Genomic DNA, 72,089 nt, shown 5'->3' with positions numbered 1-72,089 from the left:
TAAAATAATTTTTTATTTTCTTTGACACGCCGCTGGAAGGAGGAGGAGCCGCGGTGTGCGAGGAGCAGCGCCAGCCAGACCTGGAGAAGCCAGAAGGTAGGAGCATTCTTCAATTGTTGTCACTATTCTTGGAGGCTGCTACTATCCCAGGGAGGGCACCCAGATATCTTTTGTCTTTTTGGAGTGCCGGTCTTACGCTGGATTATATATATATATATATATATATATATATATATAATCACTTCCAGATTCACAAAGGTGGAGACTATTCTTCTGTTAAAGAAGCGTTAGAAAAGTCTGGGATTTGCACACGAGCAAGTAATTAAGGAGGATATTTTTGTTCTCAGTGTGGATTATACACCTCATTAACATCTAATAGGTGGTTTCTATCAAAATCCAAACCTGGGAGACCAGAATTTAAGTCTGAAGCATAGAACAAACAATATATGTTCCTAAGGATTTAAAAATACTCAGGAGCTGTCTAACGAATCAACCAGTATTAGCTGTCTTTAAAAGGGTGGTTTCTTACACACTTTGAGACAAGCAAGTCAAAGATGCCACAGAACCCCTGATCGCAATCGTCACAATTGACAAAGATTTGTTCAATAATCCTGTTCCTTATAGTTGGGATAACAGGTTACATGTTAATAAGAAAAGTTTTATGTATTTTTGAATTCTAATAAAGTATTTTAGAATGATTAAAGTGGTTTGTGTGTCAAATGTCACCTTCCATTGATTCATAATCTATATCTATATCAATATTGTATCACCAAAGGGGATTGAAATTGTGATTATTAAGCGCTCCTCAGGTTATCTTTTTATTTATGTCATTTTCTGACCTCTGGAGACTAATTTGAGGATTGCTGCTTGGAATATACCAATATATTATTGGATAAATTATTATACTGTTGTGGCTGTCTTAGCGCATAATTGGTAATTGTTTAATATATATTATATATCCCCCTGAAAATCCTGCGTTTGCCCCTGCTCTTGTTCAATAAAATAATTTTTTATTTTCTTTGACACGCCGCTGGAAGGAGGAGGAGCCGCGGTGTGCGAGGAGCAGCGCTAGCCAGACCTGGAGAAGCCAGAAGGTAGGAGCATTCTTCAAGAAAATAAGGTAAGTCATGACTCACGAGACTTAGCAGTAGCATGGGAAGGGGGCCCAGGGGCCCTGCCTACATATCAGTCCCGGGCCCCATAATTTCTGATGGCAGCCCTGCGCTGAGGTGCCCAGGACTGGTTATGCTCTTTGGGGGGGATGGGAGACACTGTCATTTTTTAAAAAAAATTAACCCTTTATTCACTTCAAAAAGACACAAGCAGCCTTCACATATCTCACTGATATGCGCTGGCTGCTTGTTCAGGAGTGTTTAACGGCGGTCAGACACTGCAAACTCAGATGAGAAAACTCGATAACATACACTACCGTTCAAAAGTTTGGGGTCACCCAGACAATTTTGTGTTTTACATTAAAACTTTTATTTATCAAATGAGATGCAAAATTAATAGAACATATAGTCAAGACATTGGCAAGTTTAGAGATAATGATTTTTATTTGAAATAATAATTTTGTCCTTCAAACTTTGCTTTTGCCAAAGAATGCTCCTTTTGCAGCAATTACAGCATTGCAGACCTTTGGCATTCTAGCTGTTAATTTTGTTGAGGCAATCTGAAGAAATGTCACCCCACGCTTCCTGAAGCACCTCCCCCAAGTTGGATTGGCTTGATGGGCACTTCTTGCGTACCATACTGTCAAGCTGCTCCCACAGCACCTCAATGGGGTTAAGATCTGGTGACTGCGCTGGCCACTCCATCACAGACAGAATACCAGCTGCCTGCTTCTTCCCAAAATAGTTTGTGCATAATTTGGAGGTGTGCTTTGGGCCATTGTCCTGTTGGAGGTGGAAATTGGCTCCAATAAAGCGCTGTCCACAGGGTATGGCATGGCATTGCAAAATGGAGTGATAGCCTTCCTTACTCAAAATCCCTTTTACCTTGTACAAATCTCCCACTTTACCAAGCATCAAAGAAGCCCCAGACCATCACATTACTACCACCATGCTTGACAGATGGCATCAGGCACTCTTCCAGCATCTTTTCACTTGTTCTGCATCTCACAAATGTTATTCTGTGTGATCCAAACACCTCAAACTTCGATTTTTCTGTCCATAACACTTTTTTCCAATCTTCCTCTGTCCAATGTCTGTGTTCTTTTGCCCATGTTAATCTTTTCCTTTTATTGGCCAGTCTCAGATATGGCTTTTTCTTTGCCATTCTAGAAGGCCAGCATCCTGGAGTCGCCTCTTCACTGTAGACATTGACACTGGCATATTCCGGGTACCATTTAATGAAGATGCCAGTTGAGGACTTGTGAGGCGTCTATTTCTCATACTAGAGACTCTAATGTACTTGTCTTCTTGCACAGTGGTGCACCGGGGCCTCCCACTTCTCTTTCTACTCTGGTTAGAGCCTGTTTGTGCTGTTCTCTGAAGGGAGTAGTACACACCGTTGTAGGAAATGTTCAATTTCTTGGCAATTTCTCACATGGAAAAGCCTACATTTTTAAGAATAAGAATAGACTGTCGAGTTTCACATGAAAGTTCTCATTTTCTGGCCATTTGGAGAGTATAATCGAACCCACAAATGTGATGCTCCAGATACTCAACTAGCTCAAAGGAAGGCCAGTTTTATAGCTTCTCTAACGAGCAAACCCGTTTTCAGCTGTGCTAACATAATTGCACAAGGGTTTTGAAGGGTTTTCTAATCATTCATTAGTCTTCTAACGCGCTTAGCAAACACAATGTACCATTAGAACACTGGAGTGATGGTTGCTGAAAATGGGCCTCTATACACCTATGTAGATATTCCTTTAAAAACCAGACGTTTGCAGCTAGCATAGTCATTTACCACATTAACAATGTATAGAGTTTATTTCTGATTAATTTAATGTTATCTTCATTAAAAAAACAGTGCTTTTCTTTCAAAAATAAGGAAATTTCTAAGTGGCCCCAAACTTTTGAACGATAGTGTAGATCGTAAAACACACTCTCTCAAAACACGATTCTTGGAAAGTTTGAGTGTTTCAGAAGCCTAAAATCACCCGAGTTTCAGCGAGGCAAATCGAGTTTCAAAATGGCAAAACTCGACCAGACACGATTCTTAGTAAATTTACCCCATAGACTGAGAGCAAAATTTACTACCCGCAGATTTACTATGGCCAAAACTGCCGAAAACCTTGTCAAAGCACACTTTAGAATAGAACAGAATTGAATATCAAACCACCATCAATGTTTTACACCATAGAATGAATAGAATAGAAACCCCTGATCTATCAATAAAACCATTGGCAAACACACTAAAAGAAATAAATAGCCTTAGAGAGGTGTGTTTGCTGAAACAACAGGTAAATTAATTGATATTGACAGGATTATCATCCAATTGGACTATGGAAAATTATGATGTCTCTCACCAGACATGACTGGTCTTTAAATACACAAACAAAAACAAAAAAACACAGCGCTTCACTTTTTCCACATTTTGTTATGTTACAGCCTTATTCCAAAATGGAATAAATACATTTTTGTCCTCAAAATGACAACGTGTAAAAAGTTTTTTGAGATTTTTGCAAATTTTATTAAAAAAAAAACAAAAACTAAGAAATCACATGTACACAAGTATTCACAGCCTTTGCTCAATACTTTGCTGTTGCACCTTTGGCAGCAATTACAGCCTCAAGCCTTTTTGAATATGATGCCACAAGCTTGGCACACCTATCTTTGGGCAGTTTCACCATTCCTCTTTGCAGCACCTCTCAAGCTCCATCAGGTTGGCTGGGAAGCATTGGTGCACAGCCATTTTCAGATCTCTCTAGAGATGTTCAATCGGATTCAAGTCCGGGCTCTGACTGGGCCACTCAAGGACATTCAGAGTTGTCCTGAAGCTACTCCTTTTTTTTTTGTATTCGTTTATTGAATATAAATGGTGGCACAGTAATTTGTACAGATGACGTGTTGGACAAAATTATTCAATAGTATAACAACAATAGACAGGTAACGACATTTGCCACAGAATATATGAGTAATTAACAATCAAAAACCATTTATAATGTGAGTATGGTGGAGTAGAAAAGGAATTTGTAGAGGGTAGGATGAGGATGAATTTATGAGGTGGAGGGAGGGAACAGAACACAAAAAAATGGGGGGAGAAGTGTAAGAGAATAAGCCACATAAGTAAATAGTTTATTCATATATAATTATATAATTAATTATATAATTATATATATTCATATATAATTATATGAATACACTATTCATATAATTCAAAACTAACCAAGGCCTGGGAGAGGTGAATTTTGAGAGGTTACCAGGGATTCCATACTGTATGAAATTTCCGAACAGCATTGTTTTGTAGACTGGTGATATATTCCATATTTGCTATAAAACAAATTCTGTTCATTAACTCCTGGCGGCTGGGAGTGTGTTGAACTTTCCAATTACGAGCGATTTGAAATTTGGCTGCGCAGGAAATATGAAGGATTAGTTTATTTGTAGTGTTGGGGATGGAATCGATCGGAGCGCAAAGTAGAAGAGTAGCTGGGGTAAGAGAGATCGGAATGGTAACAATTTGGGAAAGTAGGGTACGGACCATGTTCCAGAATGGGACAATCAGGGGGCATGACCACCACGTATGAAAATAAGTTCCGAGTTGACCGCAACCTCTCCAACAGAGATTAGAGGTGTTGGGGTAGATCTGATGTAGACTTTCTGGCACTAAGTACCATCTGGTGTATACCTTGTATGAGTTCTCACGTGTGGCCACACTGATGGAGCATTTAGAAATAGTCAAGCGTATAGTGTCCCATGCTTCTTCCCTGAGAGAAAGGCCAAGATCTGATTCCCAAGCCTGCTCGTGTGTTTCGAGCGGAGGAGGCTTCAACGACAGTATGAGGTGATATAGGTGTGAGATAGCTCCTTTGTCATTAGGTCTATACATGCATAGTCTCTCTATAGGTGTGGGGTTAGGAGGGGAGCGAGTGGAGGGATTCGAGCTAGCAAAGTGGCGGATTTGTAAATATTGATAGTGAAGTTTATTGGGAATTTTATGTTTGTCTTGAATGTCCGAGAAAGATCTAGGTGAGGATACTTCAACTATATGGTGAAGCCTAGTAATGCCTGCTGAAATCCAGGGGGAAGCCACTGTTTGAGATAGACCAGGGGGGAATGCAGGGTTGTTCCAAATGGGGATTAGAGGGGAAGGGTGTGGAGAAAGATCCAGTTTTTTATTAAGGGAGTCCAGGTTATTAAGTGTCAGTGCTATAGTGGGGAATAGAAGAGCGGATCTAGGTCTATGTTTACGGGGCATCCAGGGTAGATAAGAGACTGAGTGTACATCCACTAAATCGCTCTCCAGATCAATCCATCTCTTAACATGGCGGGTTGAGTGCCAGGCGGCCAACTGACTTAATCAGGTTGCATTATAGCTGTGGTGCAGTGAGGGTAATCCCAAGCCTCCGTCCCAGGAACGCTTAGTGAGTATGTCTCGACGGATTCAGGGTTTTCGGTAGTTCCAGATGAATTTACAGAGTGCGGTTTGAAGTGTGTTGAGAGTGTGGGAGGGAATAGGAATAGGGAGAGTTTGGAATAGGTATAATAGTTTGGGGAGAATGTTCATTTTCACGGCGTTGATACGACCTACCCAGGATAGAAAGTGTGTTTGCCATTGTTGTAGGTCTCTCTGGATTGAGCTGATGAGGGGGGGGGTAGTTGGCTTTATATAGAGATTCGTAGGATTTAGTAATGAATACTCCTAGATATTTGAGGGAATCTTTTTTCCATATGAAATTAAAATTTGATTGCAATAATGACTTCATATTGCCGGGTAGATGTATAGGAAGGGCTTCGGATTTGGCATGATTAACTTTGTAACCAGACAGGGAGCCATACATGGAGAGTTCTCGAAACAGATTGGGAAGAGAGGGGAGTGGTTTTGTTAGCGTAAAAAGTATATCGTCTGCGAATAGAGATAGGGTATATTGAGAATGTTTAACCTTGACCCCAGTAATATCGGGATTGGCCCGTACATGAGAGGCGAGTGGTTCAATAATAAGGGCAAATATGAGTGGCGATAAAGGGCATCCCTGTCTGGTCCCATTTGTTATTGAGAAGGAGTCAGAGAGCAGGCCTCCTGCTGAGACCGTAGCGGAGGGATTGGAGTAGAGGGCTTGGATGGCTTGTAAAAACTGTCCTCGGAATCCGAATTGGCGCAATGTTTGGAAAAGAAAAGGCCAGGAGACCCTGTCAAAGGCTTTCTCCGCGTCGAGAGCAAGCACCAGAGAGGGGAGTTTGTGAGTATTAATATAGTGAACTAGATCGATTGTGCGTCTAGTATTGTCTAATGCTTGTCTGGACGGGACAAAGCCCACCTGGTCGGGATGGATTAATGAGGGAAGGAGGGGGTTGAGTCTATTTGCAATTACCTTAGCAAAGAGCTTTAGATCAGTATTAAGTAGTGAGATGGGACGATAATTAGTCACTAAAAGGGGTCCTTATTAGGCTTCGGGATGACGGTTATGGTAGCTCTAGTCGTGTGCGGGTGGAATGAGGAACCTTCTAAAATACAGTTGAAAGCCACAGTAAGGTGAGGTATCAAGGAAGTTTGAAAAGTGTTATAATAGGACATTGGAAGTCCATCGGGACCGGACGCCTTCGAAGACTTTTGTGTTTTGAGAGCTGAAACAATTTCTTCTGCAGAGATAGGGTCGTTTAGCGCGGAAGAGGTGGCGGTATCGATTCGGGGGAGATTACAAGAGGCCAAATAGTCCGCGGTTGAGGTGTCAACGTTAGTGTCATTTGTTGGGGGGAGATTGTAAAGGCGTTCGTAATAATTTTTAAATAAAGAATTGATGGTGGATGGACTATAGTGGCTGGTGCCGCGGTCGTCATTTAATGCTGGGATAGCAGTCCTGGCCTTCCGAGCCTTCAATCTATTGACCAATAGGGAATCAGCTTTGTTGCTCTTTTCATAGAATTTTTGGTTGAGCCACTGTAGGGCCTGTTCAGTCTTTTCAGCATTAAGGGCATTAAGGGCAGTCCTGGAGGAGGTCAGTTGGGCATATAGTGTATTAGTGGGAGTACATTTATGAGCGGTTTCAAGACGTTGAACCTCTGCGGTCAGGGATTTTATTTGGGACCTACGTTCTTTATTTCTAAAGGAAGCATAATTAATGATATGCCCACGAATAACAGCTTTATGCGCTTCCCATTCCAAAGGGGTGCAAGTAGGATCATTGTTTAAAGAAAAATAATCCTCAAGAGCGGACTTCACCTTTTCCTGAAATTTTAGAATGGTAAGCAGAGTTTCATTTAAATGCCACGAGGGTCGTGAGGGTGGAACATCAAAAAAATCGAAGGACGTGGTGACGATGGAGTGGTCTGACCAAGTGTTAGACAAAATAGAGGAGTCAACAAGGTGTTCACTGGCTGATGTACTACATAAAATAAGATCTATTCTCGAGTAGGACTGGTGGGATATCGAGAAAAAAGTAAAATCCTTGGATGAGGGATTGAGGGCCCGCCATGTATCAAATAGACCCGATTCACGGAGGTGGTTGTTTAGAGCGTGAGTTGCTGGGCAGGGTCGTGTTCTGGTAGGGGTAGGACCTTTATCAAGCTCGTGGCTAAGGACTGCGTTGAAGTCTCCTCCAACAATGAGGCTACGTATCCTATATTTGTTTATTTTAGAGAAAACAGACTTGAAGAATGATGATTGATCTGAGTTGGGAGCATATATATTAGCAATCGTGCATTCTAAACTGCCTAATTTGCCTGTCAAAATAATATACCTCCCGTCTGTCTGTATGTACTGTGTGTAAAGAGAAGGGGATTTTGCAATTAATCAGTATCGCTACTCCATTGTGTTTAGACCGACTAGAAGAGTAGTATGCGGTGGGGAAACTTTTAGTATGTAGTGAGGGATGTGACTGCGTTTTAAAGTGGGTTTCCTGGATCAGAATAATCCCAGCCTTGAGATCTCGGATAGTTCGAAGAGCGATGAGCACTTCTGAGGAGTGTTTAAGCCCTTGGAGTTAAGGGAGGCAAAAGTTAGCGACATTTGGCTGGAGTGTAATACTCAATGTGGATAATGTAGGTGGAAGATTCCTGATTCGTTGAGAGGTAGAAGGAAAAAGAAAAGAAAAACAGAGGGGGAATAGAAAAATAAAAATAAAAAAATGAGAAATGGAGAGGGGTTAAAAGTGTGGAAGACAAGGGGGAGAGAACCGGATGGGAATTCCCCGTGTCCAGCAGGGGAAAACACACTCGGAGAGTGGGACTAAGTAGTCCAGGAAGGTAGTAGGGAGGGGAATTCGAACTACCTTTAGGTAACTAATTAAGATAGGTTAGTAAACAAATAATTGTATGTACTGAAGAGTGCTGAGTATGTATAGAGGAAAGTAATGAGGGTGTCAGAGAGCCTTGGCCCTCCATTTGTGGTTGTGTAGTAAAGGTAAATGAAGACCTAGTGACGATTGAAGAGATGTCAATGTGAGTTGTCAGAGGGGGGGGGGGGGGAGAGAAAGCATACAGTAGAAAAGCCCCCGTGCTCTTAGTGCTCTCATTAAATCTTGAAGTTCTCTTCGTTTCAATTTTGTAATGGGGGCTAGATCTTGGAAGAATTGTAATTTGATGTTGTCATAGAGAATATGGGGTTTTCCACGTGTCGGGGCCAAGACTTTTTCTTTGTCCTTAAAGCTTTGGAAGCGTATGACTACATCTCTTAGGGGTTCACCTTCTCTCGGTTTAGGGCACAGGGCTCGATGGGCTCTTTCAAGGGGCAGCTGATCAGGGGTTAAGTCAGGGAGAATGGAGGAGAACAGGTTATGGAGATGTCTCTAAGTTATCCCGAGACACAGATTCTGGAATGTTTCGTATGCGGAGATTGTTTCGTCTTTCTCGATTCTCCAGATCCTCATTCTTGGTACGGAGATCAGCGAGATCCTGGACAATGTGATCAATGTCCCTATGAGCCTCATTTTGGAATTTTTGAAGAGTGTCTTGGCGTGATTCTAATTTAGAGGTTCTTGTAGAAAGTGAGGATAGGTCTGATTTGATCGAGGAAACTGCTTTATCCAACTTGGACTCTAGAGATTCCTTAAAATCTGTAATAAGGGATCGCAGTGCCATAATGTCTTCTTTTGTGGATAGAGCTGAAGAAGGTGTATCCTCTCCCTCTATATGGGGAGGACTGGGGGAAGGAGGGTCGGCAGCCGCCGATGACTTGTCACCTTTAGGGAAATATCACCACCCACACGTTTTCTGGTATTAGTATTTGACCTGTTCATAATGGCGGTGAGGGGGGAAGTAGTTAGGGGTAGGTATGGTGACTGAAAGGACTCTGTGGGCCTGGTTGATCAGCAACAGAGGACCCGAGATGGTGGACGTCTGCAGATATGCCCAAAGTGTAATTGTGCGGCCTTTGTCTAGAAAAGAACCACAGGAGGGCACTGCTCCAACACTCTTAGGGGGTCATTGCTTCAAGTTGTAAACACATTTATTTCAGTATCATAAATCGGTTTATAGGCGCCAGCGATGCTCTGCTGGAGTCAGATGTGCGTGCTCGCTTCAGAGCTACTTTTCAGCCCAGCCAAAGGTGTCGGAGAATGAAAAAGTTTAGGGACCTCTAGCAGGTGCGGATTTTATAAGAAGAGGTGCAGTCTGTGTGATATAAAGTGTGGACAAATCAGAATCTGCACTTATCCATATCTGCTCAGCTTGCCCGCCAAGCCACGTCCCCCATAAAATCCCTTTTTATATAATCAAATGTTCAGTTTATTGTGAATACACTCACCCTTCTGATTAGTAGCAGTAGTAGCAGGTAACCAAGCAATGTAACCGGGGTGGGGGAGACCCTTGATGTTAAAACACTGTGCACGTTGATGTAGTTGGTGGACCCCAGGTTGTAAAAGGGTCTGCCAGTGTTGTAAGGATTGTCAATCCAAGGTGATTAACACAGAAGGGGAGAGGATTACAGTGGAGGAAGGGTCCAGCAAGGAAGGTGAGTCACCTGGGGGCCCACACGCTGCAGGGCAGAGAAGCTGATCCGACAGGAGGGAGGCAGCACAGCAGGGAAAAGGTGATCAGGAGAGGCTGTGAGCAGACTGGTGTGGTCTGAAATGCAGGCCAGTCTCCAGGGCTGTTTTCAAAATGGCGGCCACCCGCGATTTGCGGCTCCGGCCGCGGTTGCTGATAGGGGACCTCCGGGCTATAAATCACCCCTCCACATATCCCCGCGCCGCCAGGGGAGTCCAGGAAAAGGACCGGAAGGTAGCGCTGGTGGTTGGAGCTAGTCGCGGCGCCGCCGACCTGCGGGGCTCCAAAATTGAGCCCCCGGCTTCTGGAGGAGTAGGCCGCGATGCTGCTGGAGCCGGTTAACACTCCTGAAGCACAGGAAAGAGTTCAGAGGGGTAGTAGGAGGTCAAGAGGTGTGAGGGGAACCACTGGGACAGCCGGGGCAGCAGTAATGGGGTGGTTTGAGGCAGCTTTCTGGGGAGCTCCAGAGAAACACAGCCTCTCCAATTGCTAGTCAGGCCATGCCCCCTGAAGCTACTCCTTTTATATCTTGGCTGTGTGCTTAGGTTCATTGTCCTGCTAAAAAATGAACCGTCGCCCCAGTATGGGGTCAAGAGTGCTCTGGAGCAGGTTTTCATTCAGGAGGTCTCTGTACATTTCTGCATTCATCTTTCCCTTTATCCTAACTAGTCTCCCAGTTCCTGCCACTGAAAAAAATCCCCACAGCATGATACTGCCACCACCATGCTTCACTGTAAGAAGGGTTTTGACCTGGTGATAAGCGGTGCCTGGTTCCTCCAAACATAACGCCTGGCATGTACACCAAAGAGTTCAATCTTTGTCTCATCAGACGAAAGAATTTTGTTTCTCATGGTCTGAGAATCCTTCGGGTGCATTTTGGCAAACTCCAGGCGGGCTGCCATGTGCTTTTTACTAAGGGGTGGCTTCCGTCTGGCCATTCTACCATACATGCCTGATTGGTGGATTGCTGCAGAGATGGTTGTCCTTCTTGAAGGTTCTCCTCTCTCCACAGAGGAATGCTGTAGCTCTGACAGAGTGACCATCGGGTTCTTGGTCACCTCCCTGACTAGGACCCTTCTCCCCCGATCGCTCAGTTTAGACGGCCACCTAACTCTAGGAAGAGTCTGGTGGTTTCCGAACTTCTTCCATTTAGGGATGGGTGGACTCCAATTAAGCGGTCTCAAGAATGATTAGTGGAAACAGGATGCACCTGAGCTCAATTTTGAGCTTCATAGTAAAGGCTGTGAATACTTATGTACATGTGATTTCTTACTTTGTTTTTTTTAATTAAATTTGAAAAAATCTCAAAAAACTTTTTACACGTTGTCATTGTGGGGTATTGTGTGTAGAATTTTGAGGACAAAAATTAATTTATTCCATTTTGGAATAAGGCTGTAACATAACAAAATATGGAAAAAGTGAAGTGCTGTGAATACTTTCCGGATGCACTGTATATGAAAAACACCTGAAATAGACAGACAAATACAGAACAAGAAAATTGATTAAAAAAAAAAAAAAAACACCACAATTAGCAGTCACTTTATTTTTCCTTATGCTTTCCTATAACTTTCTACTTCTCCACTTACACTCCTTACAAACCCCCAAAGTGAAAGTAGCTAGCTGTCTGTTTCTATGATGTTAACAGAATGGTGCTTTCTATAAAAGCACCATTTAATAAATATGCATGGAAGTTATTTTAATCTGCAGTGCTTTCAATAGAAACCACAGCGAAATAGAACAGAAACCACTGCCAAATGGAACACGCCACGGTGGGTTGTCATTTAGAAGCTGCGTGGATCAACATTTCAGTTTAGATGTCAAAACTGACCATTAGTAAATGTCAAATAGACATAGAAACCGCCGTCAATTGATGGCAGTTTCTAAATGATACCGCCGCTTCAGAACCGCTGATTAATAAATGAAGCCCTAAGGAGCCAAAAAATGAATTCTATTCACACACTTAACACCTTCTGGTCTGAAATACCTGATGGAAGTCAGCCAATAAACAACAGTACATTTGAAGGCTGCCGCAATGGTTGCATGAATGTGAACCGCAATTTGGTTCCTGCTTGTTCCATCATCACCAGTATTATCAATGAGCTGCAACAGGACAATAATGAATTATTCACTTCTGTTAGATAAACTTTTATTAATCTGACAATTGCTGGGAACCAGTGATGCCCAACCACACGCTTGGTGTCTGCAGTCACGTGTAAGTAAAACTGCCTAAACCATTGTTACTCATAAAAGATATAAGTAACTTGTTTAAACTGATCAGAGTTTACATGTAAACCAAACATCAAACAGATGCAATGTAATGGTGCATCAATTACACAAATGTTCAGGTTTGTATGATATAAGAAGGACACACAGAGAAGAAGACAGGGTTTCTGGTACTTGTCATTAAATCTGAATCTACCTGGAGACACTGATCTTGAAGTGTAGAGAGTTCCATTGAAGGAGTTAGCAGATCTTCAAACCTAACGTGAAATAAAACTTTTCTCTTCTACATAATAACCTCCTGAAACAGCCATTAACTACTCAGTTGAAAACTAAACCCAGTAGAGAGAAGAAAACCATATTCAACTAAAGCAGCACTCAACCAGAAGAGAAAACCAACATATAAAACAGAAAAATGGGAAAAGAGAAAGAGATTTACTGATGAGCACCAACAATGCTATTTTTCTTTCATTCTATCTGGGGGACACTGCTACCTTGGGGATTTCCCAAAGCAGTCACAAAGGGGAGGGACATTTAGCATCAACAACACATAGAACTTTACGGCCAAAGCTGGTGTCTTGTTAATAAAAACATTGAAGTTATAGAACTTAGGGAAAGTATGAGCAAATTACTAGGTAGCTCCCCTGCACAGCTGTTCCACAGAAGCACAACCAGGCAGCCCACAACCAGGCATTCAGGAACCAATACTCCCTGCAAAATATATGCCTGATGAGACAAGATCCAGCTGGCTACCAACTGTTTCAATGCTGCAAAGTGCAAACCATGTTCAAAAGAGAAAGGAAAAACTTCACTAGAAAGATCCTTATCATGAGGCAGTACCGGTATAACTATATTCTGATTGATATGGGAACCAGAAACCACCTTGGGAAGAAAAGGCGGCCTTGTATGCAATATAGCACAATCCTGATGAAAGATTAAACATGGTAAACCTCTCTCGCGGAAGAAATGACTAAAAAAGTACCACCTTCCAAGTGAGATATTTTAATTCCACCAAAGATAAAAGTTTCAAATGGAGACTTTTGTAATGCTGAAAGCACCAGGTTTAGATCTCACTATGGAACAGGTAGAATATGTGGTGTTACATGGAGAACACCCTGAAGGAAAGTCTGTAATGTTTTCTAGAAGTAATCTGAAATTACTGAAACCTGAATCCTCAGCGAACCTAATCCCAGACCAGGAATCAGTACAAACAACAGTAACATAAGCAAGTTAAATTTAGCGGTATGTATTTGTATTCTATTGCACCAAGAAATGTATATTCTCCAAATTCTATAATTATTTTATGATATAGTCTCACTAGCCTTGATCATCATTTGTATGATCTCTCCAGAAATGCCTTCTGACTTGAGGATCATGGCCTCAACAGCCATGACATTAAATTCAGCTATACTTGGTCTAGATGACAGAATGAACCCTGACTATGAAGGGCTGGATCATTTGGAAAATGCCAAGGAGGACTATGCGTCATTGATAAAAGGTGTCTGAACCACGAACTCTGAGGCCAATATGTAGCTAATAGAATTCCTGGTACTCTGTATATAGTTATCTTTTTCAGTACTTTTGGAATTAAGGGAAGTGGAAGAAAGAAATATACTAAATGATAAATTCAACTTATTGTCACGGCATCTACTACAGTGGCTTTTGCCTCTGTAATTGGAAAACTTGTAATTTAGCCTGGATGCAGAGAAATCAATTTCCAGTTGATCCCAATGATCTACTAGTTGTTGACATACTTTGGGTGTAGCGACCACTCTCCTGGATACATTTTGTGACCAACATAGTCTTCCACCAAATTTTGAAATAAGTATTTAATCCTGGTCCAAAAAGAACCAAACCAATAAAGGTAGTGCCTCTAGAGCCTTTTAGACTGTGCCAGCCTCCCAAATTTTTTATTCAAACAACTTTTTCTTTATTGAAGCATGAAATCATCAATGGCATACACATTCAATGTTATACAGTTAGTACAATAAAAAGTGTAAACAATTTAAAATACATGAGACTAGTATGACAGTAATTAAATATATGAGGTAGCATAAGATCAATAAGAAATCATTAAAAAAGATAACAATAAAAAAGGAAGATGGTAATCCTGAATAAAGAAAAAATAAAGAGAGGAGGGAAAGAAGGAGGGTCCGCAACCCAAGTTGCCCCAAACCAGATGCACAAAATAACCATGGCCATAATACACAAGATAGCATTTAGCAGTGGAGGAGTCAGTCGATAGCCAAATCAGAGGGTCTTGAGCACATATGCTGGAATCGTACCATAATGTACTTCAAAAACATTTCAAAAGTTATTGTCTAACCGGGAAGGGTATCAATGAAACTCTCCCAGGTCTCAAAAAAAAAAAGAAAAACAGAGTGAGCCTCTCTTTATGCAAGGAGGCATCCAATCAATCTATCCTGAAGACCTGGAAATGCTTATCAAGAACAAAAAAGAGCGAGGGGGAAGGGGAGTTTTGTATTCACAACTGCCATATAATTTTTTTTTTTTACTGCGGCTGATCTAGCCAATAGAAGTTTTCTAACCCCCTTAACCACTCCCATACCTAAAAACAGTTAATTTGAGTGATAGTGGTAACAATTAGCATAATGCCCACTTGTGTCCAAAAACGTACAGTGACTGTACCAAGTCCACCATGGGACTATCTTTCCAACATTTTAACCACAGTGTTTATCTAGAGGTAACAGACAGAACTGAAATTCTGGAAAAGCAAAGTGCTGTATCCATTAATACATCATCTAAATAAGATAAAGCCTATTTTCTGTGATATAATAAGGGTAATGTTCTAGGAACACCAAATATTTCCAAGCAGCCACCAAGACTGGTCTGAGCGTGGCTCCTGAAGTTGAAAATGTACAGTTTAGCATTCCATTACATCTCCTAACTGCCCTATATTTAAGACACACTTCACTGGAAATAACAGTAGATTTGGACAATTGAGCTAATGGTGCATGCCCTTTTGGTGGTGTTTCCCAATTGTCCAAATAATTATCAGAAAAAAGGCTATGATAATGGAAAATGTCTGGGGACCTGAAGGTGTCTATCTGGTTTTTGCCACACTTTCTCCAGAAATTTGGTGAGATGTGAAATGGAACGAAACAATAGGAATGTTCTTCTTGCATTCTAGAAACTCCTGAATCTTCCTTAGGATTGGGCTGATCCTGAAAAATCAGCACTTGACGGACAGCCATCACCAGGCTGCTTAAGGTTAGTGGTAACACTAACATTAGAGTAGTGTTTCTCAACTCTGGGCCTCTGGACCGCTAGCAGTTCACATGTTATCACCTTTCACTTTTTAAAGATCCACAGGTGACCTCTGAAAACATGTCTTGAGGATAGAGTTTGAGAAGCAGACAGTATATCTGTAACATGTAATACAGAAATGTAAGTACACAGAAGAGATTAATTCAATTAAATGATATTCTGTAGATCTTTAACAGTATAGCAGCTTACCAAAAACCAAAACTTAGCTGTAGCTATTAGCAGAACAACTATATTGTATGTAAACGAATAGCAATAAAGTAATGAAAATGACAGTAATGACAGAGAAAAAAAAACCCTCAGTAAAACACACAAACACACACAGACAACCAGCCTAGAAACGATTTCAATTAAATTAACTGATTTTGGGGTCTATGTACTAATAATCATGGACCAGCCGCGATTATCTATCCATATTGCAGGGGCAGCGGTTGCGGTAACCGCTGGCTCTGCAAATTATATCACCGGCAAACTGTAGAAGTCTTTCACAGAAGTGATAGACTTCTCTGTGAGAAGCGGACACTGGGCCTGATTCAGAACCGGACGCTATTTGCGCTCGCTCGTTCAGAAAAAGGGGCCGGCTATTTAAATTGAGCTGCTCGCATCCTACGTCATCTCCGCTATTTATTTGATTAATAGAGTACATCGAAAGGCATCTGAACTGCTCGCAGTGCTTGTGGTAGGATTTTCCTACCGCAATCATGCGAACAGTTCAGGCTAAGAAACAACCAAGTGACGTGGTCGATGACGCTGCTTTGTTAATTATGCACACCCTTAAAATGCCCGTTTTGACCGTTTGGCACGCCTGCGTTTGGATCACCACTCCCTGTTTTCAAGCACCTTCCCCTGTTACCACCCACAAACGCCTCATCCTGTCACTCAAATTAGCAGGCACTCGCTATTTTGCGAGCGCTCGATTTCCGACCGCAATGACTGGTTGGCGCATGCGCATTACGACCTATACACATGCGCAGATGTGCGAACATCGCTCGGAGCGAACGAGCGGCTCTGAATCAGGCCCTCTGTGTGCAACCGCAGTGTCATCTTCTGGAGCCGGCCGGGGGCTGCGAGAGAGAGATCGAATCATTGTAGTCTTCATTGATAATAATGGGGACTGTGCTCTGAAGTGCTAATTAGCAATTTGCCGGAGATTTCTTTGAAATCTCTTGCATTGTGCCATTAGTACATAGGAACAATATATAAAATTATGCAGAAACTACAGTTTCTGCATAATTTGATGTAAAACACAACTTGATACATAGACCCCTATATCTAGAAAGAGGCTGAAAACAGTGTTCTGTAAGCCCCCTGTGCAGAGCACCAATATTGCATTGGCTGCCTAAAGTTACTGGCTGTGAAGTCAGAAAGTCTGATTGGAGGAAGTTCTGCCCATCCACAGTCTGGCATCATAACATGGTGATTTGCAAGCAACCCTGAATTAAATGGCTGACGGGGACACCACAGGTATAAATTAAAAAAAATGGACAGGACTGCCTTCCCGGGCTCGGCACCCTTGGAGAACCCTGTGCCGTGACAATCTCAACGGAAAGATGGCCAGCCTAATAACAACAGTGGATCATCAGCGAGCCCGTCTAGCAGTGGTACCTGGATTGTGTCTCAGTCTCCAAAAATTTACTGAGACACATGGGAGCCTTTAACATGCAGCTGTGCGAAAACCACTCCTAGAAAGAGGTAGCGTGTTATGCGCAAAAACAATGAATATTAAAGTAAAATAATTGAAAAATTGTTAGCTGAGTAGTTTGGCAGTTTCAGATGTTTGAGATGTAGAAGGGAAGAGATTAGTTTCTAACATGTTGGAAGATGTGCCCACTCCTCCAAGGTAGCAGGGTCCCCCAGATGTGTTGTGCTTGCAGCATTGGTTGATACCAACACCAACATATCACGTAATTACATGCATATTCCCTATTTTATTATCTAGCAGAAATCTATTACTTTGCTTCTCAGCCATGCACAAACACACAACACATCAGATGAAAAATGTCTTAGTCTAAAAATCAAAAACATCTGAAATTACTTTATTTTCACTTACAATTTAGGACTTAATATTTTTATTTGAGCAATACAGTTAACTCTAAACTGGGGACCGACTACACTTTTTACACACTAAACAAACCAAATTTTTCTCCACAGAACAGTCTACATCTGTATTTGGCTTTTTTTTATCCCATAATCACAATTTCTATTTTTACCATTACTTTTAATATTTACCATACAGCATGTTTCCTTATGTCAGTATTTGGAAGAAATGCCATCTCTCCTTATTTAGGATGTATGTGGCCACTTACATCACTATATGATTGCCTTAGTGTTGATATACTAAAGTGTGTAGAAAATGAAAGCCAGACCACTGTTTTACAACACATTTATCTAATGTCAATCACACAAACATATTTTCTAACAGATGAGTAAGGAATAGTTGTAAGCTTAGTGTAACCTCAGGAGAGCCCATTGCTCATCTGCCTTTGTGCTTTACAGACCGCTCTAATGAAGTTTCATTGCAACCCTGATTTATCAGTTCGGTTATGTGATATAAATAAGACACAATGGTTTTTGTACCTTTGGCCTCTTCAATACCTGGAAAACCTCAGAATCACTACAATGGAGGATTATGTAAACATGGTTATGAATTGTTGAAATGAAAATATTCTATGTCACTCTTCATATTCAATAGTTTAATAACACTCCTACTAAGGATTGGTTTGATCTCTTCCAGAATAAATGTGGTCTTTTGGTAGCAAATCATCACGCAATCCCATAGATTTATAAATGGATACAGCTTATCCATATATTACCCAAAAATATACCAAACAAATCCAGAAAGCCAACGTGGGGACAATATACTTAAAAATAATACTAAAAAGTGAACATCATGTCAGTAAAATAAGTGTTGCAAGAAAAAAAAATGTGAAAACAAAAATAAAATGAAAAATGTTACAGTTTGTGGGAAGAAAGACCGGTGTATACAGCTTATGCTGACACAGGAAGTAGACCGGATGCATTTTGTTTTTTTATTACTACTAAAAGACAAAACACATTGCTTCCAATACCAGCCCCTTTCATATACTAAACCGTTTTTTCTTCCTTTTTTTTAATCTTTTTTTTTTCCATTTTTTATTAGTCTGTAACTAATTTTCCTACACAGAAACTGTTGCCAGTGTTTGGGCCTACTGATTGTTTATAGTGTTGGCAGAGACGTTTACAGCGCTCTGCCGGTGCTTTCCAAGTATCTTGTTATCAGTGCCAAGTTAAAATTCATGGCGAGTTTGGAAAAGGTCTGTTGAATGATGCTACTGGCCACTCCTTTGTGATTGTTTGCAATTTCCTCTCCCAGTACATTTTCTTTTTGTTCAAGATCTCCATCTTTATCCGGTGTTCAACCTCAGCCATTTCACACTCGCGCTCTATCTGTTGCACTTTAGCCACGTGCACCTCATTCATCTGGATTAATTGGAGCTGGAGGATAGACATCTGCTGGTGATGCTCCTCCTCATGCATCTTAGTTAGAATGCCATTCTGGGAAGGTTTGTTCCTGTAGGTCCTGTTAGCAGTTATTCTGGTGGACGAACAGGAGGGTGATGGCAGATTACCTTGACACTTCTGCATGTTAACTAAAGACTTTTCTGTGTACATGTCTCTGTCTGGGATGACAAAGGATTCTAGGATAAAAAAAATTTTTTGAAAAATAAAGTCAATCATTTGTGGTATTAAACGTATACAGATTATGTGGAGTTTTTTTTTTATTTCCTTACAACAACAAAAATGGTACTCCCAACGATAAGAGATACATACAGACAAGTAGTGTATAGTGTTCCATGATCATTTGACACAGGGATCATTAAGGTTGAAGACTGATACTTTATTTTACATTAGCCAAACAATTAATATGGCACCATCTATGATATTAAATGCAAATATACAGATAAATCAGTTTATTGCCCAGTAACTCTAGGGGGTATATTCATTGTGATGGATGCCTCATCGCTTCCTTACAGTAAGGACCTTGCCTGTCCAATCAGTAATAACACTAGGGAGCTGCCATGTTACTCCAGTACCTGTGTATCAAGTTACCTGCCATATATTACAGTGATAGGGGTCTCCTCATCTACTGGTGGGGGCTACTGTGTGTGTGCATATGATGGGTGTCGTGCAGGGGATCGGTATTATTTACCGCCGGCTGCATGGTTCAAATCCCAACTACGGAAGCCCGGCAGAGGTGAAGATCCCGACTGCGCTAAAGATAAGCATAAACTAACCTAACCCCCTCTAGCCCTCCCGTAGGGGTGTCTAACCCTAACCCCCCCAAAGTGCCTAAACCTAACCCCCCTTCCGTCCTGCCTAAACCTAAGTCTCCTGGGGGGGGGGTGCCTAACCCTGACCTCCCCCCGGGGGTGCACAGATCCGTCATCACCTATATAAATTTGCAATCTTTATGTAAATTATCTTTTATGCAAGGGATTTCCAGTGACAGGAAAATTATTTCAAGGGTTCCTCCAAGGTAAAAAAAAAAAAAAAAAGTTGAGAAAGTCGCTCTGCTACTAAATGTGCTCCAAACCTTCAGTCATCGCCTTTCCTAGTAAACTTCAGGATATTTAATCACCATTAACACATATTAGGTATATAATTTACATAGCGGTAAAGTTTGTGGAACTTTTTTGGAGCTTAGAGATTGCCAAAAACTTCTGTTCAGTTGGAAAGAAACTTGTCCCTTATACCAGCAATATACATTTTTAAAACTAGCCAAATGCTACCTTAAACTTACTACAATTCTGTCATGGGGCATTATGTGCCAATCATAATCCTAGTAAATACTCTGTATTCCATACCTGTGCATCTGATTTGTACAGAAATAAATTCCAGTATGCAGATTATTTAACAAATATTTAGCAAATTTTACCAAGATTATAATAAATAACAAAGTAAGGAAACCGCTGCTTATTATAAATATATCACATAATATTTTTTTCTTATTCTGCTACTGTTAAAGTAATATTAACTCTGTCACCTTTTTTTACACTGTTGGGGGAAGATCTCTCCACACATACAGAGTCTGTGACGGACATATTCCTCATTGGCTCTGTCTGGATCTTGCCCTGTTCATCAATGAGAATTTCCAAGTCTCCTTTATGGAAAGCTGTAGAGAGATTTACAATGAAGGGCTGACTAAATAAAACAAACAAAATTAAACTAGACAGCAAGAACTTCCGGATACATACACGCATACCCCAAATGTGTGCACTGCATTAAAGTTCCCATACATTGGCCACAATTACCATGGAATTTGTATGAAAATTTCTATATTGAGACCAAAAAAAAATCACCTGTCTCAAATCCATGTTTTTAAAACATTTGTATATTTTTAGTCCTTACCAAGTCTTAAAATTTGATACATTTCACCTCATGTTACAACGTCATTATTTAGTTAACAAATAAAAGTACACATGGGGAAGTCACATGTGAAAACGTACACCCCATGATTCAGTAGCTTTTCAACCCACCTTTAGCAGCAATAACATGATGTAATCAATTTCTGTATGAGTCTTTCAATCTCTTACATTTTGTTTGACAAGTTTTGTCCCAGTCCTCCTTATAACACTGCTTAAGTTCATTAATGTTCAAGAGCATTTGTAGCTTAGCAGGGTTATGATCTGGATTTTGATGTGGTCATTCCAAAACCTTGACTATATTCTTTTGCAGCCAGTCAATTGTAGATGCAGTTTCGGCAAAGCTTCATTTGCTGGACAGATGACCTCACTCACATTTTCCTCTAAAGAGGAGTTCCCGACTCAATGATCATCCCCAAAATATCACTTGTAGTGCTATAATGCATTTGGTATTCACCAAATATTGCACTGTGCATGAAGACCTAGATATCAAACAACTCTACTTTGATCTCATCTAACCAGGAGGACATTATTCACAAGTTACACTTCCATGAAAGCTACATATACACTGCAGTGCCAAAAGTCATGGGATAGGTACCTAGTATCATGTAGGACCCCCTCTAACCTGGCGAAGTGCAGCAACTTGACGTGGCATCGATTCCACAAGTGGACAGAAGACCTCTGGGGAGATTATGACCCATGCCGTCTGCATAGCTTTCCACAGCTCTCTGATTATATTTGTAGGTACAGGATCTTGGGTGCAAATAGACCTCTCCACCACGTCCCATAAATGCTCGATTGGGTTCATGTCGGGTGAACATGGTGGCCACACCATTCATTAGAACTCTCCAGAATGCTACTTGAACCAATTATGGACAACCTGGGATAGATAGAATGGTGCATTATCCTGCTGGGATATTCCATAGTTGTGGGGGTACATGAAGTCTAGGAAGGGCTGCAAATGGTCATCAAGCAATGCAACATAGCAGTTACCAGGCAATGATGTGTTTAGATGGACCAGCAGACCCAATCCATGCCACATGAACATACCCCATACCATTATTGCAACACCCACTAGCCTGCACAGTCCCTTGTCGACAACTGGGGTCTATGGCCTCATGGGGTTTGCACCACAACCAAACTCTAGCATCAGCCTGAAACAACTGGAACCATGACACGCCACGTTGCCAGTCCTCCAGGATCCAATGACGTCACAAGCAAAGGTGAGGTGCTGTGTCCGGTGTCACTGTGTTAACAGGGGCACTCTAGTGGGTCTTCTGCTACCATATCCCATGGAAGCTAAAGAATGCTGCACTGACCTATTGTATATGTGTCTGGAACCTCCTGCATTGATTGTGAATGTAATTTGAGCCAGTGTCGCATGTCTGTTGTCACTGACAATTTTGGCCAGATGCCTCTGGTCATGATCAATAAGCACCTGTGGTCGGCGCCTGCGCTATCCATGGTGGGTGGTAATGCCTTCCAGTAGGTATTCCTGGTACACGTGACACTGTAGATCAAGGAATGTTGAATGTCCGCACAACTTTCGAAATGGAATGTCCCCCCCATCGGGCACCCACTATCATACCCCATTCAAACTCCAATAATTCATGTCACCTTTCCATAAGCAGTCTGGCTAGTGTTCAAATGGATTCACAAGATGTCATATTAAAACTGATGGAGGTCTGGGCAATTCCAAGATGTTACACTACAGTGGCACCACCTACCATTTCCTTTACATACTGCTCTCCCTTGATTTTTGCCACTTCAGTGTAGGTTCAGTATTTTTTTCCGAGTCATCATGAACCTGAACATTTACTATATCGATACAGGCCTGCAGATTCCTGGATTTAGCTTATACGTTCTTAAAAGCTACTTCTTATATGTTCTTATAAGCCATTCTCTAAGCATTATACAGTCTGATCTTTAGGTGAATCTGTAGTGATGTCCACTTCTGGGATAACTGCCAACAATCTTCATTGGTTAAAGTGTTCTCACTATGCAGTTTAGAATCATGATTTTATTGAGTCTTTTCTCCTCAGTGTTAACACAAACCTGAATTCTCTAAAAATACTGAATTGCACTCAATTAACAGAACCTGACTCAGGTTACTTTCCTTTACGAAAGGGTGCACTTACTTTTTCACACATGGCTTCTTCATGTTGGCTTATTTCTGATGAATAAATACAGTAATGACAAAGTAAAATTTGCCCTGGGTTAATTGTCACATAAAATTCCATTTATCAAATTTTAGGATTTGACGATTGTTACTTATGTCTTAATGGGTCCGGTATAATACGTTGACAGAATGTCGACAAGGTAGACATGTTATTTAAAGCATTTTAAGCACACTTGCATTAACATATATATCCTACCTAGTCTGTTTTGTTGCTTGGGATACATATGTGTGGTGGACAGCTATGCAATTCGATCAAACACAGTTGTAATGTTATTTAAAGCATTTTAACCGTGTTGGCAATATAACTTTAACATGATTATAAAGCATCAAGTCTAAATTTATTCTTTACTCTTCATTTAGCATCTAATGCATATTTCCAGCTTTATTCTGTATACCGTTAATGTGGAGTATGGGTAGTCTGTGGTATGTTATCTAACAGGTATCTTCACTATTACCTCTTCAACTATATTCTAAAAATAATATTCACTTGTGTACAAACAAACAAAAGACCCGTAAAAGGTCATCTTTAACTCCTTCAATGCGGAGGATGAGTGGGGCCCGTTCCTTTCATATACACCCAGAGTTCAGAGAACGAGTCCCACTCATCTTCTACAGCAATGGCTAGAGTGCCCCCACCCCCAAACAAGTACCTAGCCCCCCAACAGTCCAGACGACCAGTGAAAAATCCCTGCAATGGGTATGAAAATGGTGGGAAAAGGGATCTTAAGTACCTCCCCCCACCATAGAAGTTAGGGAGATGAGGGTACCCTTGTTTCAAATAGGGGAGTTCCCTCTTTCAAACTGTGTGCTGCCATAAAACTTGATGTCTGGTAATCACATTGATAAGCAGAGATCAATCCCCTGAGGGCTGCCTCTTCCAATGATGGGGCCCCTTAGTACTTATTGTTTGGTGATCACTGGACAATGTTAACCTGTGCTACAAAAAAAATGCATGTTTTCCGTATATGGGGGGGGGGGGGCCATTATGTGCTCCATCACCCCCAAACTGATACCTGCAACCATGGCTGTACCCATATTAGAACAAGAGAAATCCCTACTTTCAAAATATGTGGCCCACTAGTAGCTATTATTCGGTCATCACCAGACAATATTAGCCTACACTACAGAAAACAGATGTTTTCCACATATTTGGCAGAGGGGCACTACTGCCCCATCACACCCATAATTACACCCATAAATGTGGGAGCACCCACATGTCTCCTCTTTCAAATTATGGGTCTTCCTTAGAAGTTACTGTGACAATATTACCCAGCGCTATGTGCAAAAATACTTTTTATACTGATACACACACATAATTTTCCACAGATAGGGAAGGTTCTAAAGCCCAGATCTCTCCCATGTTGTGTCAAATAAAAATTAGACCCCTCATTTAATGCGGTAGGTAGTCTAGGCCTTGTTGGGCTATATTATTATATTATTCCTACACATAGTAAGGTGTAAATGTACTAAGAATCGTGTCGATTTGAAATCACTAGTCATCTCCGGAATGTTTTACGATTCGAATTTACTAATAATCGTGTTCGACTGTTTTTAGTTTTTTTATGCTGATCCTCAGCGATTTTTGGTGTATGCGATTTGAATTGTATTGGTTTTTTTCGCTTGAACTCGCAAATACAGCAATTCTCCTGAATCCGATACAATTCACAACTGATGGATTTGGAGTTCAAACGAAATAAGACCAATACGATTGTAATTGCGATTGGAGATACGATTTGAAAAACTCGATTCTTAGTAAATCCGTGATTTGTATGTGTGTCAATGTTAAGGGTTTGATCCGATGGTGCATTGTGTCGATGTGGTGTGTTTAGTGTGATTTGGGTTAGGGATGGACATCGGCTTCAGATATTTCACAACCATTAATGTTGGTTGTGTTTTCACCATTCGATGGCGGCTTTCTGATGGTAGCCAACATTGAATTGTGTGGAAGCGATGGCCATCCGATGTTAAAATACAGCTGAATTCAGCTGTTGAACATCTGGAACGGCCGCGAGATGCTATTGTGCATGCGGGCTATTTTGCGCATGTGCTAATCATACAAATATTTTTTCTAGCGAATTCTTTTGACACAATGGTTAAATACCATCACATTGACAGTTTTGATGGTGGAAGCCCAGCCATCATATGATGGTGGGCTTCAATGTACATCCTTAATTTTGGTGAAATTTTGGCTTTAGTAAATCCCCGATTTGCAAAATCACACCTGAATCGTAAAAACAAAAAAAAACAGCAAATCTACAGCAATCAATTCGTAAATTTACCCCAAAGAGTTTAAATTTAGATGGACAAAAATAGATAAAAAACAAAACAATGCAGATTTTTTTTTTTTTTTGTGTCCACCTATTTGTAGAAGCCTGCATTTTGCCGTTTTGGAAAGGTGGATTAATACCAAAACAAGAACCATTAAGTATGGGCATAGTGTTGTGTTAATCCCCCCCTTGCTCTTAGTTCAAAATTTCAATAAAAATAAACTTTTTTGGCCACTTTAGTTCAATTTGACTTGACGTTTTTGAATTAGAAAAAAAGACTAGTGGTATTTTTTTTTGAAAATACACGAGATTAAAAAAAAAAAAAAGGTATCATTTGAACAGCATAAAAAAAAAAATCAGCAATATTTTCAAATTTGCCAAGTGCGAACATCGAAAAATAACATTGGAAAATGGGGTGAGAAAACCCTCAGCAACGAAAGGGTTAAATTATATATTTCTCACATATTAGTAAATATTTTAGAAATAAAAAAAAGTTATTCATTCTGTTGACTGGAAACAAAAGCAAAACATAAGGTGCATACACACACAACGATTTTTTGAACGATTATCATTTAGCAATATCGTTTAAAGCTAATCGTTTGAAAAAATCGTTCACTTTCTGAGTCAAACGATGAACGATTATTGTTCATGCGCGTTCACATTTGTAGTTTGTAGTTCAGTCAGACTTGTCAACTCAACGATTTTCATCAAGTTAATATGCAAAAATCGTTTGTAGTTCATATAAATCGTTCATTACATTTAAATGAACATAGTAAATGAACAACTTTAGTAAACGATTTTAGTTCATTTTTTCAAGGTAGAAAATCGTTTACTAAAATCGTTCATTAACTCAATCGTTGTGCAGCTTTAGAAATACTAAGGACCATGTTGAGATTAAACCTGAATTAAAGTAATCCTTACATTATTACTTGTACATCATGTTCGCCATTTGATCCTTAAATTATTACTTTTTACATTTGAATCTGTCTCCTCTTTACTAATAGCCTTTTCTCTTGGTGCCAATAGTCCAAGTATGTGCTGAAAAGGGGAGACAGATCCAGCACCACCCTAGTACAAAAGAGAAATGCCCAAGGCGCCTGTGCTTTGGAGAGGTAATAAAAAAACTGAGCCGTTATTAAACTTTGTTTATAAGACACTGTCATGCAAGAAAATTCCTATTTGATTATTTTAAAACATTAGCTTAGTTTTGTGTGGTTATAACGGGATGTAGTCAAAATACCTGAGCCGGAATCCCGACCACCAGCATCCTGAAGGTAAGTATCATGGGTTAGGAGGAGGTTAGGTTTAGGGTTAGGCACTAGGGGGAGGGTTAGGTCTAGGCATTAAGGGGGGAGGGTTAGGTTTAGGATGTGGGGAGGTTAGGTTTAGGCACTAGGGGAATGCGGAGGTTAGGTTCAGGCACTGGGGAGGGTTAGGGGTAGGGTAAGATACTTACCTAATGGTGTCAGGATGCCGCTGTCGGTATTCTGACCGGCGGCATCCAGACTGCCGGGATTCCATACCCAACCCGTTATAACATGTCTACTTAATGTTAATATGATTGCTGCTTGTGTGTCATATTACCTTTTTCTACAGAACTGGAAGGTGAGCCCTCACCACACAATGAATCAGTTTCAGGTGCTTTGTTATATGGTTTGGTCTGGATTTTGCCCTGTTCATCAATAAGCAGTTCCAGATCTAACAGATTAACTTTCTTGCAGTCCATTTCTAAGGTATAAAAAGAAAAATCACATTTTTTTTTAAAAATAAAAAAGGTGCTCTTACATTAAAATTCATAAAGAAAGCATCCATAAAGCAATGTACATTACTAGACTGTGTACATGCAGGTTCTACACATAAATGCAAAACCAGTGATGTGGAGCTCTGAGATATTAGACATTAGTACTGTTCTCTCTATAATCCTACTGTATTATATACAGTATTTGGAGCATGATAGACAAGCATGTTTGTTAATATTTAAGGCTACCAATACTGCTAGTGTAGACTTCAATTACCAACTAGACAATTGGGGTGACAGTCTGGATGTTTTTCACAGAAACACAGGGTCTGAAAGTTGATCAGTACTATTCTAATTAGCGTAGTGTATCATGCATGACATCGCTCTGCTCGTGCCCCAAAATCTGTGCACATGTATATTTGCCTATGTGAATTGGCATGACTGGCATTTGGCCTACCTGTAGGGATGGACATCGATGGTCGATGTTTGCCAACCATCTATGTTTTTATTTTGATGATAGTGTTTTACCATTCGATGGCAGCTTTCCGATGTTTGCTACCATCGAATGGTAATCATTCAATGGTGTTGCAATGGTGGCTTCTTTTCTATAACTATTAAAAGCTATGCCTCCCATGGCTGCTGTGTGCTGTGTCTCTGCCTCTAATAACCTTTCTGGCTCATGCTGCTGGGATCGTTGGAGGCTGTCTCTCACTGCCTCAGACCTGGCCCTCAGTCCCTCCCCTCCCCCCCCCCCCCCCCTCTGCTAGCTCTGATTGGCTCTCTGAGACAGTGAGAGCCAATCAGTGTGCAGCCCTGGCCCTGCAGCAGCAGTCACTCACAGATACTCACAGAGTGACAGCTAATAACGTTTACACAGCAGAGATGGAGAGTAATTTCTCTGCTGGTGCTGTAAGAGGTTAGTTTTCATTGTGTTATAAGTATATTTTATACATGTTTTTACACTTCACTTTCTTGTTACTTAAAGTGCCCACAGCAGCAGCATGGCAGTGCCAGTGTTTCTCATTCTCCTCCCCATCCTCAGTCAGCTCTGCCTGCCTAAGCTGTGTTTTTTGTTGCTTCGTGTCCGAGCTCCACCCCTAACCCCGCCCCTTTACTATTCATATGAATAGTTTTTATCATTGAATGCTTTTGATGTGATGGTTAGTTACCATTGCATCGAAAGGTTCAATGGTGGAAGCACTGCCATCATATGATGGTGGGCTTCCGATGTCCATCCCTACACCCTGTGTCTAGAGAGGTTGGACCAAGGAGGGAAGGGGCAGTCTAGAGTAGGTGGAGCAAAGTAAAGACATGTTTGTGCAATTGCAAACACATGCAGTCCTGGAGACAGATACATAAACAGCTGAAATTCTTATTGGCGGATGGTAAAGGGCAGGTGCACATAGGGGCTAATGATGGTAGTCGCCAGCTTGGGTAAATAAGCTTTTTACATGTTTTTTTTTTTTTTTTAAAGGTGTTTTTTTTACCCTTTCATATGCATGACGGGGAGAGGTTTCTGATCTATTAGAAGTTTTATTGATGCATAATATAATTTTTTAGAATGTAAGCTCTTATGAGCAGGGCCCTCTACCCTCTTGTACTTCTCCCTACTTTAGTTTCATCTACTTCTTACTCACCACTAGGGCATCTAACACTTGGTTGCTTATGCTCTGTTGCTTATCTGGGTGTTATGGTCGCTAATGTAGCAATATATATGATCCATGTCCTGGTCCTGTATTGTATTGTTCTGTAAGTCGCTTGTCTACAACTTGTTTATGTGCTTTGTAAGGTGCTGCGGAACATTTGTGGCGCCATATAAATAAATGATAATAATAATAATAGAAGATGTATATATTGCAAACAAAACAAAGGTCAATAGACATTTAACATACAGTCAGGTGCATAAATATTGGGACATTGACAGAATTTTCATATTTTGGCCTCTATTCACCACCACAATGGCTTTGAAATGAAACAAACAAGATGTGCTTTAACTACAGACTTTCAGATTTAATTTGAGGGTAATTACATCCAAATCAGGTGAACGGTGTAGGAATTACAACGGTTTATATATGTGCCTCCCACTTTTTAAGGGGCCAAAAGTAATGGGACTATCAACTCAAAACTTTTTCATGGACAGGTGTGGGCTATTCCCTCGTTATTTCATTATCAATTAAGCAGGTAAAAGGTCTGGAGTTGATTCTAGGTGTGACATTTGCATTTGGAATCAGTTGCTGTCGACTCTCAATATGAGATCCAAAGAGCTGTCACTATCAGTGAAGCAAGCCATCATTAGGCTGAAAAATCAAAACAAATCCATCAGAGATATAGCAAAAACATTAGGTGTGGCCAAATCAACTGTTTGGAACATTCTTAAAAAGAAAGAACGCACCGGAGAGCTCAGCAACACCAAAAGATCCGGAAGACCACGGAAAACAACTGTGGTAGATGACCGAAGAATTATTTCCCTGGTGAAGAAAAACCCCTTCACAACAGTTGGCCAAATCAAGAACACTCTCCAGGAGGTAGGTGTATATGTGTCAAAGTCAACAATGAAGAGAAGACTTAACAAGAGTGAATATAGAGGGTTCACCACAAGATGTAAACCATTGGTGAGCCACAAAAACAGGAAGACCAGATTAGAGTTTGCCAAACAACATCTAAAAAAGCCATTACAGTTCTGGAACAACATCCTATGGACAGATGAGACAAAGATCAACTTGTACCAGAGTGATGGGAAGAGAAGAGTATGGAGAAGGAAAGGAACTGCTCATGATCCCAAACATACCACCTCATCAGTTAAGCATGGTGGTGGTAGTGTCATGGGGTGGGCATGTATGGCTGCCAATGGAACTGGTTACCTTGTATTTATTGATGATGTGACTGCTGACAAAAGCAGCAGAATGAATTCTGAAGTGTTTCGGGCAATATTATATGCTCATATGCAGTCAAATGCTTCAGAACTCATTGGACGGCGCATACTGCAAAAGCAACCAAAGAGTTTTTTAAGGCTAAAAAGTGGAGTTATGCAATGGCCAAGTCAATTCCCTGACCTGAATCCGATTGAGCATGCATTTCACTTAATGAAGACAAAACTGAAGGGAAAATGCCCCAAGAACAAGCAGAAACTGAAAACATTTGCAGTAGAGGCCTGGCAGAGCATCACCAGGGATTAAACCCAGCATCTGGTGATGTCTATGCGTTCCAGACTTCAGGCTGTAATTGCCTGCAAAGGATTTGCAACAAAGTATTAAAAAGTGAAAGTTAGATTTAGGATTGTTTAGTTTGTCCCATTACTTTTGGCCCCTTAAAAAGTGGGAGGCACATATAGAAACCGTTGTAATTCCTACACCGTTCACCTGATTTGGATGTAATTACCCTCAAATTAAATCTGAAAGTCTGCAGTTAAAGCACATTATGTTTGTTTCATTTCAAAGCCATTGTTGTGGTGAATAGAGGACAAAATATGAAAATTCTGTCAATGTCCCAATATTTATGCACCTGACTGTATGCCTGACATAAAACATGTGCAAATGTTGCTTATGTTGATCTGCATGTATGTTGAAACACACAGCATTTTTACATATAAATGTAACTGAGGCTTTTTTAGTCAATGCAAATTATGCCTGCATTTTGGGGCGACTGATAGACTCCTCTTTCATTCATCATTGCGAAGCATTAACAATTTTGTTTAACTGATCGTCACAGGTGAATGGAGTCAGCCATACCTCTCCACCATCCCGATTTCAGCAGGACAGTCATGCTTTTCAGGTACTGTTCCACCCGCTGGCCACAGTGTCCCGCATGTGCACAGAATCCATTTAGTTCCAGGCGAGGCTGGGAGCAGCCCAGCAGCTGCCAGAGTGCTGCGCTCACCCCCACTGTGACGAGCAATGGGGGCGTGCCCAAAATGACACATACCAATGGGCATGGCCCAAGGTCACGTCCCCTTTTTGGTCACACACAAGGATTCCCTTTACCCAGCATTAAAATGTTAAGAGGTATGAATCAGCGAACCTGAAACTGCTTAGAATAGAGGAGTCTGGATGTCACCAAACATCTACATGGAAATGCATCATATAACACAAACAGTGGATATCCTTCCCTGGGCTCCAATACATACACAATACATGAAATATAGGATTCCAGTCTCACATATGTTTGTATAAAAATCCATAGCAGTCGGACAACCTTATGGTCTTCACTTCTTCAAAAGTGAGGTGTATTTAGGATACGGTATGAGGACTAGTTCTTGTGGAATGTGCAGAATGTATCCAACATTGCAACATTACAATTCTGTGACAGGACAGAGAGGGCTGTATTCTGGCAACCACATAAGAGCAAATTATTATTGCTGAAAATGGGGAGGTAGAGAATGAAAGATCCAGCCTCTCATCGTGTATGTACGTTATTGTGTAACCTCCTCACTGTGCCGCTGCTATGTGGTGCATGAGTAAGACCACTCACCTTCTCACTGATGAGTGTGGGCAAATAGTAACTAGGGCTCCCTGCTTATGTAGGCTTTACAGCAAAGTTTTTTCTTTTGTGGACACAGGTGATGTTATATGGGGGCTTTACAGAGAAAAAACAAACAGTTGGGCAACAGACCATCTATATTCCAAAAATATGTTCTCTTTATTAAATAGCTCCTCCAGCACATCACTTAATTGCAAAATGATAAAAATGAGAGTTATGATAAGAACTTACCTTTTTTAAACCTCTTTCTTCGAAGTCCATAGGGTCCACAGGGAGACCTTGGGGTGTAGGTGGTGTATCTGGAATCCGGGCACCACGCAGTTATAGCTTTCACCTCCCAGGATGCACCAGGCTACTCTCCCTATACCTCGCCCCCGAGCCAGAGGCACCTCAGTTTGTGACAAGCAAAAGGACGGAGGAGGCTAAAAGAGAGAAGGAAGACTGGTACACACAAGAATCACACGCTCACACAGAAGGAGACGGAAAATGGTGACCAGAAACAAAAACCCATCTGAAGTCAGGTGCGTCAGGGCGGGTGCCCTGTGGACCCTATGGACTTCGAAGAAAGTGAATTAACAAAGGTAAGTTCTTACCATAACTCTCATTTTCTCTCTTCAGGGTCCATAGGTTTCACAGGGAGACCCAAAGCAGTCCTTTTCAGGGTGGGGACGCTCCTGTGCTGAGAGGAGAATTCGGCGCCCAAAGAAAGCATCCTGAGAGGCGAGGGTATCAAAGTCATAGAACCTTAGAAATGTCTGGACAGAAGACCACGTGGCCGCCTTTCAAAGCTGAACAGCCGAGGTGCCACGGCGAGCTGCCCATGAGGGACCCACAGACCGAGTAGAATGAGCAGTAACAGAAGCCGGAACAGGAAGGCCTGCCTGCGAGTAAGCCTGCAAGATAGACATATGAAGCCATCTAGCCAATGTTTGTTTATTGGCTGGCCATCCTTTCTTGTGAAATTCATAGAGCACAAATAAGGGATCCAATTTCCGAAGGGTCCCCATATATCCTAGGGGCGCGGACCACATCCAAAGAGGCCTCATCTGCCGAGAGGTCCGGTGATTGAAAGGCCGGGACTATAATTTCCTCATTAATGTGGAAACTAGAAAAAAAACTTTAGGAATGAAGCCAGGGAGAGTCCGAAGCACAGCCCTGTCCTGGTGAAATATCAGAAATGAGAAGTGACAGGAGAACGCCCCTAAATCTGACACTCTTATGGCAGACGCTATAGCCAGAAGAAAAAGAGTCTTTGCTGTAAACCACTTGAGTTCCACCGAATCTAGGGGTTCAAATGGAGGACCCTGGAGGGCCCAAAGAACTACTGCCAAATCCCAAGGAGCCACTGGGGGAACAAAGGGAGGATGAATCCGGAGGACACCCTGGAGGAGGGTGTGGATATCCGGCAGCTGGAACCATACTGACAGAGCAGAGACATGCACTTTCAGTGAGGCCAGGCGGAGACCAAGATCCAATCCAGCTTGAAGGAAGGCCAGGACTCTGGAAATCCTAAACACCTGACGACACCACTGGAAATAGGTCTACCACACTCTGTGGTAGATCCAAGCAAAGGCTGGCTTACTCGCTCTGAGCACAGTTTTGACTACAGCGCTAGAGAAACCTTTACACCTCTGGAGGGATGTCCCAAGAGCCACGTCGTCAAAGACAGACGACCCTGATCCGGGTAAAGGCAAGGACCTTGAGACAGGTCCAGTCATTGAGGTAGCAGGAATGGAGTGTCAATGGAGAGACTCCGAAGTACCAATGACATCTGGGCTAAGCTGGAGCCACCAGCAGTATAGTGACTCCGTCTTGTTTGAACTTCCGCAGAACTCGAGGAAGAAGGGAGACTGGAGGGAAGAGGTACGCAAACTGGAAGGTCCACTACACTAACAATGCGTCTACAAAGTTTGCCTGCACCCGTACACAGGCAGTGTGTGATTGTGTCGAAGTTGAAACACCTCTCGGTGAAGCGACCATTCCCCGGGATGCACGTCGTCATGGATGAGGAAGTCTGCTTCTCAATTGAGAATACTGGCGAAATGGCCGGGATGTGACCCTCGGCCCATGTCAGAATGTGGGACACTTCTTCCTTGATGGTTGATGTAAGCCACTGTTGTGGCATTGTTGGACTAAACCTGTACAGGTTTTCTATGAAGTATGTGCTGGGCCAGGTAGAGGCCCTGTAGACAGCTCGATGTTCCATTATATCGACTGGAAGGGTTGATTCGACCGATGTCCAACGGTCCTGAAAGCAGTGCGGACCGGTCACTGCACCGCAGCCACGGAGACTGGCGTCCATTGTTAGAATTAACCAGTCCGGGATCCAAAAGGGGTGACCCTTGGTTAGATGAGATGTCTGTAGCCACCAAGATAGAAACCAACGCACCTCTGGAGAGAGCACCATCGTCTAAGCTATGATCCGATGGGGTAACCCGTTCCACCTGGAGAGGATCAGCCTTTCCAAAGGCCTGGAATAGAACTGAGCATATTTCACCATGTCGAAGGCGGACACCATGGATCCCAGAACCTGCATTGCTGAGTGGATCGACACTCGGCGACTGTGGAGACATCTGCGCACTCGTAGTTGAAGTGTGGAGATCTTGTTCAGAAAGATTATCTGATCCTCAGAATCCAGCAAGCCTCCCAGATGAATCATTCTCTGTGAGGGATTCAGGGAGGACTTTTTTCAGTTGATTAACCATCCGTGCTTGTGCAGGAAGGCAATGGTTAACTGCAGATGGCGGTGAAGCACTTCTGGGGATCCTGCTAGGAGCAGGAGGTCGTCCAGATATGGTAACAGTTGGACACCCTGACCACGTAGATGGGCCTCCCTGATAGCCATAATTTTGGTAAACCCCCGTGGAGCTGTGGATAGTCCAAAGGGCAGAGCCTGAAATTTAAAGTGTTGCTGTAGTATAGCAAACCAGAGATATCGCTGATGTGAGGGTGCTATAGGTACATGTAGGTACGCGTCCTGAATATCCAGAGATACCATGAAGTCCCCAGGCTCCATAGCTAGGATGAAGGAGCGTAGGGTTTCCATCCTGAACCTGGGTACCCTGAGGATTTGTGTCAGGATTTGAGGATGAGGATAGGCCGAAGAGACCCATTCGGCTTCTGAACCAGAAAGTGCGAATAATAACCAGTCCCTCGCTGAGATAGTGGGGATTGGCACAATTACCCCTGCTTGCAGCAAGGACTGTATGGCTTTCTGGCTTTGTAAGGCCCTGTTAGTCTCTGAAGGAGAGCCTGTGAAAAAAAACTGGTGGGGAAGCAGTCTGAGAAATGAGAGGGCGTACCCGTGAGAGACCACTTCTCCTACCCAAGCATCCGTGGTTGTTTGACACCAGCACTGGGCGAACTGAAGAAGTCGGCCTCCCACTCTGGGATATCCCAGAGGGAGGCCCGTCCAGTCAGGCTGAGAGTTTATCCTCGGGTTTGGAAGCAGGGCTCTGGTGTTCCAGGTCTGCTTGGTCCTGGGTTTGGCGGCCCTAGTGGAAGCCAACTGCCTAGGAAAGGACTGACCTTTAGGCTTTACCTGAGGACGAAAGGAATTAATTGATGTAGTACGAGGCCTACAAAAAGTAGTTACTGAAGGCAGAAATGCAGTTTTTGTGCTGCCAATGTGATTGCAATCTTGTCAAGGTCTGGGCCAAACAAGATGTCCCCATTGTAGGGTAACCCTTATAGGCCTTCCTTGGAATCCGCATCTGCCTTCCATGAGCGTAGCCACAGGGTACGGCGGTCAGACACAACAGCGGCCGAAACTCAGGAGGTTAGGAGACTGTAGAAACAACTGCGCACTCCAAGTCAATGTCGCTTCTCCAATATAGGAAGCTGCATCTCGAATGTGAGCAACAAAAGACATCTGAACCCTAGAAGCAGCTGAGGGAGAAAGAGTCTTCAAGTGCGTCAGCCCAGCTCTCTATAGCTTTAGCCACCCATGCAATAGCCATGTGGACGGGCAACAGCCCCTGAAAGAGAGTATATCGATTAAAGGCAAGCTTCCACTTTCCTATCCATAGGATCCTTAAAAAAAATAACTGTAGGAATAGGCAATCTAGCGCTTTTAATTAAACACGTAACATGTGAATCCACCGCAGGGGGTGTTTCCCATTTTGCACAATGAGCCACAGGAAAAAGGTAACAAGAGGTCAGACGTTTTTGTAGTTGAAACCTCTTACCAGGCAATTGCCAGGCTGCAGCCATGTGTTTAGCTAGTTGATCCAATAGAGGGATTCTGCTGAAGCCACTTTCTGTCATTTACACAGAGGGTGCTTGGATTTAGGGACTGGCTCGTCATCTTCTATTAATAAGATGGATCTGACAGCTCGTACCAAGGCAGGAATATTAATTTTTGACCAACTCTCATCATCCTCCAGAGGGGAGTCATGGTTAGAGAGATCAGCATCTACTGCCTCCTCAGATGATAATTCAGAATCTGAGAGTTGTGTGGAATGTGATGATAACACAGGACGCTTAGAGGGCTTACTGGGTAAGGGCTTCTCACCTTGCAACATGGTTTGAAAGGCATTAGATGTAGCCATTAGACTCTGCACAGAGTTATAGAGTATGTCTACCCATGGTGGGGGCACAGGGAGTACCTGTATTGCCTGAACCTGTTGTGGCCACCCCAAAGGGGGAATTACGGTCTGCTGTGATAACCCCATAGGGGGAACGACAGCTGAAACCACCAGGTGGTCCGCAATAGTGGCCAGAACCTGAGAAAATGAAGCCCAGGGGGGCTCTTGTACAGGCGCTGGGTTGTCTGATGGGCCATCTTGTATCAAATCCTCCTCACTTTAGCCTGCAGCACATAAATTGCATGATAGCAGTATGGGTGCAGATGCCTGTATGTTACTCTTGCCTTTGCTAGACATAGCTGCAGAGTAATATGGCACACAATATGGCACTGGGTATAATGCAATCACCGTGTATGTAGGATACTAGTAGGAACGCAATATACTGGTCCTGTGTGATGCTTGGATAAGCTACAGTAGCACGCAGTCCAAATATGGCACAGTGCAATGACCAACTGTATGTGACAAACCCCTGAATACACCTGAAAAAAAGGGTAAAGATATATGCTGACCGTAGGATATAAAACAGACAGGCAGCGCTAGCATCAGTCACATATAATACAGAAAAAACATATAACTGCAAACTGCCACTACAATCAACTACACAGACTCAGTGTCTGGTAGGCTATAGTGCAACATACGCAGACTCCAGGGAGGGCTATGTAGGGGGACCGGATCCTGCATATCCATGGGAGCTGTGGCTGTGCCTTAGAGAAAATAGCTGCAGGAGACCTCAGAGGGGTTGTGGTCGGAGGAGGAGAGCAGCTCAGGGAAGCGAGATCTCAGTGGAATGGCGCCCTGAGCTGAGGGGAGGGGCCACTTTAACGGGGAAGCTGACATCCCCTTGCCGATTATTTACCCACCAGGATACTGGTTCCCTTGGTGGTCTAGTTGATTGCGGTGCCTGGAGCCTGCGTCCACACTCGGCACTTCCAGTCTGTCCCCTGAGACCGGAGGTATGACTGTGGTGACCCGCCTTACCTGTCCCCTTAGCAACCGGCTGCAGTCTGGGTCCTCCTATGGAGCCTTGGCTAGCACTGACCCCGGGATGCCTGGCGAGATCCCCAGATCTGTACTGGCGTCGCAGCACCGGAGGGGTGACGGAGCAGCACCGCAGACATCCCACGGACAGTCTGCTGCTGCGCACTCTAAGTAGTAAAAGTAAAGAAATCATAAAATAAAAAGCTTAAGGGCTGCCTAAGCAGCCCCCTGCGTAATGGTGACCGACTCCGGCCAGGAACCAACAAAACCGAGGTGTCTCTGGCTCGGGGGCGGGGTACAGGGAGAGTGGCCCGATGACTCCTGGGAGCTGAAAGCCTTAACTGCGTGGTGCCCGGATTCCAGATCCACCACCTACACCGCAAGGTCTCCCTGTGGAGCCTATGGACCCTGAAGAAGAAATGCAAAATATCTACATCTCCTTCTACACTCCGGCACAGTATTTGGGTTATGACAATTAAATTATATACATCTCCTTACTATTGCCTGGCATTCCAGACATATTCCCCTTCTCTTATCAGGCCCTCCCTGGTCTTCACATTTACAGGTACTGGGAATACAGTAAGCTTGGGATGTAGTCAGGAAGCCGACGATCTAAATGCTGACCGCCGGCTTCCCGACCGTCTAATCCCGGCAAGGTACTAATGACAGGCGGCGAAATCCCGACGCCTGTCATTAGACCTACGCCGGGAGCCCAACGCCCGGTATACCGAACGAAGGTAAGCCGGGCACGGGGGGGTTAGGTTTTAGGGCTTAGGGTTAGGCACACCCCCGGGAGGGTTAGGTTTAAGCTAGGGGAAGGGGGGGGATTAGGGTTAGGCACTTGGGGGGGGAGGTTAGGATTTGGCACCCCTAAAGAAGGGTTAGGGTAGGGAATAAGGTTAGCGATACTTTCCTAATTAGCAGTCGGGATCTTCACCTCTGCCGGGCTTCCGCAGTCGACCGGCGGTAATACCTACTACACCTCTCAGCTTATATGCAGTTACTCAACAACTGTTACTCAGAAGATTCTCCTCACTCTCTGCAGCTTGCCTTGTAGTACTTTATGTAAGTCTGTCTCTCTTTCTTGTTTTAATCACAGCGCAGAACCTCTGTGCGCTATCACAACCCAGCGCCTAGGTACACTATCACAGCGCAGAACCTCTGTGCACTATCACAGCTGGGGCCTCTGAACGCTATCACATGTAAGTCTGTCTATCTCTCTTTTTTTTTTTTTTATAATCACAGCTTGGCACCTCTGTGCGCTATCACAGCGCGAAACCTCTGGGCCTGATTCAGACCTGCTCGCGAGCGCTATGCGCTCGCAAGCGGGTCGATGGTGGCCCAGTGCGCATACGCGCGACGGAGCCGGCTCCGTCATGCACATGCGCGAGACCCGGGTAGCGACGGGAAAACCGTCGCTCCGGTCTCGTACCAAAAGAGGCTTGCGGCAATGAAACCCTACCACAAGGGTCTCATCACATGCCCGATGGTCGCGATGGTCTTGACCATCGCGACCATCTTCCTGGTCGCTCGCTATAGCTGTGGGTGGTTACCCACAGCTATGCGAGCGGCCAGGAGGCAGCTCTAAAAAGGCCGGCCCTGATTCAAAGCGAGCGCTCTGTCAGAGCGTCCGGCTCTGAATCAGGGCCTCTGTGCGCTATCACAGCCTGGGGCCTCTGAACGCTATCACAGCTCGCCACCTCTGAACGCTATCACAGCTTAAAACGTGATGGTTTTTATAATATATAATACACACAAATGTAAATTAATTATCCACACAGCAGAACAGTACGGATGTAAGTCAGTATATAGAACACCAACTTCACATGTATTAAAACGGATTAATTTGTGTGGGGTTGTTTATATAGTTCCACTTTGAGAATGCTATTTGTAGAGGGCCACACTTACTGTGCATTTATTGCAATGTAAATAAAACGTTCTTTGTGTCACCTACTTGCTGGTGCTATTTTTATACTGTATATTGGGGCTAATTCAGAGATGTAGGCTAACCAGATGGTTATCGCACATCTCCGATTGTAACCGCTCTACGCCAACGTAAGACTCGTTCTGCGCATGTGCAGTAAGGGTTTGCAATCCCGCACGCAGAGCAGCAGCAGCAGACTGTCAGTGAGTGTAAAAATAAAAATAACAGTTTGGAACCTGAGCCTCAATGAATGGATGCTGCACTTCAATCCACTGAGGTGGTCATACAACACCTCTACAACAATAAACACAAATGACAATGTGGACTCTGGCGCAACCTTCTAAAATAACAGGACCAAATATGCTAAGGTGGGATCTATGGTGAAATGGACAAGTTCACTCAAAATTCAAGTTCACTAAAAATGGAAAAAAATGTCCTTCTTCAGTTTTCAAACAACACCAAAATCCAACTGATAAATCCCTCGTAGGTCACATGTAAAAAAAGGGAGAGAAAAATTGCAATATAGCGTAATACAATAAATCACATGGAAAAACATAAATCCTTCACCAACATATGGGAAGCGTACCAGAGATGGCGGTGTATAATGCACACCTATTCACATTTGAATAAATCAATCCCAAAATTTCCCGGGAAGAACCTGGAATTGTGGCTCCTAGGTGTGTATCTCGCCAAGATGGAAGTCCTCTGGTGCTGGGTCCCTGTCACCAACGCGTTTCAACTCCTTGTTGGAGCCTTTATCAAGGTGTGTTTGGTTGGTGTTCAAACAGTCTTTAAATACCCCTCACATACCTCTGAAAGGTGAACAGATGAGGAGGAGCTAACTTATTACATAAGTTATAACATTAAAAACAACATATAATGTATTTTCCAAAGATTCAAATGTATCATCCATATAGGTTTATCAACAATAGTGGTTATATATTGGTCATAGCAGATGTCAGCTCGCTATATATGATTATTGACCATGTACATGGGATAGAGGCTGTTAAATATTTTCTCATGAGAAGTGAAATACCAATGTGTAAAATCAATTTTATCTGTGAAGGGATTAAATTCATTTTAGAGAATATTTTTTTCTGTTACAATGAGAAATTTTATCAACAGCGCAGGGGTACAGCCATGGGAACTCGATTTGCCCCTGCATATGCAAATCTTGTATGTATCTGATTTTATACATACAAGATGGCAATTTACACACTAAAAATTATTGTAAGCCCGCTGATAGTAATTCCTACATCAGTATTGACAGCAATCACCATCCCCTATGGTTAAATAATATTCCAAAAGGGCAAATTAGACGCATTAGATTTAACTGTACCGATGTTCAAGTATTTAAAGAACAGGCGAGAGTTTTTAAACAAAAAATTATAGCTAAAGGACAAAACTGAAGATATTGATCCGACAATAGAAGAAATGACCATTGTCAATAGGGATGATCTTTTAATTAAGAAAGAAAAGATAAAGAAAGAAATTATTCTTCCCTTTATTACGACCTTCAATGGACAACATAAAAAAGTGGAGAAAATAATAAGAAAACATTGGCACCTCCTAGCAGAAGACCCTATACTTAAGTCGGTCATTAAAAAAAATCCCTAATTCATTTACAGACGAGCTCCGAACTTAAAGAATAAGTTAGTGAATGGAGCTATACCTAAGAAAAGAGAAGGAAGAATAAAGACAAAAGGATTTCATAGATGTGGAGTATGCATCATGTGTAGAAACCACCAAAATCAACCCAGTAAAGTAGAAAAATATATAGCCAAGTCAAGGAATTCAGAACATACAATCCGGGATTTCATTACGTGCAATAATAAAAACTGTTTATATTTATTAGAGTGTAGTTGCGGCCTTCAATATGTAGGCCGTACATCTAGACCTTTGAGAGTGAGATGGACCGAACATATTAGAAATATAAAAAAGGGATATGAGAATCATTCACTTTCTAAACATTTTGAAAGAATTCCACCAATGTTCCATCAAAGATTTGAAATTAGTTATAGGTATTAAACAAATTGAGGGACATTGGAGGAAAAGAGATATAGATATGTCATTGGCACAATCAGAAATGAAAACCATTTATGAACTGGGCACTTTAGCACCTAAGGGTTTGAATATTGATTTTGAACTTAAATGGTTTCTATAAAGGTTTTAGGACCTAATTCAGAGTCGGTCGTTGCGGTCGCACGGTCGTACGCCACCGATGTTCGCTAAACTGCGCATGCGTAAAGATCGCAATGCGCGTGCGCAAAGTAGCTGCTACGATCAGAAATTTCTCTCTCCTTGAACACAGCCAGGTCGGTAGTTTGAGTGACAGAATGAGGCGTTTGTGGGTGGTAACAGGGGAAGGTGCTTGAAAACGGGGGAGTGGAGATCCGAACGCAGGCGTGCCTAATTATGCGAACGGCGTTTTATGTGGAGTGCATAATTAACAAAGTAGTGTCATGGCACACGTGACATGGGTGGTTTGTACACTGACCTGATCGTAGTGCTTAAGAGAGGGTATGGTCAACCTTAAGCTCTACGACCAGCTCCGATGGTTACCGATGGTCTCGATTAATCCTTATATGGCCGGAGATGACGTGTAATGCGTACGAGAAGGGGGCGTATTTTTTGTCTTATGGCCGCATCCTCCCCTTGGTCGGCCAGCTAACGATCCGATCTTAAGGACGCAACTTGCGAGTGCATCATTTGCATATCCGGTCCCTTTTCCCTTATGACCGTGCGGCCGCAACGACCGACTCTGAATGAGGTCCTTAGTCTTTTAACGATTTTTATTCTACTTTTATATTTTTATTGTATTTATATGTATTTGTTTACATCGGAAGTGCAGTAACTTGTTTAACCCTTCCATTGCTATGTCAATTTTGGTACACCCATGTATATACGTTCCATATCTTAATATAAGGGGTACTTAAGGCGTTCATTATTATCCCCATGTCATAAGAGGAAATACGTGAGAATGACAGCCGGACATTGAGAAATGATGCGTTCCACGCCTCATTATTAGAAGTGTGGAATACACTATCAGGTTTCCGGTATATCCCCATGTCATAGGAAGAGGTCCGCGAATGCTACTTCCGGACACATGGTATTTATGCGTTCCACGCCTCTAGATCAGAAGCGTGCCACACTCTGCCTGACTTGGTTGTATCCCCTTGCCGTAGGAAGAGGTCCGCGAGTGCGACTTCCGGACACGGGGTAACTATGCGTTCCACGCCTCCAGATCGAAAGCGTGCTACACTCTGCCTGACTTTGTTCAGATCTGCGTGTAAAGTTAGGAGGTGAGTGAGCGCGATCTCCGGCTATGAGGATTGCAGCAACCGGTTATTTAATACAGCATGATTTTTAAGAAGTATCTGATGTTAATTTTCAGGACATGATTTCCGGAAAAGGGTAAACAGGAAGTGACGTCCCGCTGTTAGGAATATGCGTTCCAGGAGGGAAACACTTTTTATATTATATATTACCCATTTATTGTTGATAAACCTATATGGATGATACATTTGAATCTTTGGAAAATACATTATATGTTGTTTTTAATGTTATAACTTATGTAATCAGTTAGCTCCTCCTCCTCTGTTCACCTATCAGAGGTATGTGAGGGGTATTTAAAGACTGTTTGAGCACCAACCAAACACACCTTGAAAAAGACTCCAACAAGGAGTTGAAACGCGCTGGTGACAGGGACCCAGCACCAGAGGACTTCCATCTTGGCGAGATACACACCTAGGAGCCACAATTCCAGGTTCTTCCCGGGAAATTTTGGGATTTATTCAAATGTGAATAGGTGTGCATTATACACAGCCATCTCTGGTACGCTTCCCATATGTTGGTGAAGGATTTATGTTTTTACATGTGATTTTTTATGTGATTAAATTGTATCACGCTATATTGCAATTTTTCTCTCCCTTTTTTTACATGTGACCTACGAGGGATTTATCAGTTGGATTTTGGTGTTGTTTGAAAACTAAAGAAGGACATTTTTTTTGTTCCATTTTTAGTGAACTTGAATTTTGGGTGAACTTGTCCATTTCACCATAGATCCCACCTTACCCTATCAGGTCCTGTTGTTTTAGAAGGTTGCGCCAGAGTCCACATTATCATTTGTGTCAGTGAGTGTCAGTCTCATGCACAGAAATTATGCAGCAGACTAAGGGCCTGATTCAGACCCGCTTGCGAGCGCTGAGAGCTCGCAAGCGGGTCGATGGTGCCCTAGTGCGCATGACGGAGAGCTGCTCCGTCGTGCGCATGTGCGAAACCCGGCTAGCGACGGGGAAGCCGTCGCTCCGGGTCTCGCACCAAAGGGGGCGTGCTGTCGATGTTGATTGACAGCACGCCCCCTTTGGTGGGCGTGTCGGGGCGTGGCTGCCAGACGGAGGCGTCGCCATGGGAACGCCTACCGTCTGGGTCCAGCCCCACTGACATCACTAGTGATGTCAGTGGGAGTGATTTTGGCTCTGATAGAGCCAAAATCACTAGAACAAGGAAAGGAAAACCGCACTGGAAGGAGTGGCTAATAATTTAATCTATGATATTTATTCTCGAAATTGACCTATTAAAGGAACAAATATATATTTTTTATTCTCATTTAATATGTATATTCCCTAACAGATGATCATAAGACCTCAGTCTAAAAGATCAATATAGGTTAGTCCCTGGTGCTCCCCAGAGTCAGTATATGATATATAAACAAAAGGAAAAGAGAAAAGGACTCTTTGTGGGGGCACACTATAGGTACCGAGATAAGGCTAATATAGCCGGATAAAAATTAACTTTTAATGAAAATATGTTAAAAAGGAGCAATTATAACAAATTTGTGACATACAACAAAAAACATGTAGTAAACTGGAGACTGTAGTCTCTCAGTATAAACATACAACTACACAACAAAAAACATATAATATGTTGGAGACTATCGTCTCTTGAACATTAATTAGTGGAGATATACTCCTCCTGGAATTGACAAAAAGCCAGGCGAGATAACTGAGAATTCAATAGAAATAAATGTAGTGCTGATTCAGCAATATGATACAACGCCAGTAAAACACAGACCAGGCATTTAGAAATGATAAATGTGGTACATCTGTTTCATATTCATTAATCGGTACTAATGCCTGCATGCACTTGATCAATTAGCAGAAAGACTGTATATTAGACAACCCAGTGCTGATGTCTAAATTACCAATAAAGTGATTGGCCAGAGAATCAAGAGGTAACTAATGTAACACATATCTAAAATATAATACAGTACCATCTGGTGGCCATTTAATGGCCATAAAATGGCCATTTAACATATCGCCAGCATCACATTAGAAATCACATGTATGACACTTATTGGTCTATGATATGTTCACACTGCTGCAGTAAAAATGTCAAAAAGGTAAACTGATAGGGTTTGTGGCCGTCTGCCCTGATGCGCCTGGCAGTGCAGGGGGTGTACGCCACTTACCTGATCAGTCTGCAGTCCAGTGATACAGTCTGTGCTAGTGTCAGTTGCACGAGTGCATGCCGCTGTGCCTGGGGAAGAAGCCGGCGTCACGTGTGCGCATCACGTGACCCGGAAGTAGGACGCGCGTTTCGCCGTCGTCAGGCTTGCTCACAAACTCCACACTGATTTCTCAGTGCTTGATGCACCTTAATAATAGCTGAGATCAGCCAATCACATTGTCCCTACGCTGATTGACTGGTTTAAGAGCCAGTGCCTGTAAGTAATTTTGTGATCCAATAATATGGAGTCAAAATAAGACAGACACATGGATTGACCAATAAGAGGGCTCAAAAAACGGCAATGCAGAAATTCAATAATTATAAGGTTTAATACCTAAACAATATACTGCTCCGGAAAATGCTGCTACTGAGAAGGGGTGATAGAAAAATAATTTATATATATATATATATATATATAGTCAAATTGTGCATAGCAAAGTTATAATTAGTAAGTTATATGTCAGTATTAAGTCCTAAATATTCAACCCTGTGGATGCCTTGTGTTAATACTAATGAGATGTCACAATGGGAAAATGAATGGGAAATGACAAAATTCTCACTAAACAAGTAGAGTATCATCAAACAAGTAGAGTATCATCATAGTACTAAGGAAAAATATATATATTGAGGAAGAAAGTGAGATAATAAGCAACCACCTGTCATAATGCTACAAATAGCAGCTGCTACACATCATTATATCATATAGTGAATGATGCGTGAGCGTACTCATAAGAACATACAGGGGTTGGAATCAAGAAGTACAGCATCTACTGTTGCATTGTATCAGCTGAGGGGTACCTGTTGTTAAGCATTGCAGGCGCCTCTCCTGAAAGTCTGCAATGAGAGTACCTTGAAAAAGAAAGTATAAAATTGGTAGATAATTAGTAAATAAGAAAAGAGAATGGAGATGAAAATACATCAGTATAATAATGTCAGGGACCCAGGTATCCACTATTAATTTCCGATGGAATTGATGATTAGAGAGCGCTGGGAACCTGTATACCGGTATGAAGAAAGAAAGACCATATTGCAAACTTGGCAACTGTATTTGGCACTAAACTCTGTTACATCAGTATTGCAGAGTGAAAAATACCATATATACATGTCACCATGCTACATATTAGAATTAAAAGAAAAAAAGCCTCGATCTTTCACAAAGACTACGTGATAGAGGCTATAGCAATACAGCCATTAAGAAAGCCCAAAGGGGCATACAACATACCAAAAGACAGGATCTGATTTTTCATGACAAAATGAAAAAGAATAAGACTGGCAAAATAAAGATTCATTGTCAACTTCCGCAAAGAGTGGAAGGAATTACAAGGGGCAATTCAAAAATATTGGCCTATTCTACTAGCTGATATGGATTTAGCAGAAGTGTTGGAAGAAAGAGTTGCCATGGGTGGAGACGGTCGAAAAATCTCAGAGATAAATTAGTCCACAGTCACTTTTTGAGATCTACACCTAAAAAATCGATTGTATCGGGCACTTTTCCCTGTGGTACATGCAAAATTTGCAATCATATTCTGAAAACTGACAGGATTAAAGATAGGTTCAACAAGGATGTCAAGACTCATGATTATATAAATTGTAAGACTGAAGGAGTCATATATTGTATCATGTGTACATGTGACAAAAAATATGTGGGCATGACTACTCGGCCATTAAAACAACGAATATTAGAACATATTGGTACAATACGCAATGCAGCCAGAGATTTACAGAGAATGAAGCAAATTACCACAGTAGCTTGACATTTCTACTATCATCATAATAAATCCTATCATGATCTGAAAGTCTGCGGACTTGAAAAAATAAAACTAGGTATACGTGGAGGGGACATTACTAATGTCCTGCTTAGAAAAGAAAGTGAATGGACATTCAGATTGGGAGCTGTTGCTCCTGCCGGTATGAATGAATACATCAATTTTGGTGTTTTTTTACCCACCGGATGTTTTAATAACTGTTTAATATTTTTTTAATTATCACCAACAAGAAAAAATTATACAAGAATTTCTTCTTTATTTAGGAATGAATTACTAAGCTATAAACCATTTAATATTTTTCACCCATTATCACCACACTTAAGATTGATACACTTAGACACCCACACTAATATCACCCATCATAGTTATATTCACTTAGTAATTAATATGACCCATCGTAGAATCAGTGGGCTGACCTTATATTTGCACAATTATTTCCAATCACATAATCATTAGTTTGATTCACACTTTTTAACTTTTATTTTTCACCAGCATCACCTTTTTTCTTTTAATTCTAATATGTAGCATGGTGACATGTATATATGGTATTTTTCACTCTGCAATACTGATGTAACAGAGTTTAGTGCCAAATACAGTTGCCAAGTTAGCAATATGGTCTTTCTTTCTTCATACCGGTATACAGGTTCCCAGCTCTCTCTAATCATCAATTCCATCGGAAATGAATAGTGGATACCTGGGTCCCTGACATTATTATACTGATGTATTTTCATCTGCATTCTCTTTTCTTATTTACTAATTATCTACCAATTTTATACTTTCTTTTTCAAGGTACTCTCATTGCAGACTTTCAGGAGAGGCGCCTGCAATGCTTAGCAACAGGTACCCCTCAGCTGATATAATGCAACAGTAGATGCTGTACTTCTTGATTCCAACCCCTGTATGTTCTTATGAGTACGCTCACACATCATTCACTATATGATATAATGATGTGTAGCAGCTGCTATTTGTAGCATTATGACAGGTGGTTGCTTATTATCTCACTTTCTTCCTCAATATATATATTTTTCCTTAGTACTATGATGATACTCTACTTGTTTGATGATACTCTACTTGTTTAGTGAGTGTTTTAGTCATTTCCCATTCATTTTCCCATTGTGACATCTCATTAGTATTAACACAAGGCATCCACAGGGTTAAATATTTAGGACTTAATACTGACATATAACTTACTAATTATAACTTTGCTATGCACAATTTCACTATCTATATATATATATATATATATATATATATATATAAAAATTATTTTTCTATCACCCCTTCTCAGTAGCAGCATTTTCCGGAGCAGTATATTGTTTAGGTATTAAACCTTATAATTATTGAATTTCTGCATTGCCGTTTTTTTGAGCCCTCTTATTGGTCAATCCATGTGTCTGTCTTATTTTGACTCCATATTATTGGATCACAAAATTACTTACAGGCACTGGCTCTTAAACCAGTCAATCAGCGTAGGGACAATGTGATTGGCTGATCTCAGCTATTATTAAGGTGCATCAAGCACTGAGAAATCAGGGTGGAGTTTGTGAGCAAGCCTGACGACGGCGAAACGCGCGTCCTACTTCCGGGTCACGTGATGCGCACACGTGACGCCGGCTTCTTCCCCAGGCAAAGCGGCATGCACTCGTGCAACTGACACTAGCACAGACTGTATCACTGGACTGCAGACTGATCAGGTAAGTGGCGTACACCCCCTGCACTGCCAGGCGCATCAGGGCAGACGGCCACAAACCCTATCAGTTTACCTTTTTGACATTTTTACTGCAGCAGTGTGAACATATCTTAGACCAATAAGTGTCATACATGTGTTTTCTAATGTGATGCTGGCGATATGTTAAATGGCCATTATGTCACCAGATGGTACTGTATTATATTTTAGATATGTGTTACATTAGTTACCTCTTGATTCTCTGGGCAATCACTTTATTGGTAATTTAGACATCAGCACTGGGTTGTCTAATATACAGTCTTTCTGCTAATTGATCAAGTGCATGCAGGCATTAGTACCGATTAATGAATATGAAACAGATGTACCACATTTATCATTTCTAAATGCCTGGTCTGTGTTTTACTGGCGTTGTATCATATTGCTGAATCAGCACTACATTTATTTCTATTGAATTCTCAGTTATCTCGCCTGGCTTTTTGTCAATTCCAGGAGGAGTATATCTCCACTAATTAATGTTCAAGAGACGATAGTCTCCAACATATTATATGTTTTTTGTTGTGTAGTTGTATGTTTATACTGAGAGACTACAGTCTCCAGTTTACTACATGTTTTTTGTTGTAGGTCACAAATTTGTTATAATTGCTCCTTTTCAACATATTTTCATTAAAAGTTAATTTTTATCTGGCTATATTAGCCTTATCTCGGTACCTATAGTGTGCCCCCACAAAGAGTCCTTTTCTCTTTTCCTTTTGTTTATAGAGCCAAAATCACTTCAGGGCTTGCGGTCACCGAGACCCTACCGCAGGGTCTCGTCGCAAGCCCGATGGTCGCGATGGTCACCCACAGCTATGCGAGCGGCCAGGAGGCCGCTCCAAGTTTAGGTAGGAGGGCCCTGATTCAGAGCGAGCGCTCTGGTCAGAGTGTCCGGCTCTGAATCAGGCCCTAATTTTGAATAGTGTATGAGTTTAGTAAGGGTAGTCACAAACTGCTAGAACAAGGGTAGTCAACGCATGGCACTACAGCTGCTGTGAAACTACACATCCCAGCATATATAGCATGCCCTGTCACTATTTTAGCATACACGAACAGCAAAAGTGTAGCAGAATATGCTGGTATGCTTGGTTCCACAGCAGCTGCGGTGCCTACCCCTATGCTAGATCACATATAGTGTATATATGTACAGAAGCCATCACTACAAATAATTGTTAGTAGTTTGTTAGTTATAATAGAATAATAGTAATTCATCAAATAAATGTTCTCCAATTATAGTTACAGGTTACTTGTAGTCAATACACTCATATTAGGTATTTAGATTACCATACTCCATAGTAAGCTCCTGCATAATTAACAAAAGTACAAATGTATCCTAACCTGTACATCCATGAGCAACTTTATACATCCAAAGGTTCCAACATCCACCAACACTCATGGCTAAAACAATAGTAGCAACATTTACTGGGTCAGTTTGGATACATGGGGCTTTATACACGAAGCAGCTTCCTGGTGAAAATTTAACACGGCACCTGCAGTCAGTGTAAAGCCCGGCGTGCCTTAAACTAACGGTGGGTGTCATTTTAAGTTTTCACTTGCAACCCAACGGGAAGCAGCAACTTATAAAAGCCGCTGCTTCGTAAATAAAGTCCATAGGCTTTATATTCTCGATATATTAGCAGTCGGTAGTCAATTACTGGACTATATGAATGTTTCATCCACTGGTGGGAGATAGATATACTGGGATTTTTATTTACGAAGCAGTGGCTTTTGTAAGCTAATGCTTCCCGGTGGGTTGGAGGTGAACACTTAAAACAGCACCCGCAGTCAGTTTAAAGCACGCCGGGACATTTTAAATCTTCACCTCCAACCGGGAAGTGCTGGTTTACAAAAGCCACAGTTTCGTAAATAAGGCCCACTTGTGATATTTTAATCCATTTTTTTATATTTGTCTTATCTGTTACATTGTGTTTTTGAAAATAATTGAAATTAATGTTGGTTATCAGTGCTCCTTATTTTTCTCATTTTTACTTGTCTTGCAACAAAGCTGTCAGGCATCTTATATTTCTTTACATAGTCCTCTAATATTAAATTGTGACAATAAATAGTACTGATTTATTAAACATATTGGCCTAGAATTGTGCATTACTGGCCCTAGACATGGCCAATCAGCTTCTGACTGTCATTTTTCTAGCACAGCCTGTAAAATGACAGTTAGAAGCTAATTGGTTGGTATTTTATTTATCTCCACTTTATCTCGCTCCAAGCTTTGATAAATCTCCCCTTTAGTCATAATTTCTCTATGAAGTCTGCTATGACTTGCTTATAGTAGACTTTAATACTTTTAATTAAAATAGGCATTTGTATTAGAAGTACATCTGCAAAGACGATTCATTAAGAACTGGCAGAAATCATACCTTATCATACCATGCTTGTATCTTCAAGACAATGAAACTATTTTCTCAAATTATTGAAACAAATGCTCTAAGACAGAAAGCAGCCTGTGGGTCAGGATTTTATATTTATCCTAATCATATAATCTGTTATTTTGATTTTATTGCCAAACATGCACTTTATTCTATTGGAAGCCAACATGTGTTGTCCCAAGAAAATAGCACTAGGGATATCAGATAAGGCAAGACTGAGCACTACTGCTTCAATATATAGTGACTCAACCTAAATCAGTTGACCATTTCTCAGACATGGCAGTATCCATAAGGAATTAGGACATATTTATATGTAAACAAAAGAAGGGAGATCTGGAGATTGTAGTTGGCCACAAGCCATCCACTGCCTGGCCACACCTCTTCATGTACCTCTATTACTGTATTCCCCTGTGCGCCCTTTATGGTCATGTCTGCCACTGATTACCTGGATTGGAAGAGTCATGATTGTATGGAGTGTCCTCCTCAGATGGAGTCTGTACATAGTAGATCTGCTCTGGAATCATACTTGCCACCTTTTCTTTTAGGCTATTGGAAGCAAGCCCACAACGCATCACTTTTTCCCTTCTTTCGTGGGCCATTATCTTTCTGGTCCTTGCCTTGATATTCTCCCAGCATTTTTTTAGTTGTTTGAAATCCCGTAGGGATACACTAGGTTGAGAATTGTACTCATGGGCTAGCGCTTGCCATGTGCGCTGCTTTAGAGCAATAGTTCGAGCGTCACTTTTCTTACACTCCAGCACATACTTGTACTTTTCCACCAGGGCCAACAGGACATTCTTCTCCAGCTCAGAGAAGTACTTAGCTGGTTTCAACACTTCGTTGTTTTGCATTTTCCACGGTAATGCAAACATCTTAAAACAAAGAAAAGTAAAAAATGTTAGTTTACACATATGAAGTATGCAGGATATTGGCAATCATACTCAAACAACAATAGATGTAAGCACAACTGCAACAAGTATGTTTACTCGGCAAAATAGCAACAATAGCAAGAGTAGGTTGTAAGGGGGATTGTTCCGTCCTTCATTACATCTTTCTGTTGTATACCACAGATACGATATGTCGACCCGTCGGGACCATAAGGAATGCAGGCAGTAAGGGTAACATTTCTAAATCACCATCCCAACCATTAGAACACAAATGAAATCCCTCTGACACTGCTGGAGCCCTTGGTGAAGTCTGATGTAAATGTTCATCTTTGTCCTGTCAGCTTCTCTTAAACACCCTGAGAACAGACATGAAAAGCAAAGTAATCTGTGAGCTGCCACAGTAACTATCCTGCAAACACTGGGGGTTCTAGTGTGTACATTTTCAAATACTTGAGTGGAGAGGGGGGTTATTAAAAAATAAAAAAAGGGAACACAAGGTAGTAATTTAACTGCCAAACTGCAAATATTAAAATACATGACTTTATACACTGCATTGTTCACTATAGGGGCATTTTAGCTGTAAATTCCTCCATCTGCTACATCACTCTTTAAGATACAGTTAAACTATAAAATGTACTTATTTATAAACACTTATTTATATAGCGCTAGCATATTACTTTACGCTTTACAATTGGGAATACAGTAATAAAAATGAGACTGGGCATTAACAGACAGAGAGTTACATAGGAGATTGATACAGGAGATTAAGTGGTACATATTGCATATCTTGCTTGTTGTCTGTATGATCCAGTGATCATACAGTAATGGTGCTATGAGATCTAGGGAGTTGTTGGAACATGAAAAAAAAAAACCCATACACACACACACACACAGGTACATTTTGTGTGAACTGTGTAAAGGAGTGTTAATCAGGTAGAACAGCTTAGGGGTTTTAAAGCTGGGTACACACTGACAGATACATTGGCCGATCAATTGATCGGCCAATATATCTGCTGTCCGTCGACTAATGTGTACCCGCGATATGTCGGTGAACGTCGGCATTCGCCAACATATCGCATTGGCTGTGCTGCCTAGCCGATGGACAGATATGTCTGCAGACCACCCATACACACACATTGGCAGCCGCAGGGAGTGGGGCGGGATAATAGACCTGCTGAAGGTATTTAGGGTGCTTAAATGCTCTCAATAGCTGCTAATTAGCGTCTTTGCACAAGTGGTAAAGAATAGCATTTAGCAGTTGTTTTTTTAAATAAGTAGCCCCAGCAAATTTGAGGTACATGAAAATGGGTGCAAGCATGGTTAAAAATCGCTAAAGTGAGGTTTTAAAAAACTTAAAAAATTCACCATCAGCGAGCACCTGCAATAAAAAAAACCACCTGGGGCATACTTGGGGGGACCCCCTCGAGTCTATTTCGCTAGTTTTTAAGTTTATCCCCCAACTTTGGACTTTTTCGCCCCCAAAACGAAAGTACTTTTTTGGGGTGATCTAAAGTATTTTTTAAACATTTTTGACGCAGTTTACCTTTGGGGGGCTGTCCCAAGGCTGCAGGGGTGTTCCCCCGACTTTGCACCCCAAACCCCCAATTCTGCACTTTTTTCCGCCTGCATTCAGAGGCGAATATTTTCCACTGGTTACGAGGCGCAGACTTTTCACACCGGCGAAAAGTCTTTGGAATTGAATACGGGGATACGTTTTTGCCTGGCTAATTGAATACGGACCATACTTACCAATCGTCCGCTTAATATGTCTGGAGAAGATTTGCCTGCCCAGTTGTGATGTGATTGTAGTTAGTTCCTGCGGCCAGTATAACTGGTCAATCAGTTGCCCATACACACAGACAGATACGCACATTATATCTGCAAGATATATCACGTCTGCCATGCTGCATGGCCAATGCGATATATCTGTGAACAACGTCATTCACAGATACATTGTGTGTACACACGGCCAGATGCACTGAATAATATATTGTGTGTAGGGTATACAAACAATATATCCTACAGTGTGTACCCAGCATTAATGCTGGTGATGAGGGAGCTAATTATTATAAATTGGATCATTTTGTTGAATGGAACTTTGAGGAAGGATTATTTAATGAGGGGATGATATTGTGTGTCATTAACAAAATGCACTTTATTGTATATTTGTCTCCCATCTCCACTCTATGGGGGCGATTCAATTGTTTGAGATAATTAGCTCCGATGTAAGGTGGCCGTTAGCTAATTGTTTGAACCACTAGCCCCGAGCTGGCGCGGCAGCCGCATTCTCGCGGTGAGCAGCTGCAGTTATAGCACGCCCTGCACTCATGCCCAGGCCTAAAGCCCTACTTTACACAGACATTCAGCAATTTAGGGGCACCAAATTGAAATTATATCTTGCCCTCCCCAAATTAACAGAAATAGTAAAAAAGTGCTGACATGAAAACAACTGTAGCTTGCAGGAATCTAAGATCTGCAAACTTTCTTTTTCTAGGGAATAGGATTGGGTACTTGTGTACTTTATGGACTCATTGCAGAGAGAACCCAAGTGTCCTACACTCACTAATATCAATCATGGTAATTTCTAAATCCCCTTCACAGAGAGGACCCTGACATCATAAGCCAGTGTCCAGTGTCATTCCCTACCATCCAAGTGGACATAGAGGGGGAATATAACCTTGTAGCGAGCCACCGAGCCCGCGAGGGGACAACTTTCTTCTTTAGGTGGGGACAACTTTCGGTACTTGTGTACATAAAGATCTGAGCATGCATGCAGCTCCTCTGGCAATTTGATTAACAATCCCATGCTACTTGATGCAGCTGGTGAACGACATGTTGTTTGGTTGTTCACCACAACGTGCGGTGTGTGCGGATGGCACGATATGTTGTTCGTTGCACCGTGGGTCGGGTCGGTACCCAGTTCAACAGTGAAGCTGAACCTGCCCAGCAAGCTAGTTTGTGCACAGGTCACATGCACACTTGCAGTTGGGTGGGGCTACTGCTCATTGACTGATTTTCAAGCAATCCTAATAACTAGAACACCTAGTTATTGACTCAGGTGATACTTGTTCTGCATATTTAGAAGCACAACAAGAAATGGAAGTTAGAACAACTTCCTTATAAATGTAGTTGAAACAACAATAAATGTACACACCTGTGGAATAAAGTCTGTGGCCAAATGTAATAGGGTGAGAGTATAGAAAATGTGAGAGTTTAGCAGTATACGCTCACACTTTTTTAACTCAGCAAATGTAATAAAGTCCAAGAACATGCAAACTCCCATGTTTTTAGACCAAAAAAACTCTCATGATTTAAACTCTAATCCAGATGTTTTCCCATTTTGAAGATAAAACTCAACCAATGTGAGAGTTTACTGATAAACTCTCTCATTTTTTTTTCATTTATTTATTACCAGTTATTTATATAGCGCACACATATTCCGCAGCGTTTTACAGAGAATATTTGTCCATTCACATCAGTCCCTGCCCCAGTGGAGCTTACAATCTATATTCCCTACCACATGCTCGCATACACACATACATATATATACACACACACACACACACACACACACACACACACTAGGGTTAATTGTTGTTGGGACCCAATTAACCTACCAGTATATTTTCTAAACTCTCACCCTATTACATATGACCGTGTTTGAATTGGCTTTTCCATCTGTATGTCACAAATTCCGGAGGTAGGATATTGCAGATGCTGACCCATACTAAGGAACTTGCAAAATCCCAGAACCGGTGGTTTTCACCAGGGCCCAATAAAAGGAGGTTTGGGCTTAGCTGCACCCGGCACGCAGATCGTGGCTCCCTGTCTGGGTTTCCAAGTAGAGGGCTGGTTGATACGGGAGCTTGAACCTAACTAGATGCTGGAGCGTGCAGAGAAGAAGCCGGCAGACCGGACCAGAATCAGGTGGTCAAGCACGGTACCAGGGAGCAGACAAACAGGTCCCAGAATTGCCAAGGTCATAACCAGAAATCACCAATCGCAGTTACTGGGATAAAATGGAATCAGGTCACAGGAATAGCCAATGTCAAGAACGACCCGTGACTGTCAACCACTAGGGGGTGCGACCGCCAAGGAGAAAGCAGCCAGCCACGATTTATGATAACTGGCAAGCCAAGATCCGGTAAGTTATCTTTGTACTTCAGCGCACTGTGACACTGTATTCGTTTTGTTTGGCAGTAAAAGTTAACAAAACAATATTGTAAATAAATGCTTGTTTTGAAAGTAAAGGAACAAAGAAAATGTAGTTCTTTACTAGTCCCTAAAAGGGCCTAAGTGATTGTAAGAAAAGACAACAGACGAAGGGCCGTATCAAATTAGACGTAAAAATGTTACGTTTTTGCAATCGCACTGTTTGCCTGAATGTGTCACTTTTCATCTGTATCACGTCTGCCGGTTTTCACACGATCCTATTGCAAAGGACGCGATGCAGCATTCTCCAGAAAAAAATCCTTGGCATTAACGGAGAAAAGTGCAGCTGTAAATGGGGAAATGTGCCTGTACCCCAAAAAAGGTAAACTAAGGTATGGTAATGAAGTATATTAGTGGCCAAAATCAAAGGGTTGAGGTTTTTAAATTGTGTGAAATAGCTGTTATATGCATTTCTGTAACAGTGAAAAAATAATAGAAAGCCAGTTTTGGCCAAAATAAATGCTGCAGGTAAATTAGGGGTACATTAAAATCGGTCCAAGTATATTTTTGTGTAATTTTAGGGCAGTTAAAAAATTTTTTTAAAATACACTGGTGCAGCCACCTGCAATGTTTAAAACACCTGTCCCATTCATACATCCCCCAAAATACCTGACCCACATAAACTGAGAAATATCAATACCAGCCTCTATCATGTAACAAACAATATATTATGTAAGGGTAAAGAGTTTAGCTGTATAGCAAGGTTTTCTACAGGTAATGTAGAATTGCTGTATATTCTAACAAGAGGGGTGAGAGCAGGGTAAGTAGATAAACATGAGACAATGTAAAGGTTTGGTTCTTTATTATCTATTACAGCTGTATATCTCATACTACCTAGGAGATGTGTTGGTATGACCCATGAGAATAATTTGGTACGCTTCTGGGGGTTAAGAAACCATGACTATGAGAAATGCTAAAGCTACGAGGGAAGCCAGTGCCTTAGAAATAGACATAATATCTAATGAGGAAGTCAAGGTAGTCAAAAAACGGAAAAGGAATCTGCTAGTTAGTTAATATATCCAGGTAGGTCTATTGCTTTTAGAATGATGTTCCTTTCTATGATCTCCTGCCAAATGTCCAAAGTTTCCATTTAAAAGGAACATTAGGAGTTTTCCCTCATTCTATTTATGTAGGACATAGCTGCCATATTGTCCAGAGAAGAACTAGAGCATTGTGTGTCTCAGGAGATTAAAGAGATTGAAAAGTTATTTTCTCAGCTCTCGGTTCTAAAGTATTTATATGAAGGCTGTTTTCTTCCTCTGACCATTCTACTCGTATGGTATGTGTTGGGAGACACATCTGATGTTATCGCTAAAATCAAAGGAGGGTTTAACACAGGCCTGTCATTTGTAATTGGCAGAGAATCCCAATTGGAAATCTCCCATATAACATTGGAGGACAGGTAAATCATGCCTGACTAGCAGTGACAGGTTTGTAAGAAACTTGAGAACTTGTGAGTTCCTGTACTAATTAGTGTCAATACCTGCTTTGCAGTCACAATCCATTGAAGTTGAGGGTATATCAGAGTGTGAGGTAAAATTCCCATCCAGCTAATTGGAGGGTATATTCGGTAAGCCTCCTTCTGTGGCAGAAAGTCGAAGAGATAGCTATCATTGTCCGAGTTAGAGCTGCTAACTCATAGAGAGAAATTGTGGGTTTTTACAAGAAAGTCAGAGCCAAACTCTGTTTTACTCCCCATATTCTCAGTACTCAAAGCATGTACTGGAGGAGGGGTGCTTTATCAGGATTCAAACTATGGAGTCAATCCAATTAGCTACAATGTACTTGTGGGTGCGAGTCATCACGGCAACAGCTGCACTTTACGGCAGCCCAGACTCGCTCAGGCTGGGAGAGGGCTCCGAGGGGTGTGAAATGAGGTGCCGTTGCTGGAGTTAACGCTGTGGCAACAGCAACTTGCACCCTTCGTGGCTAATTTGATTGATCCCTTAGGGATATTGCCTCATAGAGGCTGTTGCTCTGCTGACTGAGCTATTATGACTGTTTATGGTAAAGGCCAGTTTTATTATGAAATATAAGGTTATGTCCCTGTGGTGTATAATTTTTTATATTAACAAATCGTCCATGCATAGATTCACTGGACTCCATGCAGATGCAAAGGTATGGTGACTACTTTTGTTCCAATAGACAATGTATAAGGTGTGTTTGAGAAGTAAAATAACATGGCAGATCACTGGTATAATAGTACTTTCCAACTGTAACCTTCTGTTGTTTAGATGTACGGAGATGGAAAGGTAAGCATACTGGAGAATTAGTTTAACACAGAAACTATTATGGTTTAGTAAAAAGGGAATGTCATGCAAACTATCCATACAGTATATTTTGGGTTTTGAAAAGCGGTTTATCACTTTTACAGGGGAAAGGTGATGTTGCTGTTTTTTCAATGAAAGTAGGGAAGGAGCCAACTATGAGGAGCAATCAGATAGTGTGTAAGGGGATTCAACCTCTAAATTCCATATGGTGTCCACACTTGCACAAGGTTCTCTGGAGAGTCATGTAAACTCGCTGTGATGCGCTCCATACGAAATACACTCCATATGATATTACAGAGACTAAATAACTGAGATAATCTAACAACTTCCAATGAGTAGCTCTCTGACATTTAATTACCTGTGCTGGCTGATTCAATTAGCGGAGTTTACCCCGCGTGAAGATCCAGCAGTGGACTTTTCCTCGCAGCTACGGGGGCTGCGAGGATAAGTCAGTGATAAAAAACATCCTGATGGAGTTTAACGGACGGGGAACCCATTGATTCCACATTTAATGCAGAATCAGTGGGTTAGCACGCATTAAACCAGGGTTTACCATGCCAGAAAAGGGCAATTTTATTGAATAGCTACAGGCATGAAACTCAGAGCTTTTCCCTGCATGGCAAACCCTGCAGATAATTGGATTCCCCCTTTAGATGCATTCAGTATAAATTTTTGTGGGGGACATATGGTATGGATATGGAAAGCAGAGAATACAGAGGGGAACCAGGTATTTGAAATAAAGTCAGGTTCCAGAGTCTCTCCCACGCTAGTTCATTAGATTCCTTAAGAGGTTGGCAATGAGAGAGCGACAATCTATGGGGGAATTCAACTCTCTGTGTGAGGATGTAGCACCCGAGTTAAGTGCCCAAAGCTTTTCAATTGCAAGCACTGTAATCCCGCGACTAGCGGATTTCAGCTCGCACCCTACTGCGGTGGGAGCAGAAATCCACGCTAACTAGTGCTTTGGTGTTAGTCGTAGGCTACAGCTTACGGTAACAGTATCGCTCCAGCATTTAAGACGGAAAATGCAGTCTACTGCAACTAATCCCTGGGCATTAGTTGCATTAAACTATGTATACCGACTTAAGTGCCACACGCGATGCAGTCAATTGAGTTGCTCAAGGTACTTAACCCTGGAGCTACATCCCCACGCAGAGAATTGAACGCCCCCCTTATATTGTAGAGATCAGGCCTTTTGAATCACGGGTGTGTCTGTACAATGATTCCAGCAGGGAGCTCTGTTGGGGCAAATTATGGTTTCAAAACAAGTTCTAGAAATTATGAAGCTGCAAATACTGAAAAATAAGACTCCTCGCACAAGAGAGAAATGAGAGCAAGCTTTGGATACAAGTGCACCGGTGCAATGTCTAATGGAAAAATTAAATTTCATACAGTTATGAAGAGTCTTATTGTGCAATTCTGGGGGGAAATTAGGGTTGCTACACAATGGTACCAATAGAGGGCGTGGAGAGCAAAGGTTGTTTATGTGGGAGCAGGAATCCCAAATAGATATCTTAAATCTTATCGTAGGGAACTGTGGGTCGGTGATGCGAGAGCATCCACAGTAGACTATACAGAGAATATAACTTGAGGGCGTCGATAGTGGTCCATAGTCTATGTTGAGGTGAAGAGTGCTGCAAAATGCATTGGGCTGAATTTGTGGCATAGTAATATTTAGACAGGTCAGAAATCTCTAGCCCTTCTTCAGAGTAAGCTTTCTGAAGAACCCTTTCTGATCCTCAGTTTCTTACCAGCCTAAATTAAGTCCATAAGGGCTCTTTGAAGGTACCTAAGACTTTTGAACAGGATAGATATTGGAAGGATCTGCCAAAGATAAAGCAGCATGGGGAGGATCGTCATCTTGACAACCACTATGGGGCTATTCAATACAGCGGGAGTTGAATAGCGCCGGGAAGTTGGTCCCGGAGCTATTTAATTCAGCGTTTACTAAATTACCGGTATTTCTTCTTGCACCCTCCTGAGGAGTTGAGAAATCTGAATAAAGTGTCGGCTGCAAGACTGACATCAGACTAGCAAAATAAAATGCAATGTGCAAATAAAAAAGCAATTACATTTGTCCAACAAAGTTGCCATCTACAATTAAGTAGAAAAAGGTGAAAGCATGTACTGCACCAGATTTCTACTAGCAGGCACATTTATCTATTCACCACAAGTCAGTAACTTGGTTAATACCTTTTTAGGAGAACAATGAAACAACAAAATATGGAATTCACAGAGTAGTAAGACATTAGGTTTTACATTACCAAACAAAATTCTTGTACAGTCATACTTACATTTAATTGAAATAATGTGCACATTAAAATGTTTACTATTTTTAAAATCTAAATCAATTTGCAAATTAACTTGGAGTGATAATTTGTAAGTATAATCTCTGCAAAATATCAATAAGAAATAGAAGAATAAAATAATAACAGAATTATCACTGTCTGACTTGCATGGGAAATAAGTCAGTACCATAACTTTTCTCTCTTCTGGTGAACCTGGTATTACTTTCCTCTATGAATTGGTAATGCTATACTGAGTTATGGGAATATTTACACAGGTGTATTTGTGACATGTGGGTTCTGTTCCATGTCAGTGAATTTATCTTGGCTTGCTGCACATATAAGAATCGCCAATATGCAGTGTTTTCTCTCTTAAATTTCATCAAAGTGAGTCTTGTGTAACTTGCTCATACATATAAATATAGTTACGGACAGTCTTTGGGTAATGCATAGGAGCAGAACATAAAGTCCCGTTCTTTTGTTTTCAATAATCTATGCAGTTCCAGCTCTTCCAGAGAAGATATATTTTATTTTAGTTAAGAAAATGTTAAACTTTTTTTTTCCCAATTTGTCGGAATTATTATCAGAGTACCAAAAGTAGCGAGAAAGCAAAATTGCCAATGTCAGATTTGGAGAAGAAAATTCCTGGCATTGATGACAAAAAAACATGCACCAAAAAGTGATATGATTAAGAATCGGAACATGCAGATAAAAAACCCATCACTTATGACCTTGTGATGATGTTCACATATGATGAAGAATCAGAACATCTGGATAAAGAACTTGTCACATGCAACCCTGGGGTGCTATTCACACATGAACATCCATATGAGACTTCACACATCACAAGTTGTATGCAGCGCCATATAAGAGATATGATGAAAAATAAGAACATCTGGATAAAAAGGAAATGTCTGATATTACTAGGTGTATTTTTCTCTTCATCATTCTTGATATAGAGACCAGCCCCACGACTGGATTTGATGAGCAATCAGGTCATCTGATTAGCAAGGAAATATCAGCTCAGGAGGCAGTAGCACCTAGCAATATCAAGTGACTTTGAAAATCTTCTGTTGCTGCTGGTGAAGGAAGGTGAACTAAGAGGCAGAAGAACGTGAAGCATCACCCACTTTTAAGAGAAAAACATAAAAATTGCTCTTGGGTCTGGCGCAGCTCAAAAATGAGACGTTCAAACAAATGAGCAGATACCGCAATGCCAGTATTAACTGGGAGGCTGCAACTACAGACACCAAATGCCTGGGTGACTTACTTTTGATCTGTCTCATGCTCAGTTGAGTCCCTTCCCACAAGTCCGCTCAACCCACCAGAGCTGTAACTAGACTTTTTGGTGCCCTGGGCCAGAAAAAGCATTGGTGCGCCCCCCCCCCCCCTCTTTAATTTTTCAAATAGGGACATAAGATGCACATCTAAAAAACGGGATCCCGGCTGATGAAATGCCCAGCGCTGGAATCCCGACCTGGGACAATACACCTGCGCCGAAATGCTGATGCTAGTTCAGATGCCGACGCCGGAATACCGACAGCCGAATGTAAGTATAGCGGGCCAGGTTAGGTGTTAGCCGTTGGGGAGGGGGGTTAGGCTGCACGAGGGGGAGGTTAGTTTTATACACCACTGGGGGTGGGGGGGTTAGGCACTAAGTGGGAAGGGTTACGTTCAGGCACCACGGGGGAGGGTTAGGTAAATGCATGGGGAACGGGGAAAGTTAGGGTGCAGGGGGGGGGGTTTAGGATGCAGTAACAGAGGGTTAGTGGGAGAAGGGGGGAGGGTTAGCATACTTACGGGCCCTGTGAGGATCCTGAGCCTCGGGAAGCCGCTGTTGGTATTTTGACAGCTGGCATCCCAACTGACGGTATTTCATACCAAACCCATTATGCAGAGGTGATGAGTTTGAGTCCTGGGTATAACAGTATTTTGAAATGTGTGTTTTAAATAAAGGAGGATGTGATTGGAGGTGCTTGGGGAGGTTTCCAGATGGAGGTGGAGTCGGCCAGGGAGGAGATAGGGGCAGTCAGAAGCCAGAATCAATTAAGAGAAAGCTACAAGTGAGAATGATTATAAACAGAAAATTTAATGGCCCAAACAGCGCCCCCTGTGGTGCAATGGCACATGTCACACCACCCTAGTTACGGCCCTACAACCCACACTGGAGTCTCTCGGCCTTGTTGGGGAAGCCCTCTGTTACTAAGAGACAAAGAAAGAACATCAGTTGTTGATGGCTTGCTACCCTCAACTGCTAGCAAGCGATTCCACCTTCTTATCTGGCCAAGATGGATACTCACCCAAATAGCATCCAGTTGCCATACAGTATTGTGATCCAATTCCACCCTATCACTCACTGAGCTCCTTCTTCAGGTAGCTCTTTCCCAAAAATTCAATCCACAAGAGAAATACTTTTATACAAGACTGGTGATCTATACTACTTGTGCATCTGTTATTAACAAAAGTGTGTCTTGCACTATATTTTTTATTGGAGCCACACTGTGAATTATCGACATGCCAGTTATTGGATCAAAAGCAGCTTAAGAGACGTTCTACGCTGTCACTCCGGTGAGTCGATTTGCTCTAACTTTCAAGCAACTATCAATCAACTTTGACACCTAAACATAAATCTTCAAGAGACAAAGGGCCTCATTCATGTTTCTGGTCTGTGCATGTGCCGCGTGCGCATGCGTGAGCCCCGGCGAGCGACTGAAGTTCAGTCGCTCCGGGGCTCGCTAAAAGACGGGGCGGCTGTCAGTGTTGAGTGATAGCTCGCCCGTTTTGTAGGCAGGGGGGGGGTGGCTGTACAAACGCAGGCATTCCCTTAGGAACGCCTGGCGTTTGTGGGCGGCCCTACTGACATCACTAGACATCTATTAGAGCAGGAAGTCCACTCAGGCTTGCGGGAGCCGAGACCTTACCACGGGGTCTCGTCGCAAGCCTGATGGTCGCGATAATCTCGGTGGACACCAGGCCGCTCGCACAAGCTGTGGGTGGTCACCCACAGCTTTGCGAGCGACCTTGAGGGAAAAAAAAAACGCTCTGAGTCAGAGCGAGCGGCTCTGGATCAGGCCCAATATACAGTCAGGTGCATAAATATTGGGACAGTGACAGAATTTTCATATTTTGGCCTCTATTCACCACCACAATGGCTTTGAAATGAAACAAACAAGATGTGCTTTAACTGCAGACTTTCAGATTTAATTTGAGGGTAATTATATCCAATTCAGGTGAACGGTGTAGGAATTACAAAGGTTTCTATATGTGCCTCCCACTTTTTAAAGGGCCAAAAGTAATGGGACAAACTAAATAATCCTAAATCTAACTTTCACTTTTTAATACTTTGTTGCAAATCCTTTGCAGACAATTACAGCATGAAGTCTGGAACGCATAGACATCACCAGACGCTGGGTTTGATCCCTGGTGATGCTCTGCCAGGCCTCTACTTCAAATGTCTTCAGTTCCTGCTTGTTCTTGGGCCATTTTCCCTTCAGTTTTGTCTTCATTAAGTGAAATGCATGCTCAATCAGATTTAGGTCAGGGGATTGCCTTGGCCATTAGATAACATTCCACTTTTTAGCCTTAAAAAACTCTTTGGTTGCTTTTGCAGTATGCTTCGGGTCATTGTCCATCTGCACTGTGAAGCGCCGTCCAATGAGTTCTGAAGCAGTTGACTGCATATGAGCATATAATATTGCCCGAAACACTTGAGAATTCATTCTGCTTTTGTCAGCAGTCACATCATCAATAAATACAAGGGAACCAGTTCCATTGGCTGCCATACATGCCCACGCCATGACACTACCACCACCATGCTTCATTGATGAAGTGGTATGTTTGGGATCATGAGCAGTTCCTTTCCTTCTCCATACTCTTCTCTTCCCATCACTCTGGTACAAGTTGATCTTTGTCTCATCTGTCCATAGGATGTTGTTCCATAACTGTAATGGCTTTTTTAGATGTTGTTTGGCAAACTCTAATCTGGTCTTCCTGTTTTTGTGGCTCACCAGTGGTTTACATCTTGTGGTGAACCCTCTATATTCACTCTTGTAAAGTCTTCTCTTCATTGTTGACTTTGACACATATACACCTACCTCCTGGAGACTATTCTTGATTTGGCCAACTGTTGTGAAGGGGTTTTTCTTCACCAGGGAAATAATTCTTCTGTCATCCACCACAGTTGTTTTCCGTGGTCTTCCGGGTCTTTTGGTGTTGCTGAGCTCTCTGGTGCATTCTTTCTTTTTAAGAATGTTCCAAACAGTTGATTTGGCTACACCTAATGTTTATTCTATCTCTCTGATGGGTTTGTTTTGATTTTTCAGCCTAATGATGGCTTGCTTCACTGATAGTGACAGCTCTTTGGATCTCATATTGAGAGTCGAGAGCAACTGATTCCAAATGCAAATGTCACACCTAGAATCAACTCCAGACCTTTTACCTGCTTAATTGATAATGAAATAACGAGGGAATAGCCCACACCTGTCCATGAAATAGCTTTTGAGTTGATAGTCAGATTACTTTTGGCTCCTTAAAAAGTGGGAGGCACATATAGAAACCGTTGTAATTCCTACACCGTTCACCTGATTTGGATGTAATTACCCTCAAATTAAATCTGAAAGTCTGCAGTTAAAGCACATCTTGTTTGTTTCATTTCAAAGCCATTGTGGTGGTGAATAGAGGCCAAAATATGAAAATTCTGTCAATGTCCTAATATTTATGCACCTGACTGTATTTAAATATTGTGGGTCTGTGTATACTATTTTTCTTCTTCTTATTTTTTTTTTTTTCAAAGAAAAAAATTTGGCTTTTGGGTGATTGCTTACGATTACCAATGTAAGTGAAACTTTCATTAATGTACTTTAACTCTCCCAATATTTTTGCCTTACAACATGGTATGTACTGTTTCCATTAAAACCCTATTTATAACATTATATTAACATGCTTACATGTTAAGACTACAATAAAAACAATTTACAAAAAAAATACAGCAATCACTTAAAGACATCTAAACTAAATAAGTTCAATATCATGGCTGAACCCAATGTGTCAAGAGTTCCAAAGTTACCCTCCGCCGGCTAATTATGCGCAGTGCAGCCCATAGGTTACAGCAGCAAATGCCATGTTCAGATGGCGTTAGCTGCGGGGGCCAATATGTTGGTAAATCTGGCAGCATCGCATCTACCATTGAAACCTATGGGGGATGCGGCTGCAGGCAGGAATATAGGGATCCCTCCTTCATATATCCGGGGGAAACTTAATATTTGTGGTTAACCCCCGAAAACGGATGTTTTCGGGGATATAGCCACACATATCGAATGATAAATGGGCGCCACTGAGCATTGCATCACTCCACCCACTGTCACAGGGGACGTTACATTGGTTTTAACCACAATCGTATATTTTATTATTAATTTATTTGTTTTATTCCAACTCATGGAGGTTTTTGAAAAAAGTTAAACAGGCCACAAGGATAATTTAGGAGCCAGTAGATAGTAAATTTATTAATATCAATGATTTCAAGCAAATGACATGCAGACAGTAATAATATGAGCACAATGGATATCTGGCGCTCGGGACTTGTGCAGCCCTGCACTTACAATTATAGTCTATTGCTTATTTTTAATTTTATTTGCATCGAAACTTAAATAATACCACTAATCCTTCTATCAAACACTGTATTCATCATGAGCATTGCATTACGTCTGTAGGTAAAATGCAGTCTTACAATATAGTGGAAAGTAACTGAGAAAATGTGAGAAAAGAACATTGCTCAAAAACCTGACTTCTATCATTTTAGGATGCCTACTTCATTCATTTTATCTTTTTTTGGTTTCTACTAAAATACAGTTAAGCAACACCTGAATTACATCCTCAATTAATCCGAAGAGTGGGGTGACATCGGGGCTTTCTTGGAAAAAAATAATAAATTCCCATATAAGGTGGATATGGATTTCAAGGTGTAAGTATAGGCCAATGCAAATTCCTCTAAGGACAGTGAAAGAACTATTAACATTGGTGTGGGTGTGGAAACTATGAACACCAAAGGTAACGGTCCCCAGCAATGCCAGTCCACCTCCCAGGAGTCTCCAGTTCTTCTGAGAATGTTTGTGGGGCCATGCACAATCAGATGAGAAGAAGGAGTCCTGATATGAGCATATGTAGGGATAGTGCATGAGAGGAGTTATGGTGCCTACACACTTGGCGATGTGCTCACGATCCGACGATGTGTCCGCTTTCCCCTTGAACTCTCCCCAGCAGTTCCCCGGCAGTCGTGAGTACGATTTGGTGTTAAAAAAAACTGTCCAATGTGACAAACGATCTATCGTGCCTCCTAACTATTCCAGTGCATCGTGATTGCGATTGTCAAATTACCAGCGGGTACGCGCATCGGCATATTTTACACGACTTGTCACGTTTCGTCGGAATCGGGCAAATCATGTAAAATAAAAAAAATAAAAAAACGGCAAGTGTGTAGGCCCCTTAAGACCATGTATGATCAGAAGATCAAAGCAGGGGCTGCAGCATCATGGGCCCTCCTCCAAACTTTGGTATAGGGCCCATAGATGCAGTTTTCCACCCCTGCTTAACTTCTCTTCCATACAAACACACTAACCTAGGACAATATTTGTTAACATGGTGTGCAAACTTTTGCAACCATCTTGAATGTAATTTGCACTTAAGACATTGTTTTGCAGCTTCATGAATGAGCATCACTAGTAGTTTCTGCAACTCTATCAGACACAAAAAAAAAAAGGTACGCATTTCACTTGTTCTAAGTTCTTTAGTCTTTTTTTGCACTACAGGAGACTTTGCTGACATTTCACATATTGCACACTGACAATAATGCTATTATGAAAAAGGAAAAAAAATGATATGCTTTTATGTGTCTTTTGCAATATAATTTAATTAATAAATGTGATATGTTTATTATACTGAAATATCCTTTGGATTGCTGTTATGTACATATACCAGAGGTTGAATTTTCAGTGGCTTTTAAATTCAGATGAGTTGACTTTTAACCATTAACCATGGGCAAACTGTTTATGAGCTACAGAAAAATGGTCCTTTCTCCCTATGACAATAGTTTCTGAATGTTCAGACTGAACTGTCTAATGGTGCGTACACACGGTACGATTAAAATGGACGATATGAACGATAACGATATCAATCATATTGTTAATATCGTGCATTTTTTGGGTGCGATACGCGGATACGCATGGTCGATATCGATAATTGCCTGTGCATGCATGCGAACCTGGTTGATATCGACCAGGTTACTATAGGGACCCGCGATCGTTGATCGCTATAGTCGTTGGTGCATTGGTGGTGTGCTGGATGATCGATATCGACGTCCAGCACACCCGGGAGATCGAACAACGATATTGTTGTCGATCGTCCAGTCTGTACGCACCATAAGGGTCTGATTCGGAGATGTACGCTAATGCAACCGCATCTGTGATATCGCACGGAATGCAGCTGCAAAAAATTGCTGGGTCCAAAGCTTATCCGAGCATAGGGATGCCCACTGCTGCCGTCTCATATCCAAACGTTGTCACGCACAAGTGTAAACGTCGGTAACAACAACGCATATCGGGCAGCAATGCAGAAAGTCTGACCTGTCTCAAAAACTGCGTCTCTCCTGACATGCAGAAAACTCTCATGCTGCGAAGGAGATCACAATAGCTAACTTATGCAAGCCCATGAAACGCCGTTTAAACAGTCAGACACGCCTGCGTTTGCCTAGCCACCCCCATTACCTCCCCTAAATGCTGATTACCTGTCATTTATACCTTTTCCACTGCTGCAATAACCCAGGTTATTTCTGGGTAGCAGCTCAGTGGAAAAGGATAACCCGGGTCAAGTGACCTGGGAATCCAACCCAGGTAGCTACAAGGGTTGGACCCGGGATGGACCTGGGTAATGGTGCAGTGTAAATGGCCCGACCGGGTTATCCGACCTGGGTCATGCCTAAAATGAGCTGATTGGTGGCTGTGGAGAAGTCACCTCCCATTTTTTATGACCTCACAAATTTAGCAGGGCTGACCCAGGAATAACCCGGATTGAAGGTGCAGTGTAAACTGGGTCTGACCTGGGTTGGAACCATGTCCAAAAATCCAGGTTAGACCCTGGATTTTGGTGGAAAATAGGTATTAGTTTGCGAATGGATCCTCTTTGCGAGTGTAATTGCAGAACAGTCACTGCGTGTGCACAGTGCGGCTTACATGCATGTGCAATGGCTCGATCTGCGTAAATATCGCACTGCATACATCTCTGAGCCCTAAATCTCCTGTGAGTACAAATTATGTATGCAGCACCCAAGCCATTGAAAAAATTTTTGTAAACATCAACTCTCCTGTGTAGGAAAATTTGTATTAACAATAACACTCTGAAGAATTTTAACTAGATGACACCCAAATTATTTAAGTCTTGAACCCCCTAGTGTTAATTGGTGTTTAATTTGCAAGTTCAAACATTTGTGAGCAAACATTTGTGATCATGAGACCCCAAGTCAACTGCAAACATGTTTTACATGTGGTGATTAATTTAAGATTTTACTATATTGACCTGAATGCATTTAACTTGCATAAAAACACTAGTAAAATGCATAACTTTGATGACTTATGACATTTTTGCTAATATTTTATAAATACAAAGTCAAATATACATACAGCAAAACATTACCAGTACATATATAAACAAATACATTGGGCAGAAACATTTGGCAAATAAGGTAATTGCAATTCAACAAATAATAAACTAAAATCGGACAGGCCTCACAAAAGCAGCTAAATGATGCCTGTCTGATATGGATCAGGTTACCATGGCAATCACAGCGATGCGCTAATATGTACACAAATAAAACTAGGAATTAATTAATACATTCACAATGATGCACATGAACTGAAGATAAGGTGCATGTGCTTACTAACGGCTTACACTGTCACCACCATACCGTAGGCTTCTCCAGACATACTGCACTTCAGCAAATTATTTTAACACCCCATCCTAATTTACCTCCCCTTACTCGTGTGAACTTTAATCACATGCCTACTAGGAATGAATGGATGGGAATGGGAAAACTGAGTGAGGAGGGGGCAATATCATACAAGAAAAAAGAGGAAAAAAAGAAAAGAGGGAGAGTGGGAGGAGAATGCCCGGGAGGGGGCGGAGGGAAGGGACAGAGGCAGCAGTAAACAATTCATTAGGAAACTGCAGAGATGTATATGCAGCCCACACACAGTATTATTCCTACCAAGCATTAGGGCGAGCCTGAGAGCTTCCTCCGCGTCCCGGAGCGTTTGCTTGCACTTGGATGGAAGCAGTGAGTAAGAGCTGCTGCCTGGACAAAGAGGCAAAGCTGCACCCAGTAGTGATATTGCCCAGCCAGAGACTGCTGTGTGCTGTATAGCTGCTCTTCCTTCCGCCACTGCTTGTTTTTCCTATCTATCTTTCGTCTTTTTTTTAAATTATTTTTGCTAATGTACTTCTGAGAACAAAGGACACCCAGTCGTAGCCCTTCCTCCAGAGCCAGATCATATCCCTGCCATTGAGGCTCTTCAACCTGAGTGCATGCAAAAGGCCTTCCTCCCAAAGCTGCCAGCAGCCCGCAATGTGTAAGAACTGGACTGGATAACCTGGAGGGGACGTACTGATGCTGCATCTAACAGAGAGCATCCTCACCACATCTATGAGGGGAATTCAATATGAAACGTAAACTTCGCTGTCGAAGTTTACGTTTCATATCGGAGCTTTTACCTGGGATAAAGTATCGGGCGCGCACCCACTTATCCCCGTATTCAATATGAAACTAACGAAAACGGGAGCCTGCAAAGTGGGATTAGCGTAAAGTTACGAAATTTTCCTTAAAAAAATTGTAGGACCCCCCTAAAGTTGTAAAAACATGGGGGATCACTATGGGTACCCCCGTTTTAGCCTGTAAATGAAAGTCGGGGATTTAAATAGCCGCAGCAGGTGTTTTTTTCCCGACATTGAAGAAGTGTTGCAGAAGAGCACTTAGGTGATTATTTTCGTTTTTTTAAGTGGTCCCATCAAATTTGGGGTACATGAAAATGGGTACTAGCATATTTTGATGTCCCTAAAGTAAGTTTTTAAAAATTCTGCATTTGTGCACCTGTTCTAGAAAACACCTGCCGCATACTTGCAGTATAGCCCTGAACCTATTTCCCTATTGTTAAACAATTTTTTCCCTTTTTTTTTTTTACCCCAATTTTTTAAATAATTTTTTGGGGTGTCCCTATTTTTATTTTTTACTTTTTTTTTTACAGTTATTTTTTAAATGTCATTCCCAGGGGTGCAGGCTATTTTTTTTTAAGCCTGCACCCCTAAACCCCAATTCTGCACTTTTTTTCGCCACCTATTCAGTGGTGAAAAGTTATCCCCGTTTTTTTTCAAAGACTTTTCGAACCTGCGAAAAGTCTTTGAAATTGAATACAGTGTAAAACTAAAACCTGCGATAATGACGTCATAGGTGCGATATTAACGCAAAAAACTGAGTTTTCGCTCCATATTGAATTCCCCTATATAAGTATTAGGGCACGGGGACCATTGCACCATAATGCAATTTACAAAATGTAGTATTGGAGTATCTATTTCATGTTCATAAGTACACAGCTTTATCTTTTACTTTACAAAAATGTATAAATATTTCTTATATATATATGTATATATATATTATATACACTGTATGTATACATACGTGTGTGTACACATACTTAACATAGTGATATTAACATGCATTGACGGTGTGAAATTAAAAGATAGTGTAGGAAGGTCTTCCAACTGTAAAGTAAATGTTAATAAAATAATATAGATTAGATTACTGTCTCCTATCCCACTCTCGGACAGATTCAGAAGTGGACGTTATTTCGATTCAGTCGAAATTGGCCAATTGTTTTTGATGTGCGCATGGGCTGCACTATGCATGTGTAGATCTGGTCCTGCATAAGTCGCAGTGCGGCAGTAGATGACGGTTGATTGACAATCTGCAGCTGTTTGGGAACGGGGAGGGGCTTTTAAAGCGCAGGTGTGTCACCGCGTTTTGGGGGCATGCTGAAACTAGTGACTGTCCACAGACGCAGAGTCACTGGCCTCAGCAGGTTAGTTGAGGTGAACACTGAGAAACTTTAGGGTGTCCGATGGTCTTCGCTATGGTCGCAATGTTTTTCTGATGTGTCTTCGCACACAGTTGTACTATGGTGTTTTTTTACGAATAAAACTTTTTATTGAGATAGCTGATAATTCTTTATTCTTCAGACAGTGGAGGTTAACTGCTATATGCATTGTGCTATAAAGATAAGGAGAAATAACTATCCATATAATAGAGATACCAAGCAGTAAATATATTACCATGTGATACCCTTTGACATAAATATTTCTGAAACATTAAATTTTGTTACTCAGATTGAATATTTACACAACTGTACATAAATTATCACCTTTGTGGTGAAAGGAGCATAGGAACCTTGGACGTGTGAGTGCTGTTGAAGCCACTACTCGTATCTGTCCATGAAATCTGTCAGAAGGAAGCACATTAAAAGGGCACCATGGAATTGTTGTGGCATCCCAGCATGCCTTTATTTGTAAACCATTGGATAGGTTAACCATCAATGGTCCATTCATAAGCATGCGCAAATGAGTGATATTGCAAATATCAAAAGCAAATAAGCACTGCCACTTAACTACATGAGAAAACATTGGCCAAAACATAGATAAAACCCATTGGAATGGGAGCAAGTCATGGTGGCAACCAGTGGTGGCTCCAGAGGTGGGGCTGCAGCACAGTCCAAACTTCAAATATTGTAGCCACACCAAGTGCCAGTGAGTGCCAGCCAGCGATGTTTGGCAGCGTCTGGGGTGACAGTTGGTGTGGTTCCCCTATTTGAATTTTGAACTT

At 41.7% G+C, this 72,089-nt stretch overlaps 1 protein-coding gene across 3 annotated transcripts; it reads right to left on the bottom strand.

Annotated features, from left to right (window-relative positions):
- Positions 1-16,303: 16,303 nt before the first annotated feature.
- On the bottom strand, positions 16,304-69,769 carry MSANTD3 (Myb/SANT DNA binding domain containing 3). 3 transcript variants are annotated; one of them, XM_088476300.1, is made up of 5 exons: positions 69,429-69,769; positions 50,967-51,393; positions 27,026-27,169; positions 20,617-20,745; positions 16,304-19,270 (listed from the first exon to the last, which is right to left on the bottom strand). In XM_088476300.1, exons 2-5 carry the CDS (start codon positions 51,391-51,393, stop codon positions 18,867-18,869), a joined length of 1,104 nt encoding a protein of 367 aa, XP_088332426.1. In that variant the 5' UTR covers positions 69,429-69,769; the 3' UTR covers positions 16,304-18,866. The 3 variants fall into 3 exon arrangements, with proteins under 3 accessions (XP_088332426.1, XP_088332427.1, XP_088332429.1); XM_088476301.1 differs by lacking the exon at positions 69,429-69,769 and adding an exon at positions 69,113-69,241; XM_088476303.1 differs by lacking the exon at positions 27,026-27,169.
- Between the last annotated feature and the right edge of the window lie 2,320 nt (positions 69,770-72,089).

Source organism: Taudactylus pleione, unplaced genomic scaffold (assembly GCF_031769625.1).
Source record: "Taudactylus pleione unplaced genomic scaffold, aTauple2 ptg000186l, whole genome shotgun sequence".
Taxonomy (NCBI): domain Eukaryota; kingdom Metazoa; phylum Chordata; class Amphibia; order Anura; family Myobatrachidae; genus Taudactylus; species Taudactylus pleione.
The sequence above is the reverse complement of the archived record's forward strand: the minus strand, read 5'-3'. Positions and strand labels throughout refer to the sequence as shown.

Coding starts and splice junctions, on each gene's coding strand:
- MSANTD3 (XM_088476300.1), bottom strand. CDS start 51,393: ATGTTTGCATTACCGTGGAAAATGCAAAACAACGAAGTGTTGAAACCA. Junction 20,746..27,025: donor TTCCAGTTCTGTAGAAAAAG/GTAATATGACAC, acceptor ATCTCTCTACAG/CTTTCCATAAAGGAGACTTG. Junction 19,271..20,616: donor CCCCAACAGTGTAAAAAAAG/GTGACAGAGTTA, acceptor TTTTTATCCTAG/AATCCTTTGTCATCCCAGAC.